At 52.0% G+C, this 70,616-nt stretch overlaps 1 protein-coding gene across 1 annotated transcript; it reads right to left on the reverse strand.

Moving 5' to 3' along the window:
- Positions 1–6,210: 6,210 nt before the first annotated feature.
- On the reverse strand, positions 6,211–38,064 carry CERS4 (ceramide synthase 4). Its single transcript, XM_032309028.1, has 11 exons — positions 37,819–38,064; positions 14,198–14,371; positions 11,177–11,294; positions 10,361–10,479; positions 10,206–10,263; positions 9,888–9,938; positions 9,444–9,536; positions 8,857–8,985; positions 8,475–8,581; positions 6,777–6,933; positions 6,211–6,675 (listed from the first exon to the last, which is right to left on the reverse strand). Exons 2-11 carry the CDS (start codon positions 14,368–14,370, stop codon positions 6,499–6,501), a joined length of 1,182 nt encoding a protein of 393 aa, XP_032164919.1. The 5' UTR covers position 14,371; positions 37,819–38,064; the 3' UTR covers positions 6,211–6,498.
- Between the last annotated feature and the right edge of the window lie 32,552 nt (positions 38,065–70,616).

Here is a 70,616-nt window from a genome sequence, read left to right on the forward strand (position 1 = left end):
AGTTTGGGTATTCTTATTTTTTTGTTTTGTTTTGTTTTTAAGGATTTTATTTTATTTTTTTCAAAGGTTTTATTTATTTATGTGACAGATCACAAGTAGGCAGAGGGGCAGGCAGAGAGAGAGGAGGAAGCAGGCTCTCTGCTGAGCAGAGAGCCCGATGCGGGGCTCGATCCCAGGACCCCGAGACCATGACCTGAGCCAAACGCAGAGGCTTAGCCCGTTGAGCCACCCAGGCGCCCCAAGTCTTCCTTATTTATTTTAGAGAAGACTTCATTATCACATGTTTTTGCAATTTTTCCTCCCAGTCTGTACCTGTCTTCTCCCTCTGTTGATGCCGTCTCTCTCCGAGCAGGAATTTTTCATTTTATTTACTTGTTATTATTATTTTTTTAAGATTTCACTTTTGAGAAAGAGCACACAAGTGGGTTGGGGGAGAGGCAGAGGGAGAGAGAGAAGCAAGCTCCCCGCTGAGCAGAGACCCTGATTCGGGGCTGGATCCCAGGATCCTGGGATCATGACCTGAGCCGAAGGCAGAGGCTTTAACCCACGGAGTCACCCAGGCGCCCCCAGAAGTGCATTTCTTCTGTACATCAAGTTGGCGAAAACTAAAGGGTTGACACTGCGAGCCCTCCTGTCCATGAACATGGAGCTTTCATCAGAGCTGTGCAGTTTTCCTCATGAAGGACTTGGATGCATTTTGTTAGGTTGATACCAGTGGATTTAATTTGGGGGGCGATAGTATACATGATATTGTGCTTTTAATTTCAAATTCCGCTTTCTGACGGCTAGTACATAGGAAAGTGATAGACTTTTATTCATTGACCTTGTATCTTGCCACATTACTCCAAGGGCTTATTAGTTCCAGGAGGACTTTTTTGTCAATTATTTTGGATTCTTTTTTTCTTTTTAAGATTTTTTTTATTTATTTGACAGAGAGAGAGAGAGAGAGACAACGAGAAGGGAACAGAAGCAGGGGGAGTAGGAGATGGAGAAGTAGGCTTCCCACAGAACTGGGAGCCTGATTTGCCGTAGTCCTGTTCTTAGAAAGCTTCGAGCTTCTCCCCATTAAGTAGGATGCTAGCTGCGGGGTTTTGTAGATATTCTTTTTTTTTTTTTTTTTTTAAAGAATTTATTTATTTATTTGACAGAGACAGAACACAAGTAGGCAGTGAGGCAGGCAGAGAGAGAGAGGAGGAAGCAGGCTCCCCGCTGAGCAGAGAGCCTGATGCAGGACTCGATCCCAGGACTCTGGGACATGACCTGAGCCAAAGTCAGTGGCTTAACCCACTGAGCCACCCAGGAACCCTGTAGATATTCTTTATCAAGATGAGGAGATTCCCCTCTATTCCTAGTTTACCGGCATTCCCATGTTTTTTCCCCATCTTTTATTTATTTACTTATTTTTAAAGATTTTATTTGACAGAGACAGACAGCGACAGAGGGAATACAAGCAGGGTGAGTGGGAGGGAGAAGCAGGTTTTCCGCGGAGGAAGGGCTCGATCCCAGGATCCTGGGATCATGACCTGAGCCCAAGGCGAAGGCAGACGCTTAGGGACTGAACCACCCAGAAGTCCCCCCCCCCACCCTTTGAAATTATGGTAAGATACACGGGATGCCTGGGTGGCTCACTCGGTTAAGCGTCTGCCTTTGGTTCAGGTCATGATCCCAGCATCCTGGGATCGAATTCTAAATCAGGTTCCCTTGCTCCGCGGAGAGCCTCCTTCTTCCTCTCCTACTCCCCCTGCTTGGGCTCTCTCTCTCTGACAAAGCAAGCAAGCTGTATGGTAAGATACAGTAACAGAAAAGTTACTATTGTAGCTACTTTAAGTGTGTACTTCAGTAGGTTTAAGTGTATTCACATTGTAGCCGATCTCCAGAATTCTTTCCATCCTGCAAAATAGAAACTCTCTACCCCTTAAATAATTCTTCATTTTTCCCTCTTCCTGCCCCTGGCAACCACCATTCTACTTTCTGATTCTATGAATATGACTACTTTAGACACTTCATAAGTGGACTCATACAATGTTTGTCTTTCTGTGTCCGACTTATTTCAGTTAGGATATTGTTCTCACAGTTTGTCTATGTCATTGCATGTATCCGAATTTCTTTCCTTTTTAAGATGATATTCCATTGCATTTTTAAAAAATTTTACTTAAAATATTTTTTAACTCTTTTCTTTCTTTCTTTTTTTTGGGGAAGATTTTATTTATTTATTTGACAGAGATTACAAGTAGACAGAGAGGCAGGCAGGTAGAGAGGGGGATCCCCGCTGAGCAGAGAGCCCTTTGTGGGGCTCGATCCCAGGACCCTGAGATCACAGCCTGAGCCGAAGGTAGAGGTTTAACCCACTGAGCCACCCAGGTGCCCCGCCATTGTATTTCTCATGTTTAAAAAATTCCACTTCTGTGACATGCTTGTTTATATCCTGTTGACCACTTTTCTTTTTTTTTTAACTTTTTTTTTTTAAGATTTTATTTATTTATTTGACAGACAGAAATCACAAGTAGGCACAGAGGCAGGCAGAGAGAGAGAAGGAAGCAGGCTCCCCGCTGAGCAGAGAGCCCGATGCGGGGCTTGATCCCAGGACCCTGAGATTGTGACCTGAGCTGAAGGCAGAGGCTTTAACCCACTGAGCCCCCCAGGCGCCCTGACCTCTTTCTTTTGGGCGGCTCTTCTACTCAGTGATATTTGGGACTCCTTTTCTTTCATTTCCTTTCTCCTTTCCTTTCTTCTCTCCTTTCCCTTTCGTTTCTTTCCTTCTTTCCTTTTTTCCTTCCCCCCCTTTCTTTCTTTCAATTTTAATTAATCTCCGTGCCCCTTATGAGGCTCAAACCCACCACCCCAAGATCAGGAGTCACATGCTCTACAACTGAGCCATCTGGCACCACCCCCTGCCAAGAGTTCTTTAGCAAGGCTCACTCTGAGAAAAAAAGAATCCCTACCCACTAAACAATTATTCCCTATTCCCCACTTCCCTCCCAGCCGCTGGCCACCATCAATTTACATTCTATTTTGTATAGCTTTAGCTAATCCGGGTACTTCATATAAAAGGAACCATAAAATGTGTCTGGCTTTCGTGTCTGGCTTCTTTTGTGTGTTTCATGTTTTCAGGGTTCTTCCATGTTACAGCATGAATCAGTATTTCCTTTTTCCGGCGAACAGTATTTCTTGGTATGGAAACTGTCTGTTTACCCATGTGCCCGCTAATGGACATTTAGGTTGTTTCTGTCTTTTGGCTCGTGAATGGTGCTGCTTTGAACATTTATGTACAAGCATTGTTTATCTGTTTTCAGTTCTCTGGGGGTATATACCCGGAGCGGAATTGCTGGGTCATGCGATAATTCTGTTGAACTTTTTGAGGAATTGCCAAACAGCATCCTACAGTGATTGGCCATTTTACATTCCTACCAGCAAAGTATGTGGGTTGTTCCTTTCTCCACATATTTACTAACATTGTTTTTTTAGTTTTTTTTTCTTTATCCATCCTTATGGATGTGAAGTACTATCTTGTGGTTTTCATTTACATTTCTCTAGGACTTACGACGCTGAACCTCTTCTCGTGAGCTTTTTGGTTATTCGTGTATCTTTTTTGAAGAAATGTCAGTTCGGGGTCCCTGGGGGGCTCAGTGGGTTAAAGCCTCTGCCTTCGGCTCAGGTCACGATCCCAGGATCCTGGGATTGAGCCCCACATCAGGCTCCCTGCCCAGCGGGAAGCCTGCCTCTCCCTCTCCCACTTGCCCTGCTTGTGTTTCCTCTCTCGCTGTCTCTCCGTCAAAAGATACGTAACATCTTAAGAAAAAAAAAATCAATTCAAGTCCATTGCTCACCTTTTGTTTCTTGCTGCTGTAGTGTTTCAGAACTTCTTTATATATGCTGGGGACTAGGCCCTTTTCAGATCTGTGGTTTGAAAATACTTCCTTCCACTCTGCGGGCTGTCTTTTCACATGTCCCTTTCAACTGACATTTATTAAAATGAGTGTCTCTCACCATGCTTCGCATCTCCGAAGGCTGAAAAAGCGGCTGTAGGTCTAGCTACCTAAACCGCATCCTCCTGCCCCCCCCAAGGTCAAAGGTAACATCACGATTCTGACTTTCTATTTCTTGTTTCCTAAAGAACCAGCCCTACTGAACAGATGTTCGGGCCTCAAGGGTACATCATCTCCTTGGTTGCATCAAACTTTGTCCAATGGTCCACAATTTTACATGATGCTGAACGGTTTCCCAAAAATGATTTTATCAACTCACGTTTCCTGCTGTAGCAGATGGAGATTCCTGATCCTGATGTCCTCCAGCACTGGCTTTGTCCAGTGTCTTTCTGCCAGTTAAATGGGTCTGAAATGGTATCTGCTAGTCTTGCTTTGCATGTCCCTGATCATTAATGAGACTGAATCTGTCTTACGCTTGTCGGTCTTGACTGTTTTCTCTGCTATAAATGTCCGTGTCTTCTGGTTCTGTTTTCTGTCTTTTCATGCTCATTTGGGAGTGTCTTGAGAACATCTGGATGTGTCTTTAGGGACAAGGAGGAAAGGCGTTTGTACTTCTAGTTCTTGCTGGATTCCCCTCCTCAGGGGGCCTGCCAGGACCAGTCCCTTTTCCCTGCCAGTCCCAATAGTGGGTGCCAACAGTGTTTGTACCAGGACAGCTGGTGAGAAGGAGATGTCCCTGCAGTCTTCAGCTGCCCCCTGCCCCTCTCCCAGCTTGTGCTGAGTGAGCTCGAGCACCTTTGCATTCGCCCCCTTCCTGTGGACCACCTGCTCGCCGCCTCCTCTCAGATCAGCTCTCTTCACCGATGTATAAAAACAGAGGGATAGGGGCGCCTGGGTGGCTCAGTGGGTTAAAGCCTCTGCCTTCAGCTCAGGTCATGATCCCAGGGTCCTGGGATCGAGCCCCGCATCGGGCTCTCTACTCAGCAGGGAGCCTGCTTCCCCCTCTCTCTGCCTGCCTCTCTGCCCATTTGTAAGCTCTCTGTCAAGTAAATAAATAAATCTTAAAAGAAAAAAAAAAGAGGGATAATTGACATTGCTTCTCTCTCTTTAAAAAAAATATTTTATTTATTCGTTTGGCAGAGAGAGGGAGAGCACAAGCAGGGGGAGCAGGAGAGGAACAGGCTCCGCACTGAGCAGGAGAGGAACAGGCTCCGCACTGAGCAGGGAGCCCGGCGCAGGACTCGATCCCAGGACACTTCACCAACTGAGCCACCCAGGCGCTCCCCGCTTCTCTTTCTCACCGTGTTTCACTTTCCACCTCCCTTTCTGGTAACGCCTGCTCTGGTCCTTGGGCTCTCGTTTCTCTTCCCTCCAGGTCTTTCTATCTCCTCCGGAACGTCTCAGCCTCCAGCTCCCGGTCCCCAGCCCCACGCACCCTGGCTGAGCCCTCAGGGTCTCTCCTTTCCTTCCTCCTGGGTGCTCGCCCCCGCCCACGCTGCCTGCAGCTCCTCGGTCCTCCCCTTTCCCTGTCCAGCCAGTCCCTCTTCCCGGTGTCTGGGGGGGGGCCACAAAGCAGGGCCTTTCTCCTCCCCTTTGCTGAGCGGAGCAGTGCGACCCGATCCGCACCCCTCCCCCACTTCCTGTCCCGTCTTCTCCTGCTCCCCCCCCTCGCCCTCCACTTCCTCCCCCACCTCTGCTCCTCTACTGTCTTTTCTTTCTCACCCTCAGTGATGTCCTCTAACACACTTCCTCTCCCCAGGGTCCCTGTCCTCTGCCACCTCTGGCTCCCAGGCCTCCTCTTCAGTGGCCTTGGGTGGGGTGTGGGGCTGTCGCGTGATTCCTGGACCCTCAACGCCTTCCTTTCCCGCAGAGCTCCTGCAGAGGGGGCGACCTTACCCAGGCTGAACCTGGGGAGGACCACAGGACCTCAGCCCCTGGGCCTGATTTCACTGTCCCCAGGAAGGCCCTGGAACTCTGCCAGCCTTGAGCAGGGGCCGCCCAGCCTCTCACTTGCGTGAGCCCAGTACCTTCTCACCCGTAAGCTGGGGCTGTGAGCCTCGGGCCGAGGGCTGCTCTGTGGCGGTAGGAGGTGCCTTGGCTACAGTGCTGGCTGGGGCCAGGGACTCACCTGGGGTGGGGGGCGTCCCCACGCACTGCTTGCTGAGTCCCCTGGGGGTGCGCGTGTGTTTTGGGGTGAAGGTGTCTCATCAGTAGGGTAATTAGAGTCCCCTTGGGGCCTCTGGGGATGGACCAGGGACTCTTAACAGGGACATAAGCTCTCAGAGAAGCTGGTTCCATTCAAGTTTTATTGGGCCCCTTTCAACCTGGAGCTGGGCCCTCCGCCGGCTGCCCACCCTCCCCGGCTCTGTCCAGTTGCCCAAGGGAAGGGCAGGGCAGGGCAGGGCAGGCAGAAGGAAGGGGCTGGAGACAGATCATTAGCCCTCTCCCCTCCCCCGGGGGGAGGGCCGTCCCAGTCTCCAGAGCTGGCCCCAGGGCCACCAGTCCAGCCGCCCCCAGCCAAATCCCAGCTATGGGGCACTGGGGGCGGCCCTCAAGGCCCGGCCTCTGCGAGCTATGTGGCCGGCGTGTGCCCGTTGGCCAGCCGCCCAGCCGTCCGGCTCCGAGGGCCGTCGGTCGGGGCCGCCCCGGGCCTGGCAGCCGCGCCGTTCTTCAGCGGCAGGTGCTCGGGGACCGCCTCCCCGTCGCTCGAATCGGACTCCTCCACGTCGCTGCGCACGTCCTTCTCCATCTGCGGGGCGGGGCGGGGCATGAGGCTTGGGCCTGGGGCTGCAGGGAGGCACCCGCAGGCGAACCCCGGCCCCCGCCCACCCTGCCCTACCCCGGCCCTACCCGGCCTTTCTTCACGAAGCTGTAGATCATGCGGAGGATGAGGCACGACCAGAACACGTGCAGCAGCTGCAGCATCACCAGGAGGACGTTGAAGAAGTAGTAGCCGAAGAAGGGGCCCCACTTGGCGACGGACTCGTAGTAGGTGGTGTAGAGGATCCTACAGCAGGGGAGCGGGGAGACGGGCCTCAGCCACCACCAAGGCCCCCAGTCCTTGGGACCTCTAACTTGTGTGACCCTCCTTGCTCTACAACCTACCATGGCTCCCTCTGCTGCCCCCCCCCTCCGCCCCCCAGAGAAAGTGATGTTCTTTAGCTGGGCGTTTAAGTGCCCTTCTTGCCTGGTCATATTAACTTGTCAGAACACACATGAACCCCAAGGGGATGCTTAGTGGCCCAGCTGCTCCCTCCCCCATCCCGGTCCCCCAGGCAGTGAGCTTCTGCCCTGCCCTGCCCCCTGGCTTGGCTGTGGGGCCACCGTGAGCCAGCCTTGCTCGGGCAGCTGGCTCTCTCTTCCTGGGCCTTCAGGGACCCACAGCCCTCTGTTTCCTCCACAGGCTCCCCCGGCCTGCAAATATCGAGGGCTCCAGGTCACCCAGTGACCTCCTCCAGGCTTGTGGCTACAAACTCTAGACATGTACATCTCTGTCCAGAACCCCAGGCTGGTGTGCTCATGCCTTCTCCATGACATTTCTAAGTCCCCCCACAGACCCTGCAAACCAGCACAGCCACAGCTGCGCACCTGTTCCTCAAGCAGCAACTCCGACCTCATACCCATTTCATGGGCCTCGAGTGACTCTGACTGTACCCACCTCTGTCACCTGCACTGGTCCAGCCCCACCATGGCTCACCTGGGCCAGCACAGTCCCCTCCGCTGGACCTCCCTGGGCCCCCACAGTTCCTGCTCAGGCCTCTCATCCGCTATTCCCCAGCAGCCAGCAGAGGGCGCCTGTGAGCCCGTGGGTATGTCCCTCCTCTGCCCACAAACCTCCAGGGCTCCCTCCTCATTGGGGTAAAAGTCCAAGTCCTCCCCGAGAACCCCAAAGCCCCAAATGACCTGCCCCGTCCCCTCCTCACTCACTCTGCTCCACCCACAGGGGCCTCCGTGCCATACCTCCACACCAGGCCCAGTTCTGCCCCGGGGCCTTTGCACATGCTGTGCCTGCTGTTTGGACCACTCTTCCCATACGATCGGTCTTAAGCTCTCTCCCTCCAGTCCTTCCCAATGAATGCTGCCTTTTCCCTGACCAGCCTAATTCCAACTACCAACGCACTCCCTGTGCCCTTCTCAACCTCACTTTCTCTTTAGCACGTCATTCTCTCATGCTTTAGATTCTACTTGCTTGCCTTATTTACTCTAGTCCCCCCCACCCCCTCCCCACATTAGCCCCACCCGAGCAGGTATCTTCACCTTGCTCCCTCATCAGCAAACAGACTGGGCAGACTTTAGTGAGTGGGTGCCCAACCCTGCCTCCTGCTCCGTGTTCCAGGCACAGGGGGGAATGACTGAGTCCAGACTTCTGTCTCTCCTACCACGGGGTCTTTGCACATGCTGTGCCCAGTTCCAGGAACACCTTTCCTTGCCTTCTCCTGGAAGCCACCCAGCCCACAGCCCCAAGTCCATGGGTCAGGAAACCCAGAGGGAGGCAGGCCTGGATCTCAGACATGCCCTCCCTCCCTGCTCCCCCAACGGCGTGCTCACTGCGTAGGGAAGAGCACGAGGCGAGTATAGAAGAAGACCAAGGAGAAGATGATGAAGAGGGTGTCGCACACTTTCCGCCAGTGCGTGTAATTGAACATCTTGCCAGCCTGCGGAGGGCAACAGAGAGAACCGGCCTCAGGCCAATGGTGGGGACAGGAAAGTAGGTGAGAAGCAGGGCACTGGGAAAGGGCGGGGCCTCCTCTCCAGGAACTGTGTAGAAAGGTGTAGTGCGGAGCGTGAGAACCTTTATTTCCACCGCCCCGCAAGCCACGAGGGGGCGTGGCCTCGTGGCCGGGGGCGTGACCTCACGAAGGGCTAGGGTGTTGGGGGAGGGTGTTGCGGGGGGCGGGGCGGGGGGAGGGTCGGGCTGGGCCAGGTCCACCTCCAGGAGGTAGTCAGAGGCGTCGTGCAGCAGCAGCACGAGAGAGCCGATGCGCAGCAGGTTTGAACTGTAGGAGAACGAGATCAGCAGGATGGTCACGAAGTGGTGTGTCACCTGCTCCTTGAAATCCTGCGGGAGACAGCGGGTCACAGCAGGGATGAGGCCGGGTGGTGCGGGGGGCGGGGGGGGGGACGGACACCCCGCCGGGATGGGTGGAGGCCCTCGCAGGGAGCTGGTTGGCTGGCGTCTGTACTTTTTTTTAAAAAAGCTTTTATTTATTTGTTTGACAGAAAGACACAGCGAGAGAGGGAACACAAGCAGGGGGAGTGGGAGAGGGAGAAGCAGGCCTCCCAAAGAGCAGGGAGCCTGATGCGGGGCTCAGTCCCAGGATCCTGGGATCATGACCTGAGCCGCAGACGGACGTGTAAAGACTGAGCCACCCAGGCACCCCTGGCGTCTGTACCCTGTGGACTCTGGGTCTCCCACCTGAGGCACCAGGGGGTCTCAGGGTAGGCGGTGAGGCCATCCCACATGCAAGACTCGGTCCGTTTCCCCTCTTCCCTCGTCACTTCCCAGCCAGGCCTCACCTTGCGTCTGACATCAAAGGGCAGCGTGATCAGCAGTGAGACGTAGAAACTCAGCTCCAGGAGGTACCAGTAGTACAGGGCCGGTTGCAAGGGCTGCAGGGGTGTCCGCCAAGGTTAGCTGTGGGGGGTGGAGGCTCCCCAGGGGCAGGGAGTCTCCCCAGGGCCCTCCTCCATTGCTCAGAACCAGGACCCTTGAATCCCAATGAGTGAAGAAGGAGTGAGATCCCTGTCCCCGGAGGTAGGCAAGGGCAGTGGTTCTGCGGCATCTCCTGCTCCCCGTTTCCCGGAGTCTGGCCCCTATCCATTCCAAAGGGGAGGCAAAAATATAGATCGGAACCTGGAGGGGAGTCATGTCATGTCTGGGTTTGGCTCTCCCTGCTGTGGCTGAAGGAACTCTGACCACCCCAAGCCCCCACCAGCCTCCGGGCTCTCCCTGCCACTCACCTGATTTGGGTAATTGTCCCAGCACATGACCGGTGCCCACAGCCACGACTCCTGCAGGGACACGGAGTCTGAGGCTGCCCAGAGGCCAGAGGTTGCCCAGCCCTCTACGCCGGGGGTGGGTGGGTGGGGTATCCCCAGGGCCGCTCGCTCTCATTCTGGACCCCCAGTTCCCAGGCATGGTGTGTCCTCCCGGGCACGTGGATGTCCGCCACGCCCGCTCCCAGTGCTCTCTCCTCCCTGTGCTTTTGCACGGGCTCCCCCCTCTGCCCGCACCCCTCCACACCCCCCAGTCCGGGCCCAGTGCATCGGCGCACTCACGTGGTAGAGGACCGACAAGCCTCCGAAGAAGGAGCAGAAGTAGAAGCTGAACCTCCAGCTGCAGGCGGGGAGGGAGCCCGTGAGGCAGCCACCGGAGGCGCCCGCTTCCCCCTGCACCCCCAGCGCCCCCCCGCTTCCCCCAGCCCCGGGCTCACCTGGCCTCGCAGAACTTCTTGGTCAGGGAGGGCCGGTCCTGGTTCCGGCGCCTCCGGAACCAGCGCTGGATCTGTGGCAGCGTGAGGCCACACTGGACCGCAAGGACGGCCATCTGGTGCTGGGGAGGGGTGAGTGGGGGAGGTCACAGAGGTGGCTTCCTTCCTGTCCCTGTCCCAGGACAGATGAGACCCGGCCGCGTTACCCCTTCCCCTGCTCCCCCAGACCTTGCCTGTGGGACTGTCTGCCTGTAGACATGGAGGCGGCCCCCCAAAACAGGCCGTATACAAGCCAGCCCTGCTCACAGGAGAGACAGGTGGCTGATAGGGACCGGGACTAAGAAAGGGGGTGGCGGTGGAGCACAGGTTTTCCTCTACCCTTCCAGAAAAGTCCGGTCTTACCCCCACCCCAGGCAGGCAGTTGCGACCTCGCCTCCCACCCCTACCTGTAGAGAGAGGGTGACCAGGGAGGGAGGAAGGTCCTGCATAGGGACAGCCAGAGCACAGTACAGATGGGAATGCGGAGGTATCCCAGGCCTGCTGCGGTCTCCCCCCAACCCCATCAGTCAGTCAGGTCTTCCTCTCCTCACCAGCTCAGGAGATACCAGCCCCCCCCCCCAACCGCCCCCAGCTCCCCAGCCCCGCAGTCGCAGGATCTGCCCACTGGTGGCCTGGGGGTAGGAGCACTGTGGGTGTGCAGAGGCCGCCCTGGACTTCCCTGTTCCTGGCAACAGGGCCACATCCCATTCCCCAGGCCCCGCCCACAAGGGGGCCTGGGCTGGCCGAAGGGGTTGGAGGGGGGCAGAGGGGGGCTCTCACCTCCTTGGGTTTCCACCCTTCTGTGAGGAAGTACTTCTCCAGAGTGGCATTGGGCCTCGCCGGCCTCCTGGTCTGATCGCGCACACCGAGCAGCCGGCCCAGGGGCAGGCCAACAAATCTGGGTGCAGGGGAGACAGAGCCTGTCAATCCAGGTGGGGAAACTGAGGCTCAGAGGGGCCGGGTCATATGCTGGGAGCCCCGAGGGGTAGCCCGGCCATGGCACTGGGACCAAACCTAAGAAAAGGCAGTTGGGTGGCCGGTCTTCAGGGTGGGGGTGTGAAGGTTAACTTGCGGGGTCTCAGGTAGCTTCACACAGTCCCCATCAGGAAGAAGGGCCTCCTCGCTGCCTGTCTCATGGTCTAGGTCCCTGTCTGTCCCCTGCCTGGCTCAGGGGTCCCCACAGGCAGGAGCGGTGTAGACAGGCAGAGGTCCCTGGTCCCTGGCCCGTCACCACATGTCCCACAAGGGGGGGGAGTGTCCCCCAGCACTTCATACCCACCAACCATCACCCTGCATTTGGGGAAACTGAGGCTCAGGGCAGCTCAGCAAGGAACTCCTTCCAGCACAACAGTGACAGGACGTTGGGGAGGAGGGGACTGTCATTTCTTGAGTGCCGAGCATGGGTACGAATCCGCATCAGCTGCGGCTCATCTGACTCTACTGTCAGAGTCCCCACTGTCCTGATGGGCAAACGGGGGCTCAGACAGGTCAGAGCGATGCCCAGGGCTGCCCGGCCAGGGAGGAGCAGATGGGCCCAGCATTGACTTTAAAAATGGCGAAAACCACTGCCTTCGACCTTGGAAAAGCTGATGAGGGGACAGAAGGCCGGCTGAGGACAGAGCAGAAGCTGTCACCCTGCAACCTCCCCCCACCCCCAGTCCTGGGTGGGACTCGTGTGTGCCATTCTTCCAAGAATCTCCCAACTATCTTAACGGTAAAGCCTGGCTAGAGGGGAAAACACCCTCCTGAACCTGACAATGGCCAGCCGTCTGGTATCAAAGGTCCTTTTTAGCATAGGAAAGCTCTTTTAAAACTTTGTTCCTTACCTCCCTAACCCCTGGTACCTAATCCCTCACAACCCCAGTGCAGCAGCTTTCAGCGGCCTCCAGCGCCCGTCCCCGGAGCTTTAATAAACCACCATTTTGCACCAAAGACGTCTCAAGAATTCTTTCTTGGCTCCCGACCCCACCCCCACTTAACCTGCCCTATATTCCAAACTTCACCAAAGCTATCCCATCCCCATGGCCCTTTAAAAGGACACCTCTGGGATGTGAATACACCCCACCTATGTCTGATGAGGCCATCAGTTAAATAAACAACCGCTCACTCCACGCTCCAGTAGTGAACCCGGGCAGGTCTCCTGTCCTGCAGGAAAGGTGCCCCCCGCCCCTGACTTGAGCCTCCTAGAACCCCTTCGGCAAAGACCTCAGTCCAAGATGACTCTCCCTCTGGGTGACCACAGGCTGGTCCCTCAACCTCTGTGCCTCCATTTCCTATTCTGTAGAATGGGGAGAGCATTAGTGCCGCCTCGTGGGGTTGCGCTAAGGGCTGCCTTAGGATGCGTAAGCTGCTCAGAGCAATGATGGGCACACAGTAGGCGCTCAGAGGGTATCTGTTACATAAATACAACCTCTGTGGGTATTCCCTGGGTCTCCTGGGGTCCAGCCTATATCTAGGAAGCCTGGCCTGGAGAGACAAAGCAAGAAGTAGAATGCTCCCAAGTCCCTGTCATCAGGGGAGGGCAAAGCCAGGGACCCAAAGTGGGGGGAGGGGGGATTCCGGGGGTGTGGAGGGGGTTGAAGGGGGATAAGGGCTCTGGAGGGTGGGGGGAGGGATGGTGGAGGGGCCTGGTGGGCATTTCTGCAACCCAGCTTTGAAGGGACTGCAGAGGACAGAGTGCAAAGGCCGGGTGGCCACATAGGGAGTAGCGGACCTGCAGAGGGCAGGCCGGAGAGGGAATCTTGGGGAGGCAGCTGATGATGGGGGGGGTTGGATCATGGGGGTGCCGGCAGCAGAGGGGCCTGGCAGAACAGGTCTGAAAGCTGTAACTACAGAGTTGGTGGGGAGGGTGGGGCTACCTGGGACCCAGCAAAGGGACCCCAGAGAGATGCCCACACCCAGGAGACAGCCAGCCAGGAAAAGAGGAGGAGACTCGGTTGGAAGCAGGGTCTGGGTCCCATGAGAAATGACTGAAAATCTACAGAGTTTGGGAACCAGGTTGCTGGGAACCTGTGGGGGGGGGGGCAAACACTCAGGGGTGTGGGCACCAGCAGGCTGCAAGAGATTGGGGGTGGGGACCGCCGGGGGTGGGGTGGGGTGGTTTAGGGCACAAAAGGGGAAGCCAGTGCTTTTTGCTCCTTCCTTTGCTACAAAGGGGGGAGGGAAGCCTTAGGAGCCAGGAAGGAGGGTTGGAGGGTCACCTTGCCCATAGGAGAGAGGCAGGAGGGAGTGGGCGAGAAGCAAGTCTGGGTGGCTCAGCTGGGTAAGCAGTTAAGCATCTGCCTTCAGCTCAGGTCATGATCTCAGGGTCCTGGAATGGTGCTGCTCCCCTCCCCCAACTGCATCAGGCTTCCTGCTCGGCGGGGAGTCTCTGCTTCTCCCTATATCCTAGCCTCCTGCCCGACCCCCAGGCCTTGTGCCCTCTTTCTCTCAAATAAATAAAATCTTAAAAAAAAAAAACACGTTTCTTTGCTCACTGACTGGCCTCTGCAGACCCTTACGTGGTCAGCAAAGCAAGAACGCGCCCTCCAGGCCCACTCCCCCACCCCCCCGCCCCCCAGGTTTGCCAAAGATGCAGGGGCCTCCAGACCCGAGCAGCGGCCATGGTGACAGGGAACCGGCCCTCAGAGGCTGGAGGAGTGTGGGTGGTAGCAGCTAGGGGCAAGGGGGGTGCCAGGAAAGGCACGCCAGGCTCTATCCAGGACACATGAGGACGAAACAACACAGGACAGTTGGCCAGGGTGAGCACTGTGCGCAGGGGAGGACAACAGGGCCAGGCACCACCGCGAGGCATAAACTCACCTCTCGAAGGCCAAGCGCATGACCACCAGGGCCAGCGCCACGGGCAGGGCTGCCAGCAAGTCGCGGGCGTGAGGATAGACCAGGCCATCCCGGTCCTCTAGGGCAGCCCACGTGTTGTTGGGCGGCAGCCACAGCCTCTCCTGCCAAAACCATTCGCTGAGGCTGGACAACATCCTGTGGGCACAGGGTCCCGTTAGTGGGAGCTCAGCGTGCGGGAGGGCCCACCACCCCATCCTCGCCCCCTTGTGCCCCAACGCCCCGCAACCTTGACTTTATGACAACCGGTGTGAAAGAGGGACTTGCGCTCTGTGCCCTCAGGCAAGTGACCTGCGGGCTCTGAATCTCAAGTTCATTTGTCATACAGGGACAGCAGCCCACCTGGGAGCCCAGCCCACTAATGCAAAGTGTCTCCCTGCCTGCTGGTCCCGGAGACACACCTCATGAAAAGAGTTAGTGCTCTGCACTTCACAGGTGCAAAAAAAGGTGGCTGGAAGTCAAGGGACTGGCTGACTGGGGTCATAAACTCAAGTTCTCCAATGTCATGGGAGGTGTCCCGCCATTGTGGGAAGGTGTCTCCAAGGCAGCCCAAAGGTGAGAAGCTGAGGAAATCCGCAATTCCCTTCCCGAGCATCCTTCCGGGTGTGAAGGTCAGCAGCCCCGCTGGCTGTGAGGCTGGGCTGCGGCTGGGCAAGAGTCCCTGGTGCGTGACGGTGCCTGCCTGATCACTGGAGCCGCAATTAAGTGAGCTTTCCTTCCACCAAGAAGGCTTTCCGACAGCCATCTTGAGGCACCCAAGCAGCTTTGCCCTTTCCCGAGATCTTAAGACAAGTGCCTGGACCCCCACACTAGCCCCTGCTTGGGAGGTTTGTTCATCCTTATGTCTGTCCATCCATCCATCCATCCATCCATCCATCTAAACATCCACGTTACCTGCTGATGTCTGTCCATCCACCTGTCCCTCCAATTCATCTACCTACCAACCAACCCACCCACCCACCATCCATCTATCCGTCCATTCAGTTGTATGTTCATCCATCCACCTGCCTGCCCATCTGTCTGTCCATCCACCCATCTGTCCATCCGTCCATCCATCCATGTGCCTGCCCGACTGTCCATCTGTCTGTCCATCCACAAGGTGTTCTCTGATTGACTTGTTCATGCCAGCGTGCAGCTAGGTGTTAGGGACACATCAGGGAAAAAAGCAGACATATTCCTGTCCCCGTATGGGGGGCAGCCATCACACAAGCATACAGATTCGTAAATGAGACAGGACTGTGTGATGAGGCCTGGTAGAAAATGAGCAGGGTACCACGATTTTAAACGAGGTGACCAATGAAAGTCTAAGGAGATGCCTTCTAGGCAGAGACCCAGAGATGAGAAGGGCCTGGGTTTACGCAGAGGAGAGTAGTGGTGGTAGGGAGGGACTTTCAGAGAAAGCAGCAGCAGGTGCAAAGGCCCTGAGGCAGGACTGAGCTCATAGAGTGTTAGGGGAACAGCAAGAGGCCCCTGGAGCAGAATGAGCAAGGGGGGGGAGGGAAGGGGACAGGGGCAGGTCGTGCTGGGCCTGTGGGCTTCAGGGAGGAGTTGGGACAACTTCCCCCAACATTCGTGATGAAAAATTTCAAACCTACAGAAAAGTTGGAAGAATTTACAGTGAACTCCTACACCCCAGCACTAGATTCTGCCGGCCAGTTTGCTCTATCTGCTCTATCGGATATCTGCGAGTGCATCCACCCACCTTCCCCGCTCCTCCCCTCCCCCCCCCCAGATCAGGCCATCTTATTTTCCTGGATGCATTTTAAAACAAGCAGCAGACATCAAGCTGCATCACCCCTAAATATTTCAGCACGCAGATCATTAGCTAGGCTCCAATATTTGCTAATGGGTTTTTTTTTTCTTTCAAGGTAAAATCTGCTAGAGCGAAATGCATAAATCCTTCACCGAACGGTTGCCGAGTCCGAACAAATACAGGCAGCCGCGTGACGCAGCCTCCAACCACGGACACCCCCCTCCTCCCTCCGCAAAGCTCTCCGTGCCCCTCTGTGGTCAACCTCCATCTCCTCCGGCTAAAGGTAACCTCGCTTCTGACTTTCCTTCCCGCCCTGCATTCATCCTGTCTGCGCTAGAACTTCCTATAAACGGAATCACACACTCCACCTTCCTGTCTGGCTTCTTTCGCTCTGGGGAACCGTTTTGAGATTCGTGTGTCATAGCATCTACTGGTAGCTCCCCCAGCCGCCGCCCCCAAATCGTGGATATGTACCATCTGCTTGTTGATGGCAACTGGAATGCTTCCCATTTGGGGTGATTAGGAACACAGCGATTATGAGCAGACACATCTCCCGGGTCAGCCCGGCAGGGAAGCCGCCCATCTGACTTCATAAGCAGCGGCCAAACTGTTTTCTGGATGTCCGGGGGTTCTGTGGCCCTTGGTTTTATTTTAGATAAGGACACAAACCATGGGGTGTTGGCAGCCTCGTGGGAAGTGGCCTTTCGGAGGCCAGAAGGAGGTGCTGTCCACTGGAAGGGGGTAGAGAGGAGGGGCAGGTTTCCAGAGACTTCTTTGTTTGTTTGTTTGTTTAAAGATTTTATTTATTCATTTGACAGATAGGGATCACAAGTAGGCAGAGAGGCAGGCAGAGAGAGGAGGAAGCAGGCTCCCGGCAGAGCAGAGAGCCCGATGCAGGGCAGAGACGCACACACAGAATTCCATTTTTATCAAGTTCAACAGCAGGCAAAACGGACCGAGGATGGCGGCATCTGTGTCCCGCAGCCACTGTCGCAGGTTACCACTAACGCAGTGGCAGATGTGTTCTCTCATGGTTCTGGGGCTCAGGAGTCTGAAATGGGGTCTCGCTGGGCTGAGTGCAAGGTTGGGCAGGGCTGGGCTCCTTCGGAGCTCTGGGGAAGAATCCGTTCCTGCCTTTCCTGGCTTCTAGAAACCACTTGCACTCCCTGGATGAAGGTCCCGTCTTTGTCTTCCAAGACAACATCTCTCTCTCTCTGACCCTCCTGCCTCCCTCTTATAAATGCCGCTGGGATGACACTGAGTCACCGGGGAATCCGGGGTCAGCCCCCACACCGTCAGCAACCTCTAGACCCCTTCGTCACACGAAGCTCCAGGATCAGGACGTGGCGTCTTTAGGGGGCATTAGTCCGTGACCACACTGCTGGGCATCGGGACAGGCGGCTGCCTTTGGGACAGACAGTGACCAGAGGGGCCCTGTGGGGTTGCCTAAGGCTGGCACGTTCCGTCTCCCGATCCGAGCCAGTGGTCTTCTGGTTGAGGAAATTCCCTGAGTCATCCATCTCTGGTGTGGGCCCTTTTCTCCTGCTCATGAAAATGCCTGCATTTTAAGAGTCCACCATCTGATTCCAATCCCACCTTGTGGGCTTGTCCACGGGACTCAACTCGGTTCTGACACTGGACCTGGAGGTGGGGTCAGATCCCAAGGGGTAAGGGGCTCAGTCCTACAGAGACTGTCCCCCCACTTCAGCCGCCAGGTGTGTCTACATGAAATCGTCACCTGTGCTTCTGGCCAACTGGCTGTAAACCAGAGGCCCCCCCGACCCCCTCCTGGGGGTTTTGAGTAATTCACTAGAGGGGCTCACAGAACTCGGAAAGACGTTTTACTTACTAGGTCACCGGTTCATTAGACAAGAACACAACTCAGGAACGGCCCGATGGAAGAGACGTAGACAGCAAGGTGGGGGGGGGCCCACCTCCACGTGCATCACTCTCCCCAAATTTCCATGCACGCACCAACCAAGAAGCTGTCTGAACCTCGCCCTTTGGGTTTCTGGGGAGGTTCATTACAAAGGCATGCTCGATTAAATCATTGCTCACTGCCCAGTGAGTCAGCCTGCAGCCCCTTCCCCTCCCTGGAGGTGGGAGGGGCCCGCACGAAATTTCTACTGTCTCTCTCTTCACTCTTTGCCTTCCCTGACAACCAACCCACCCACCCTGGTGCCCCAGAGGCTTTCCCAAAGTCAGCCATGTCAACCTAACAAAGGACACCTAGATCACCCCCATCGCTGGAAATTCCAAGGGTTTTAGGAGTTCAGTGTGAGACCGGAGACAAAGAACAAATATTTCTTTCTTACTATAAATCATAACATCACAAGTCAAATACAGAAATAAGAAACATTCTGAGTCTGGGTCTCAGAACCAGCATGTGGCTGGTGTTCAAGTCCATGGGGAGGGATGGACCAGCCCAGGGAGGGACGGAGATGAAGGAGCAGTCTGCAGCCCCCATGGTGGTGGGGGGGACATCTGGCAGTCAGTGAGGTGATGAGCAGCAGCAGCAGCCTGACAAACAAGGGTATGTGACAGCGGCTAGTCTAGACCTAGCAGGCTCAGATGGCCCAGACAGAAGGGACAGATGGGCACAGAGTCTTCTGTCTGGGTGGTTGATTGCTCTACAAGAAACTAGCTGCACTGACAGGCAAGGTTGGCTTGATCTGGTGCACTGCCCCCACCCCCCACCTGAGGGCGCATGCTCAGCCTGGGATTCCCACCTCCCAACTGGAGCCACATCTCCTGCATGGTACCTCTGGCCTCCTCCCACTTTCTCAGCAGACCTCCCTCCCTCTGCCGCCCAGTGCAGATGCAAATAGGCAAGGAGTCCCAGGAAAGCCCCCAGCCAGCCAGAGCTGAAGCAGATACCCGGGAGTCCTGGCCCCCTACCCCATATGCTTCCCTCACTCAATGATGCCCAGATGAAGACCCACTGCCTCTGTGCCACCGGCAAGTCGTGATGAGCTTCAGAGACAAGGGGGAACACACAAGACCAAGGGCATCTTCCAATCTCAGGCCTCCACTGATGTCCTGGGCTTCTCAAGCCCCCCATTCACTGCCTGACACTTTCGGCTCCCACCACACCAAAGGATTTCATACAGCCCCTTTTGCAAGTGCTGCCCTCTGCCTAGAATGCCCATTGAATATTTATTGCCCTATGCTGGGTGCTGAGAACATGAAACAGTCTCCACAGGGCTTATACACCTTCCCTGTCTGTCTGGCAAACTCCTAGGCATCCCTCAAAACCCAGTTCATTTGTTGCTTCCTCCTGGAGGTAGCTCCCGATTGGATTTAGTTGAAGCACACTCCCCCAGTCCTGCTTCACTCACTGTGAGGTTGGGAGCTCGTCACGGAGGCTCTCTGGCGACAGCCCGGGGTGGAGAAGGAAGGTTGCGTGACCAGCCTGGAGCCCCAGTCCCCTCAGCTGAAGCAAGCCTGGTCCTTTCCGGCGTCCACGTTAGACTGACCCACCTTGACTGCAGAGGTCTCAGCCCTGGAAGCCCTACCCCTTCTCCAACCTGTTTGTCTGTCTGTCCCCTCCTAGCACACAGGAGGGACTCATGTGCGGCTGTTACTAAACGACCAGCAAGGCCCAGACTTCTCTTCTTCCACCACCTGACCCTCATCAGACCCCTCCTTCCCAGAGGACGGGAAGGAAGGAGGCTCAGGCTCAGATTTTCCTTGTTCTCCTTTGGGCCCCAGCTCCTCTGCTCATTTCCTGGGACTCTGCCATACAGCTGCCCCATCTGAAAAATGGGTACAGCCAAACCACCTGCTTTCCAGTTTATTGTGTGGGCCAGGGGCCGTACCACACCGAGGTGACTCCTGCCTCACCCATTCACCAGGCAATCAACCTCAGGCAGGCAAGCAGGCTGTTCTGTGCCTCCGTTTCCTCATCTGTAAAATGGGCTAATAAGAACCCTTTCCACATGGGCAGTGGAGTGAGTGGTAAGTAGGACTGACCTGCATGTTATTAGCAGCAGAGAGGGGTGGTGGGATGAGGGGCAGCCTGGGGAGGTGGGGTGCTGGCCTGCAGCAGATTCTGGAAGGTTCTTCCCAGAACCTCCCTGACCTCTGCAGCTTTCCCTTCAAGCTGTAGCTCATGAACTCAGGCTGGGCTTAGCCAGGGCCACTGAGGGGTCATCTGGAGACTCACCGAGTGAGGGAGTGGCTGGTCAGCCCAACCAGCCTGAGCCTACAACCCCCCACACCCCTACCCTGCCCCCATCACCCCTGCCCTGCCCCCCAGTCTCCCAGCAAGGCCGCTGTGTCTTGAAGCCTCTTTGGCCTCACTCCCAGCCCTGCCCCTGCCACCTGGGAGCCAGACTCTGATAATCCTTCCGAGTGGCTAAAAATATATCCTCAGACCGGGGGAGAGAGAGGGATTAGGGCTTTGTGATAGTACGGGGAGAGGAGGATGAGCGGATGATCCCTGTCCCCTCTCAGGGGTCCGAGGGAGCTGACTCCATCCTTCCTGCTCCCTGGAAGTCCTGAGCGCCACCCGGACTGGCCAGCAGAGCAGGGCTGTGCACAGAAGGTTTGTTTTATTTTAAACCTGGCTGGAAATGCACGACTTGCCCGGGGTTGTGAAAAAGGAAATCAATTCAGACTCCTGATGTCTGGGCTGCCCAGCGACGACGGACGGACACACACACACACACACACACCCCTCCGGGCTCCTGCAGCCTGGCCTGCTGCCGGGCGTCACCTGACTCCCGCGGCTGGAGGCCCAGGCAGGGAACACATGATGTGCTAAGTGGGGGTGGTGTGGAGACAGCCACAGCCTCCCCTGCCCTGGGCCCCGGCTGTCCCCTGTGGCTGGCCTTGGCTCCTCCACCATGAACCTCTCTGAGCAGAATCCCTACGGGTGGTGTTCCCTGCCCAGCCCCAGGTCCAGGACTCTGCCTCCCACCCCAACCCCTCAGATTTAGACACACTGTTGAGGGCGCCTGGGTGGCTCAGTGGGTTGAGTGTCCGACTCTTGATTTCCACCCTGGTAATGATCTCGGGGTTGTGAGATCAGGCCCTGTGTCAGGCTCTGTGCTGGGCGTGGGGCCTGCTTAAGAGTCTCTCTTTCCCTCTTCTTTCTCTAAATAAATTTTAAATAATTTCTAAAAATAAGAAAAAAAAAAAAGACGACACACTTCTGCCCTCCATACTCTGGTTCTGTTGATACACCCTCCCACACCCCACCAACTCAACTGTTTGCAATGGCTGCTTGCTGGCCTTCTAATTCACTAAGCTCATTCCTACCCCAGGACCTTTACATATACATACCTAGCTCAAAAAGCTCATTCCTGCCCCAGGGCTTTTGCATATGCTGTGTTCAATTCACCAAGCTCATTCTTAACCAAGGGCCTTTGCACATGCTGTTCCCCTACACATCCCTGTGTCCAGCGCTCATTATTCACATCTCAGCTCAGAGAAATCTTCTCAGATCACTACCAAAGAAGCCTGTGTATTATTCCATCTCCTCATCCTGTTTTGTTCCTTCAGCCCTCTTGTCCTATTTGATCTATTATTTGTTTTTCTGCCTCACCCAAGATATAAGACTCCTGAAGGCTAGAATGTTGTTTTAGGCACTGCAGTATCCTAAGCTAGGGCCTCCCACAACACTGGGTGCCAACTAAGTGCTAAGCAGACGAATGAATGGGTATGAGTAGTGCAGACACATGGACAGATGGGTGGATGCGAGGACTTCAGTGCAGGTGGTGAGATCTTCTAGAAAAGAAAAAAAACCAACCCCACCGGGTCTCCTGGTTGGCTCAGTTGGAGGAGTGGGTGACTCTTGATCTTGGGGCTGTGAGTTCAAGCCCCGCACTGGGTGTGGAGCCTACTTAAAAAGAAACCATCTGTTTCAACTGGCAAGGTCAGCTCGATCCCAGTAAAGGAGATTCCCTGTTGCCCCATTTCAGAACTGGGAAGCCCGAGGCTTAAAGCAAGAAGCTACCGGCCATTTAGCCAGCAAGGGCGAGAGCTGGAACCAGAAGCTCATCAGGGTGGTGAGGGGGCTGCCCTGTACCACCAGTGGGCTCAGGGCTCACCGGACTCTGTGCAGCCGCCGGGGGCCTGCCTCTGCCTGTCAATCATTCTCCAGGTTCAAGCCCCTCCCCCACCCTCTCTGTGTTTTCAGCGAACCAGTTGCTCAGCATATAATTTCTTTTTTCAAAGATTTTACTTATTTATTTATTTGAGAGGGAGAGAGAGAGCATGAGAGGCGAGAAGGTCAGAGGGAGAAGCAGGCTCCCCATGGAGCTGGGAGCCTGATGTGGGACTCGATCCCGGATGACTTGAACCAAAGGCAGTGGCTTAACCAACTGAGCCACCCAGGCACCCCTCTTCTCTTTTCTTTTTCTTTTTCTTTTTTTTTTTTTTTTTTAAGATTTTCTTTATTTATTTGAGAGAGAGAGAGAGGATGAGCGCATGTGGGGGAAACAGCAAGGGAGGAGGACAAGCAGACACTGGGCTGAGTTTGACGCGGGACTTGATCCCACAACCCTGAGATCACAACCCGGCCCCAAATCAAGAGTTGGAGGCTTAACCCACTTCGCCACCCAGGCACCCCTCAGCACATGATTTCTTAACTGCTACACCCCTTGGCAGGCCCGGGGGGCTTAGGTGAGCTGCACCCCTGCTGGCCACCCTCTTGGCAATGCCCCACCCCCCAGAGAAGACAAGCACCAGCGGGGCCATGAGGATCACTGCAGCTGCCTTGGGCTGGCTGTGGGCCACTCTGATGGCCTCAGCTCCCTCCTAGGGCCCCGCCCAGCAGCTGGGACACCCATGAGCTCCACACACACCGCCCCCCCACCCCTGCCGCCAGCGTCCAGGACTTAGCATCCGCCCTCGGCCTTCTGCCCTAAATGCCTGCTTCAGGGGGCCGGTTCCCACTAGCCTTTCAAGACCTGGGTCAGATTCTATTTCCTCCTTAAGAGGCCTCCTCAAGAGCCTTCCCCACACACAGCAGAGCCCCCTCCCCACAGCCTTGCCCGTCTCACTGCGCCCTATCCCTGGGCCTTTCTTCGGAGCTTTCTTGAGCCCTGGAGCTTAGAGAGCTTGCTGGCTCTGGGTGTCCCCCTGGGCAGGAAGAGCCCGGGAGAGATCTCTGGGGTCCCCAGCCTCACCTAGTGTATTGGGGGTGGTCAGGGAGGTTTCAAGGACCAAGATAGGAGAGAGGATCAGGTCTCTTGGACATTGAGGGGGAAGGGAGCAGTCCTCAGCCCCAAAAGCAAGTGGGGATGGGGGGGGGCAGCAGGAGCTGACTATTACCCGCACAGGCACTGATGAAGCTTACAGGTGGGGGATAAGGGGAGCCCACTTGGGCCATTACAATAAAAACAAAAATACAGTTTTGAGGTATCCTTGACACACAAGAAAGTGCACATTTAAAGTGTGTGATCTGATGTGTTCTAACCTATGTATGTACATGTGAAATCGTCACCCTCAACCGAGATAACGAACATATCCATCGCTCCATGAATTTCCCGGTGCCCTTCTGGAGTCCATCCCTCTCTCCCCTCCAGGGCAAATTTGCAATCTGGATGTCTAACAGTCGGGGACTGGAAACCTCAGGGCTCCATGTGAAGAAATCTTACATTACAGTCCAAAAGACAGAGGAAAATACATCAGGGATGGACCTTGAGGATGTCCTTTGAGGAAACTAGTCACAACAAGACAGACACTGTAGGATTCCGCTCACAGGAGGTCCCTAGAGAGATCCATCTGTAAAGACAGGAAGTGGATGGTGGGTGCCAGGGGTGGGGGAGGGGGTGGGGAGACAGAGTCTCAGATTAGGGAGATGAGAAAGTTCTGGAGAGGGACGCACAACAATGTGAATATATCAACACTAAACTGTGCACTCAAAAATGGTCAAGATGGTAAGTTTTATGTCATGTGTATTTCACAACACTTACTTTTTTTGAAAGGCGGAGGGGGAGAGGGAGAGAGAGAATCCTAGGAAGGCTCCATGCCCTGCATGAAACCCAATGGGGGGCTCGATCTCATGGCCTTGAGATCATGACCTGAGCTGAAATCAAGAGTCAGATGCTTAACCAACTATGCCACTCAGGTGCCCCCAATTATTAATTTTAAGATTTTTTTTTTTATTTGACAGATCACAAGTAGGCAGAGAGGCAGGCAGAGAGAGGAAGGGAAGCAGGCTCCCTGCTGAGCAGAGAGCCCGATGCAGGGCTCGATCCCAGGACCCTGGGACCATGACCTGAGCCGAAAGCAGAGGCTTTAACCCACTGAGCCACCCAGGTGCCCCCCCGCAATTATTAATTTTAAAAAACGACCAAAGGAGGGGCACCCAGATAGTGCAGTTAAGCAACTGACTCTTGGTTTCAGCTCAGGTAATGCTCTTGATGTCGTGAGATCAAGCCATGTACAGCTCCACACCCTGGAGTCCGCTTGGGATTCTCTCTCCCTCTCCCCATTCTGGTCATGTCTTCTCTCTCTGAAATAAATAAATATATCTTTTAAAAAAATCACCAAAGGGGAAAAAAGAGGAGGAACATTATGCTCATTGACTTGAGTGAGCGGGATGGGGGTTCAGGGAGTTAAAAAAATAAAATAAAAGCAAAATGCGGGGAGCCACTAATGGCCTCATACGTCATTTAGGCAATGGAAAAGCACCAGGAGAGCTCGGATTCCACTGAAGTCAGAGTCAGCTGCTTCAGACCAGCCTCACTGGAGACAACCAGAAACCCTGGCTGACATACAAAAACAGACTACTTGAAAGCCCGGGTGCTGTGATGTCCCCACATGGTAGCTACCAGCAGCATAGGACTATCTGAATTGCAATGAACTGAAATGAAACACAATTTCAAATTCAATTCCTCAGTTGCACACAGCAAAATTTCTCTGCTCAAGAGCCACACGTGGCTTATGGCCACCAGATTTGTGCAGGTATGGAACATTTCCATCCTTGCAGAAAGTTCTACCAGGTGGTACTGCTCTAGAGTGACGCCAAAGAGGTAGTAGTTGGAGGGGAGTCTATACCTGGTATATGGGAGGTGGGTTTCTCATTTGTACTGCTCTTTGCTGGAAATAGGAACTGGCTTGAAAAATGAGAAGAGCCCAGAGAGATCACAATTGCTTAACAACAGGATGGAGCGTGAAGGAAGGGAGCGAGTCCGAAAAAGGAAGTTCTGAATTCTACACAAAAGGTCTCCTGCTAAGCCCTGAACCACACGTATGTAGGGGAGACTCCAACCAGGCCAGCTAAGGCTAAAAGAAAGGAAGAGAGATTTCACCTGCCACCCACCATGAGGACAACAGACTTTGGAGCCTGAGTCCAGACAGGTTAATTGCCTGATTTAAAAAAAAAAAAAAAAAAAAAAAATCAGTGCTCTCCAGAGGAACATAACAGAACCCAGAGTCGCCACGATAACATCTTGATGATGTCCAGAATACAACCCCAAATTACTTGATCTTTGGAGAAACAAGACAACACGAACCATACTCAAGACAGAAGGAAATTAACAGGGACTAAAATCTGAGGTGACCAAGATGTTGGAAGGAACAGATACAGATTTTGAAGCAGCTATTATGATCTATTCAAGGATGGAAAGGAAAAAAAAATAGCTCCTAATGAACGAACAAATAAGAAACCTCAGTGGAGGAGCACCCGGGTGGCTCAGCGGGTTAGCGCCTTTGCCTTCGGCTCAGGTCGTGATCCCAGGGTCCTGGGATCGAGCCCCACATCGGGCTCTCTGCTTAGCGGGGAGCCTGCTTCCTCCTCTCTCTGCCTGCCTCTCTACTTACTTGTGATCTCTGTCAAATAAATAAATAAAATCTTTGAAAAAAAAAAAAAAAAGAAACCTCAGTGGAAAGGTAAAAAAATGAATCAAATGTAAATTCTAAAACTGCAAAAATGCAATACTTGCAATTACAAAATCACACGTGGGCTTGATAGCAATCAGAGATGATTGAAGAGTTAACAAATTTGGAGCTAGATAATAGCAAATATTCAAACGGAAGAACAGAGAAGAAAAAACAAAGATGGAATAGAAATGTGTCTTCTGGTGGGGCACCTGGGTGGCTCAGTGGGTTAAGCCTCTGCCTTTGGCTCAGGTCATGATCTCAGGGTCCTGGGATTGAGTCCCCCATTGGGCTCTGTGCTTGGAGGGGAGCCTGCTCCCCACCCCCACCTCTCTGCCTGCCTCTCTGGCTACTTGTGATCTCTGTCAAGTAAATAAATAAAATCTTAAAAAAAAAAAAAAGGAAGAAAAAAAAGAAATGTATCATTTGGGAGATGCTGGGCTGGGCTGGCTCACAGAGAAGAGCATGCAACTCTTGGTCTCGGGGTTGTGAGTTTGAACCCCATGATAGGTATAGAGATTTTTAAAAGAAAAATAAATAAATAAATAAACTTGGGGTGTCTAGCTGGCTCTGCTGGTACAGCCTGTGAGTCTTGATGTCAGGGTTGTAAATTTTAGCCCCAGGTTGGGTGTAGAGATTATTTAAAAGCAAAATCTTAAAAAAAAAAACAAGCGCCATCTGGAAATAGTGGTGCCACCCTCACAATGCTGTGAAGGGACTTAGGGCTACTAAGTAGCACACTTAAAAATGGTTAAAATGGTAAATTTTTAAAAATGGTAAATTCTATCTTTTGTATGTTTTACCACAATTGGGAAAATAAAAGTACACAGTCTCAGTGACCTTTGGGACTATCAGAAGATCTAACAGGCCCAACAAGAGAAAGGAAGAAGAATGTGGGCAGGAAAAAATATTTAAAGCATATGAAGACTCTGTATTTTTTCCCACAGCTACACATATGTACATGAACTCATGGACATAGGCCATAAGGATGTAGTCTATGCTCAGAGTTATTGCATCAGGAAGTCAGGGAAGGGAGGAGCTGGTCTGCTTGTTTTGTGATTCACTAATTTTTACAAGGAATGTTTCACAGCTACATACATTTTTATTGTTTTATTATTTTTTAAAATTTTATTTATTTGAGAGGTAAAGAGAGAGAGAGAGCCAGTGAGAACACCGGGGGAGGGAGAAGCAAGAGTCCCTGCCGAGCAGGTAGCCTGATGCGGGGCTGGATCCTAGGATGCAAGGATCATGCCCTGCGCCAAAGGCAGTCACTTAACCAACTGAGCCACCAGGTGTCCTAATTTTTAAATTGTGGTCAAATACAGATAACATAAAAATATACCATCTTAACCATTTCTGTGTGTACAGATCGGTGGTATTAATTGTGGTCATATCATTGGGCGACTATCACCGCCATCCGTCTCCAGAACTCTTTGCATCTTGTAAAACTGATACTCTGTCCCTATTAAACACTAACCCCCAACTCCTCCACCCCTGACCCTTGGCACCTCCACTCTGCTTTCTGTTTCTATGGATTTGACGACTCTAGGTCCCTCCTGTAAGTAGAATCATACAGTGTGTCCTTCTGTGTCTGGTGTCCCTCATGGAGCATAATGTCCTCAAGGTCCATTCATGTTGTAGCAGGTGTCAGAACGTCCTTCCTTTTTTTTTTTTTTTTTTAAGATTTTATTTATTTATTTGACAGATAGAGATCACAAGTAGGCAGAGAGGCAGGCAGAGAGAGGAGGAAGCAGGCTCCCCGCTGAGCAGAGAGCCCCATGTGGGGCTCGATCCCAGGACCCTGAGATCATGACCTGAGCCGAAGGCAGAGGCTTTAACCCACTGAGCCACCTGGGCGCCCCCCCCTTATAAAGATTTTATTCACTTGACAGAGAGAGAGAGAGAGATCACAAGTAGGCAAAGCAGCAGGTGGGGCCGTGGCGGGGGGCAGGGGAAAGCAGTCTCCCCACCGAGCAGAGAGCCCAATGCGGGGCTCGATCCCAGGACCCTGAGATCATGACCTGAGCCAAAGGCAGAGGCTTAACCCACTGAGCCACCCAGGTACCCCTGGAATGTCCTTCCTTTTAAGGTTGAATAAGAGTCTAGTGAGTGTAAACATTAAAGGTGACTTTTTAAACAGAAAATCATATTAGTACAAAAGGAAAATAAAGGTTTCTGCTGAAGGGGTGGCTGGTAGAGGAGATATGGGCTCAGAGGTTACGTTAGCTGTCAACCAGCTCCCCACCCCAGCTCATCATTACGAAACCAATTCCCAAACACAATCATCCCCTCCAGCAATGCCACTACCCACCTTCCAGGGCGGAGACAACTGTGGGTTCCAGGCTGCACTCTGATGGCACCTTCTCCACCCAGCCTGGTCTCACATCTGCCCTCCTCTTTCCCACCAGCTGGCCACTGGGCCCCTCTGCCACTTCCCGGTGATGGCATAGATGGAGGCAGGTTCAGGTAGGGCCAAGGAGCCCCAAAAGCCAGGCTGCTTTCTGGGACAGCAGGCCTTGCCCACACCTGTAGCAGGGATTGCCCAACGTACCTGGGGTGCTGGTACCGTGCCAGGTGCCACCCAGAGAGGTTTACCCACGGCAAGCCCTGCGCCAAGTGCCCTGCCTTCCTACCTCGGAAATGTTGTTAGACATGCCCTGAGGAAGATGCTGTCGGCATCCATAGTTCCTTCTTCCTTTAGGGAGAGAGAATGCGTGTGTGGTGGGGAAGGTGGGGGGGAGACGGGGAGGGGCAGATGGAGAGGGAGAGACTCTTGAGGAGGCGTCATGCCCAGCACAGAGCCCCATGCTGGGCTTGATCTCATGACCCTGAGATCATGACTTGAGCTGAAATTAACAGACACGCAACCCACTGAGCCACCCAGGTGCCCCAGCGTCCCTATTTCATGAATGAACTGAGTCTCGGGGACCCTGAGTCATCTACCCAGGGTCACCCAGCTGGCATCTCAACTCTGCTCCATACCACTAGGCATCCGAGATGAACCCAGGCTCACGGAACCTCAGCTCCTCCACAGCTCCTCTGGCATTCTTGGAAAGCAGAACCTGCCTCTGAGCCCAGGCTCCACTCCATCTCCACCTGTCTGCTTTGCACTCTGCCTAGTTCCCTGGGGACACATGCCCCCCCTTCCATGGCTAATTTCAGTGGCCAATTCTTTGTCTATGTATTCATGACCCCTGATTGCATATGGGACCCCTTGTCCGCCCCTCCTTCCAAGAGCTGTAGCATCCTGGTTCCCCTCTCTGCTGTCCTGTCTCTAATCCACGCTGGTTTTCCTCCCCTTTGGCCCCCAATCCAGTCCTGGACCCCCCACTGCCATCTGCTGTGCCTGGAAATCGCACGCGCCTGGGATCTGCCACGGGCACAGGCGCACGGTGGGTTTCCGACTCCCGCAGCGCCCAGGTGTCTCCCCCAACAAACCTGACAAGCCCGGAGCACCTGCCCGCTCCTTGCCCGGACACACCACGATCAAGATCAAGTCACCCTGCACCAGAGTGTGCGCTCTTCCTCCCCAGGCTTCTTGGCCAAGGTCCCACCTTCCACCCAGCCTTTGCAGACAGGAATCTGGGAGTTGTCCCGGAGTCCACCGCGCACAGCCGGGCTGCTCGGCCCCTCCTCACCTGCTGCAACCGTGTCCGCCTGCCACGTGACCATGGAGCAGGTCCCTTCCCGCTCATGGCCCACAGCGACGCCCTCTCCTCTCCTGTCACTAACTGGGCCTTCCTCCCCGGGCTCCCAGCCTCGGGTTTGGCCCAGGCTGCCCTTCGAACCTAAGAATCACAGCCTTGGCTTGAGATCCTGCAAACGTTCCTGCCCCCCACAGCGCTGTGTCCGGGCTGTTCCCCCTACCAGTAATGCCCTTTCTGCCTGCCAAATGCCTTCCGCTTCTTCAAGACTCTGTTCTCACCCTCGGTGGCCAGGAAGCCCTGCCCAGTGTCCCTGGGCCGGACTGGGGGCCCTCCCCTCCATCCCTCCCACAGTCCGGTCACTGGTCGGCCCCAGCCTCTCCCATCTGCGCACCACGCACCCACCAATCTCCTCCAAAAGGCTCGCTTTGTTTTTAAGCATGTTTATTTTCAGAAGAAACTTACAGAGAAAGTCAATGTCACTGCCCGACAGTAGCCATAAGACAGATACAATGGAAACAAGATGACATTCAGTCCTGACCAGAGCTGGATACTGGCGAGGCTGCCAGGCCAGTCGGTCAGAGTTCTCCTGGTTCGAGGGGGAGGGTGAAAGTGCCTGTCACCTAGGCCATAAGGTACAGTGGGGGCGTGGGCGGGTCCCGCTGCGAGGTCGCCAGCAGGGAGCCAATACCGTGACCCCTCCATGAGCGTGGGCGGTCCTTGGGTTTCAAAGGTGACGGAAATGTTTCCCCAAGAGCTCCTCAGTGGCTGAGACAGGGCTGAGGAGGGACATCTTCAAGGGCAGGAGGGCTGAGGATGTTGGGGTGGGCAACTGATCTGGGAACTCCCTGCCTGGGCAGGAATTTGGGGATACGCAGCCCAGGGGTGTGTGGGGCCGAGAAGAGCCCTTGTGGGGGAATCCAGGATGTGGGACTCAGAGAAGGTGCCTTCTGAATGCAAAAAGGGGTGATGCTGGGGAAGAGCAGGGCCTTGAGGGCACTGGGGAAGAGCAGGGCCTTGAGGGCACTGCCTCCCTGCCCCGACTGCCATGCTTCTGAACGTGGGCCAACGCCCTTGTCCAGGTTCCAGATCACACAGCTGCCAACCGTAAACTTCAGGTCCACACACCTGGGCAGATCTGCTCCTGGGGAGTGGTCTCTGGCCAGCAGCCCCTTCTGTGAAACTCTCACCTGCCCAGAAAGGGGATGGAGCCTGTGCGGGGTGCCTGTGAGCGCTGGTCGCCCTCTGGGGTCCTGGGCTGGGGTCCCAAACCTCATGGGGTGAGCAGAGAAGAGCCCCCCTGCCAGAATGCCAGGCTGTCCGTGGGCCCTTTAAGGACCAGAGGTGTTTGCGTAACTAGAGGCCAAGCTGCACTTCCTCTCCAATGATGACCATGACCAACCGTTGGGGGCAGCCCCTCCTCTCAGATGGGAAGCACACAGATGCTGCCGGGGGTGCAGGCAGGCTGAGCCCTCGTCCCCACCCTCCGTCCCCACCCTCCGCAGCACACAGCTCAAAGGACAAGCCTCCCCTCCCCCCGACCTGGTCCCCCCAGGGACCTCCTGCAGACACCACCCACCCACATCCGTGGTTCTCAGCCAGGGTCTGTGGCCAGATTCCCAGGGTCCGGTCGGATTTCAGGAACATCACTCTAATGCAATCCCCGGATATCTCTTCGGCCTGAGTCACTATTCGCTGTTCCTCCAGCCCTTCAAAGTAAGTAGCCTGCCTGTTGCTGCTTCTAGGAAGCCTTCCGAGACTTCCGGGCTGCACCATGGGCTCTCCATTTGGTCTGCTTTATTTTGCCTTGTAACAATGTATCTCTATCTATCTCCCCAAAGAACGCGGCGGGGGGCTCTGGGAGGGCAATCAACGGGGTCGGATTCCTGGCTGTGTCCACTGTCCACTCCAACTCAGGCCTCGGTTCCAACAAGACCTCCTCAGAAGACAAGACCCAGGTTACATCAGCACAGCAATGAAGAATGCCTTCGCAAGCTACAAAGAAGATGCTACTGAAACATACAAAGGGCAGTGCTTCCAGAATATTTCAGGAATAATAGAGGCATCCAGGGCAAGAGCAAGCTACTCCAGATGAAAGCCAGTGGCTTCAAATGTCCACGTAGTAATGGTTTCTAAATATTCTCCGCCCGATCTCTAGGCAGTATTTGAGCAATGCTGTGCAAGTGACTTATGTACCGGTTGGATTTCCCAAGGTCCCAAGGCACGACCTCTTCACCTATTTCCAGAAGTTTAATCAGTGTGTTCACTTGGTCCTACCTCTACCGCCCAACGTTGAAACAGGTTGAAACAGGTAAGCAGCTCCTGCCCTCTGGCTTGCTCCTGTCTCAATCCAGAAGTTACTGCAAGCACCTTTGACAGGTCATCAATGCCAAAGCCAAAGCTCTGACGGGTACCCACAGCCCCACCCTCGGGAAAGTGATCTGAAAATCTGCAGCCCCAACGGCCAGCTTCACTAAATGTGGGACCAACCAGTCAGGCGTGTAAGCGAGAGATCTCGTTCCCTGAGCCCATCCCACAGCTCTTGGATTTAATGAGCAATTCCTATTGCCTGCATCACAATATTTCTCGGGAGTTATATAAATTTCAGGGCGTAAAAAAAAGCTACGAGTGTCAAAATTCACAATCAGTCCTTTGCCAGGAAGAACGAGCTTAGAGGAAGCACAGGCATGGGTATAACCTGGCACCCCCCCCCCCCAGAACCGCCTCAGTCTGCAGACCCGAGGGACCTCTCGACTCTCAGTGGAGAAACCGGATGTCGGTGTTAGAAATGAAGCATCCTAAAGGGTCATGGCATTCGCCTGGGGTTCATGGTCTATCAAAAAAATTTCCTTCTTATTCAAAAGTGAAAGATCTGAAATCTATGAAGAGGGGAAAAAACAGGACCTCCTTAGAAAGGCTCGGCCCCCCTCCCCCCCACTCTCAACACGTTTGTGGAAAATTCTAGGACTATGTGGGGGAAAGTTCTAAGTGTCCTGCCTCAGAGTCTAAATTGCCGCCAACTGCTTCTGTCATCCACAATTTGCAGCTGTGTAAACTGAGGCACAGAATCGCCCAAGGGCACAAAGGAGAAGGCAGGGGGTTGGGTTATCCCGCCGGTCTCCAAAGGCTGCCTCCTTGTCATTGCGGCACACTGTGTGCCTGGAGCTGAGGTCCAGGACAGGGTGAGGGTTAGGGGTGGCAAATACTATACATTTTATTAATTAATTTCATTATGCCCCGTAGTGGAAAGAAAAACAGGTTAGGGGAAAGAGATCAGGAATTGGGCAGTGGGGGCTGTGATTTTAAACGGGAAGGTCAGGATGGTCTCCTTAAGAAGGTGATGCTTGGGGCGCCTGGGTGGCTCAGTGGGTTAAGGCTTCTGCCTTTGGCTCAGGTCATGATTCCAGGGTCCTGGGATCGAGCCCCACATTGGGCTGTCTGCTCAGCAGGGAGCCTGCTTCTGCCTCTCTCTGCCTACTTGTGATCTCTGTCAAATAAGTAAATAAAATCTTTTTAAAAAATTAAAAAAAAAAAGAAGGTGATGCTTGAGGGGTGCTTGGGGGGCTCGGCTGGTTAAGCATCTGCCTTCGGCTCGGGTCATGATCCCTGGGTCCTGGGATAGAGCCCCCGCACTCCCTAATCAGTGGGGAGCCTGCTCTACACCCCAGCTTGCACTCTCTGGCTCTCTCTGTCAGATAAACAATAAAATCTTAAAAAAAAAAAAGTGTTTCTTGAGAAAAGAGATGAGGAAGCCATGGGCATAGACCACTCCAGGCAAAGGGAACAGGCTGTGCAAAGGCCCTGAGGCTGGGCCACAGGCAGTAGCTTCAAGTGATCCAGATGAAGCCCACAGGGCTGAACAGAGGGGCATGCGGGAAGACATGAAGGCAGGGAGGTGACAGCCCTATATTAAAGCCCACCCCATTCAACAACACCGATGGAAAAATGAGATCCAGAGGCCCAAGTCTGCAGAGCTTGTCCTGCCTACTCTCCCCTTCTGTCTCTGTCCTTGTCCCCTGAATCTAAGAGGAGAGTCAGTCTCCCTTGCTCCAGCTGTAGCTCCATGGGCCTGCCAGGATCATTGTCATAGCTGAGCCGGGGCCAAAGGGAGCTGCCCTTAGGCGCACCCATCCCCAGTTTGGAGAGGGGTGGGTGGGGAGGACAGTGGCAGCCACAGGGCCCCGGGCCCAGCGGGACCACCGATGTCCGTTCCAGAGTCCAAGTGTCTGCATCCTCTCATTAAAGCATCTGAAGCTGGGGCGCCTGGGTGGCTCAGTGGGTTAAAGCCCCTGCCTTCAGCTCAGGTCATGGTCCCAGGGTCCTGGGATCGAGTCCCGCATTGGGCTCTCTGCTCAGTGGGGAGCCTGCTTCCTCCTTTCTCTCTCTCTCTCTCTGCCTGCCTCTCTGCAAACTTGTGATCTCTGTCTGTCAAATAAATAAATAAAATCTTAAAAAAAAAAAAAAAAAGCATCGAAGCTGCTAAGGTTTGGGGACACGCCTGGGTCGGTGGTGAGGGTGAGAAGGGGGACAAGATCCAGGCAGCCAGGCCCTCGCACATGCAGGGAGTGGGGGGCTGGGTCCTTTCTCCTCCACCTGGAAACGGAGTGTTGGCAGGCTGATGGCGGGACCATGCTCGGTATACAGTTGCATTGGTTTTCGCCACCTGCCATCTCTGTCCCCTCCCCGAGAGCATCCTGTTCCATACGGAGCCCTGTGCCCTGCCTGGCCTGCCCACCGGGTCCCCACTGCTGCCCACCCCCTCCTCCTGCAGTCTCCTCCCTGCCTCCGTAGCCCCTACCTGCGCCCTCTCCCTGGCTGCTTCACTTCCTCGGGGAAGTCTTCAAGGTCAGTGGAGTTCCCATCATGGGAAGGGGTAGACCTTCCCACCAGGAAAAGGGGTGGATTCTCTTTCTTCCTCCTGCCAGCCTCCTGGGCCACCAGGGTTCCTGGAATGACCCCTGCACTTAGGGGACAAAGCGCCCTGCAAACTGCAAAGCGATGGGGCTCCACAACCTCTTATCCTTCAAGCCAGGACCCTCCCAGGGTCTGCTGTCGTTGGACTGGGGCCCCCTGAGACCTTCGCTCTCTTCATCTGCCCCTCTGCCCACGCTCCCCACTGCTCACTTCAATCCAGCCACGCTGTCCTCCTTGTTATACCTCCAACATGCCCGATCAGCTCCTGCCTGAGGACCTTTGCACATGCTGGTGCCTCTGGTTGGACTGCCCTTCCTCCAGATGTCCACCTGGCTCTTCCTCACCCAGGTTTCACACCCATATGTGCGGCACGTATAAATGACAGATACGGGGGTAGACAGAGGTGGGGGCAGGGAGGGGGGGACAAGCACAGGCTAGAGGGGCTCTCTCCAGGGTGTGGATAGTACGGGCTTGGCCCCTCCTCAGATTCACAGTCATGGGATCCTGGAGCAAAAGATGGGATTGGGAGCCCAAGATGGGGTAGGGAGAGAGTTGAGCTCCTGCCCATTCATTGTGGGGAACTGGTGGGACCGTTTCATATTAACAAAGGTATGAAGTCAAGATCGAAGGAGGAGAAAGACCTCCTCTATGCCACTCTGGCCTGAGCCCATTCAAAGTGTGGCAAAGAAAAGCCCATTCTGAATGGCTTGGGGTGGAGTGGGCAAGACAGCCAAGTAAGGGAGGGAGACCTCTCTCACTGAATTATTCAAGCAGAGGATTCAGAAATGCAGCTGAGCTGACCATTTCCTCCTTTTTGAAGCCCTTGCTCCCTGGCTCCTGGCTTGCCACCTACTGTTTCCTTGTGCCCTCTCTCTGCCCAGTTCCCCCCAGGTGGGGGTGTCTCCCAAGCTCCAAGCTTGCTTCTTCAAAGCCCACCCTGCACCTCACATCCACCTGGGTGTCTAGCAACATCACAACTTTCAGATGCACCTGAGCCTGCTCCCCAATCAGCCGCTGCTCCACCACCCCCACCGGCGCTCTCTCCAGGACCTCATCACTTCATCCTAACCTCCATCTGGACCAGTGAGATTGCTTCCAGGCTGGTCTTTCAGCTCCTCCGCATCCCTGTACCCTGGTCTCTCCACCCTGTTCCCTCTGAATCATCCTTAGTAACCCACCAATGATCACCTCCTCCAAGAAGCCTTCCCTGGGGAGGCTCACCCCGGGATGAACCAGCCACACTCCTGCAGGCTCCCTCCCCCCAGACATCCAGGCACCTGGATGCCTATTAGCATTCAGGTGCTTATTAGCAGCGGGTGCTGTGCTCCCCTCTGCGGTGATGACTGCTATTAGTCCCATTTTACAGAAGCAGCTGAAGCAAGAAGGAGGTGAAGTCACTAGCCTGCGGGCACCGAACTCAAGCGGGCAGGACAAGGTCAGAGGCAGCCTCCAGACAGCGGGAGAGAGGACAGCCTGTGGTGCCCAGATAAGAGGAGACTGTCCCCGGGCACCTGCTTTCCTGTGGGCATCCCGAGGGTGGTGGGAGGCCCATTCCTCTCTCCCCCTCACCTCCTGGCCAACTAGCCCAGGGGCTCCTGTGCCGAGTGATCACTCCAAGCCAGGCGCTGGGCCAGCCGAACACTTTACACGCCTGACTCACTCCATCTGCAGAAGGCCCTGGTCTGGAGGTGGCCACAGTTACACAGCGCCCCCATTTCTCAGAGCAGGAAATGGGGGCTCATTAGGCTGTGAACTCCTGCTGGTTCTGGTGCCCTTCCCCAGTGCCTCAAGGCCAGAGGCCGCCACTGGGATCAGCCAAGCCCTTTCCTAGCCAAGACGTCCTTGGATCAGAACAACACTCCCAGGGATAGGTTCTACTGACCCATTTTACAGATGGGCAAACTGAACCTTGGAAAACTCTCCCTGGGGGGTCACGAGGCCAGTTCCACCACCAAGTGTCCCAGCTCATTTCTACCACCTCTTCTCTCCCCTCTCAAGACACCTCCACTGGGAGCAGGTGCGCTGGGAAAGGAGGCAGGGAAGGTCCCAGCTTGGCCTGTGGGGACTCAGGTGTGCTGAGTGAGTCTCCCGGCACCCATGCCCCAGCCACGTTTATTCACTGCAGCTGCTCTAGGAACGGCCCTGAGTGGAGCCTGGGGACCCTGGGACCTTCAAAGACAACCCCACACTCCAGAATGTCTTTCTCCGGCAGCCTCCCTAAAAGAGATTCAATTCAGGTCACTAGACTGGAGCCAGCTTGACCCCTGCACTGGGCCACGGGAGACCTTGCCTGGGTGTGGAGTCCGTCTCCGGGAGTCTCCTCCGGGAGCCTCCCCGGCCTCCGGGAGCCTCCCCGGTCAGGTGGCATTTCACAGGTTTTGCAAGTCAGACTCAGCCACGACGGCCCCACCCCACCTGCGTCTCCCTCAGTTTCCCCATCTCAACAAGGAAAGGCCCGTGCATACTCCAGAAATCTCCGCTCCGGTTCCTTTACGCCCCACTTCTGAGCCGGCAGGGAACACAGAGAATGTTCTTCTGCCAAAACGCACCCCTCCTCCCCGCGTCACCCCCTTTCCACCACCCCTTCCGGTGGGGGCCAAACCTGCAGCCTCCTGCCGGGCTTCCTCCCATCCCGCCCGCGCACAGCAGGGGCTCTTCCTAAGACACAGCAGGACCGGGTTACTCACTTTGCTCTGCGTCGCTCCCGTGACCCCCCCAGACTTGAGAATGGAATCCACTCACTCCCCGCCATCTTCGAGGCGCGGGCCAACCTCTTCCCACCTCCAAGCCTCCCTCCCGGAGCTCCAGCCAAGCTGGCCTCTTTTCTGCCCTGCAAACACACCACGCTGGGCCCTGCCTCCAAATCTTGTCGCTTCCTGGGCCTCAAAAGCCCTCGCGGGCTGGTCCACTCAGGCCCGGATGACACCCTCTCGGAGAATCGCTCCCTGACCCTGACTCCATCTCCCCGAGGTGTTGTCCTCCCCGCACTCGGCGCGGGCTGGAGTGATCGCAGCCTGTTTACACGGTGGCTAGCCGTCTACGCAGCCGGGCTGCGAGGTCAGGGCCCCGACTGCATCCCCGGCGCGGGCACGTCGGTGGCACCCAGCAGGTACTCCGCATGGTTTCCCCGGTGCCCGACCCACCCTCGCGGCGCGCCGCTCGCATTCACACGCCCGGACTCCCCCGCGTCGCCGCGCCGGCTCGCCCCGACTCCCTCCGGCCCGTTTCGCAGCCTCGTCCCCGCGCTCGCGGCGCGCTGACCCTCGGGGAAGCGGGTCTCTCTAGGGGCGGCGGCCCGGGCCTGGGACCGGATGGGAAGCCCCGAGAGGCCGCCCCGGGCGGAGTGATGGGGGCCGGGGCCGCCATGGCCGCGGAGGCGGGGCCGGGGCTCGCCGTGAGGGTGGCGTTCCCGGCGGCGTTCGGGGCGCGGGGCGCTCGCTTACCTGGGGGCACGGCAGGGGCGGGCGGCGGACGCGGAGAGGAAGGAGCGCGCGCACCCCGCACGCGGCCGCCGGACTCTGCTCCCAGCGCGGCCTCTGCCGTGGGGCCCGGCGGTAGGCTGGGGTTGGGGGACCGGGGCGGGGCAGAGAGGGGCGGGGCCGGGAGGGGCGGGGCCGGGGCGGGCCCCGGCGGGACGCGGGGTCCTGGCGGGGCTCGGCCCTCTCCGCCAACGAGACCGCTTCCTGGACCCCCGCCCCGCGCCGCCGGCCGGGCCTAGCTCCGCCCCCCCGGCCCGCCCCCGACCCACCCCCGGCCCGCCCCCGAGGTCCGCCTGGAGGCGCGCCTGGCGGAGATCCAGCCGCAGGTCTTTTGCCTGCGCCTTATCTCTCGCCTTTGACCCCCGCGCGGCCCGCGCTCAGTCTGGCCCAGGATTCTGTTCCGTTCGCGGCACGTCCGCTCGACCGCCTCCCAGGTCCCCTCTTCTGGCCTGGCTCTGACCCGCCCATCCGCATACACACGGCGGGCGCCCTGATCCGCGGGATCTCGCGGCGGGGCGTTGCTGGGGGACGCCCGCATTCCGTCTCAGGCCTCGGAGGCCCCCTCGGGTTCCCCAAGCCTGGAGACGTCTCCCAGCTCGCAGGCCAAGACGCCCCAGTTCGTGGTTGGTGAGGCCGATGCGTGTGCAGGAGCCAACTGCCGGGTTGGGAGGTTGGGAGTGGAGGAGGTCAGCCAGGCAGACCCTGGTGGGGTGCGGGGGTCAGGAGGTAGAGCTGAGGAGAGAGGCAGCGTGGGTGGTGGCGCAGCGTAGCCCTGGACCCTCTCTTGTCAGGTGCAAGTGAAAGTGGCCCAGGATCAGCAGCGCCCCGGAGCGGGGAGCCTGGGTCAGCCTCGAAGGGAAGACAATGCTGGACGAGGCAGAGGTGGTCTGTGAACCCCTGTGTCCCACCTGAGGGGCTCATGATCCAGCTGCTCCGGGCTGAAGGGAAGGGGTTCCAGAGCGGCTAGGCCACTGTCTCCTCATCTGGAAAAGCGGCTTCACCTTTGGACAACAAGCTTCTCCTTGAAGCAGATCCAGGGCAGGTGGGGGAAGGCCCCGCCTTCTTGGCTGTGGGGCCCCAAGCAAGTTGCTTCACATCGCTGAGGTCTGATTTCTACACGTGGGATAGCGAACCTGCGCCTCCCAACCCAGCTTCGTGTCCTTTGCACCTGCTGTTTCCTCCACCAGACTGTGATTTCCCTTTTCAAATGTGTGCATCCTTCTCCTTCAGGCCTCAGGGACCCTCTGCAGAGCACCCCACACCGCTACCCCCAAGTGCTCCTTTGCGCATCGGGGAGAGGAAGGGCCATAAAGCTGCTTTATGGCATTTAAGGCGACATCGCCTTGCGCCTGTGGGTGCTCCGAGCCGGCAGCTGTTTCTATTCATAGTAAGGGGAGACATAGTGGAATGGGGGAGTCCAGACCCCAGGAGAGAAGGAGCAGATCCCTGGAGAAGCGAAGGGGGAAGCCCCTGAGAGAGATGTGGGCCGAGGTCAGAGAGAGATTTCAGGCGGGCGGTGGGGTGGCTGGAGGGAAGGGTCAGCCGGCAGGAAGAGATGCGGGCTGAGCTCTCTGCCTTTGGGCTGCTGCTTGGCTGCCTTATGCCTTCCTTCCCCTACCCCCACCCCATGGGTGAGCATGGAGTATTCAGTATGGGCTTCCTAGAGGAGGTGACCTCTGAACCTGCGAGGTGAGTGGAGGGGGGCATTAAGCCGAGTTAGGGTCCAGAGGTGAGTGAAGAAGAGAGGACAGCCACCAAAGGCGCTCCAGGGCTCTCCCATGAGAGACACAGACTTCATTTTTGACTCTGCAGTGGGTGCTTCTGCGGCCCAGTGGGGGAGGGGGTGCAGACAGAAGAGAAAGGAGGGACTCCAGAGGGATGGAGTGGTAAACCGGCCAGGGCTCTGGGCATCAGGGGAGGCCGGGACCTGGTTGGCAGGAGCGGAGAAATGGCAAGTCCATTGTGGGGTGTCTGGGGAGGGGCAGCGGGGACCCAGGGGACCCTGGGACCTGAGGGAGACAGGGGAAGCCCCTTGCCTTTCCTCCAGGTGTCCACACCTTTTGCGCTTGAATGGGGGACAGAAGGGTAGGCCCGGAGCAGCAGAAGCCCTGATCCAGGTGGAAGAGGCTAGACTGTTGATTCAGACGATGGAGAGGGGGACCACGAGCCAAGCAAAGCAGGTGCCCCTAGAAGCCAGAAACACATTCTCCCCAAGAGCTTCCAGAAGGAATGTAGCCCTGCACACACCCGGACTTGAGCACAGGAGACCCGTTTGGACTTCTGAGCTCCAGAACTATCAGATAAATGTGTGTTGGTTTTTGTTGTTGTTGTTGTTGTTGTTTTTAATGTGTGTTGTTCTAAGCCACCAAATGTGTCATCACTCATCACTGTTGAAAAGGAAACTCACACGGACCCCCATTCTCCCACCCAGAGACCTACCTGATTGCGCTCTCAGGAACCCCTCCCCCAGCACGCACAGCTGCACTCCCTTTCCAAATCAGCAGCCTGGGGCCCCACCGGGGTCAGACCCCCAATCCCTCCCCCCCACCCAGCCATGTGCCCCCCCCCCCATCACCCACCCCTTCCAGACCTCTGGTCCCCTCTGGTGGTCTCCAGGGCTGCTGCACCCTTGTTCCAGCAGGGTGAGGACTGAAATCCCAGATGTCTGTCACTGCCTCTCTGTGCCCTGCGCTGCCCAACTCACGCCGGGCCTGTTGCCCCAGGCCTGTGGCCGACTGTCCTCCCTGGCCCAGCCTTTGCCAATCAAGACTTCCGTTCACAATGGCGGGGAGGGGGGGCGGGGGGGGCATGTTTGTGCTGTGTGACCTCGGCTGGGTGACGCAGCCCCTCTGAGCCCTGTGGTGTGCTCATCTGTGGAATGGAGGATAACCAGGAGGGACCTCCGTCTCCATGCTTCTCCAGCCAAATGGCCTGAGCCAGGGCTGGGGAGGGTTGAGACAGGTGGGATGGGGCGCGGAGAAGACTTTGCACTGATTGTTCCTTCTGCCTGGAACAGCATTGCCTGCGGGTCCTCCCTCCATCCCTTGGGTCTTTAGTGAAAGGTTCACCTGTGCCTGATGGCCGCCCCCAGAAAATGTTCACCCCTCAAGGCTGGGGGGTTCCATTTTGATCCTCTGGTGACCGTAACGCCAGGAAGGGGGCCTGGTACACGGTGTCTCACAGATGGTCTTGAAGGGCGGGGAGAATGGGGAGCGGCAAGGTAAGAAATGAAGTCTGTCCTGGAAAGGCTCAGAAGGGAGCCTGCTGGGTGTGTCTGTGAGTCTGTGTGTCCTTGTCCGTGCGCCTACAGGTCTGGGTCTCTGTGTGTTTCTGTGTTTCTTTGTGTGTGTTTGTGTGCAAGCATCTGAGCATGGACGCAAGCAGCGTCACCTTCTCTGGCTGCCTGCAGGGGTGGGGACGTGGGAGGGAGGAACATGTGCTTTTCTCCCTGGAGCAGCTCTGCCTTCTTCTAATTCTGCTGCTGCCTCTCCAAGGGCCCTCCCAGCTCCCCAGGGGCAGCAGGCTAATCCTCTTGAGTTGATGATGCAACGTCCCCCCACCCCCAACCCCCGCTGGCCCGAGGTTCCCAGCAGCCAGGCAGGGAACAGCATGACTGGGCAGGGAACAGCATGACTGCATTGATGCCAGGCACACGTGCTGGGAGCTTTACGGAGGTGAACATCTCCAACCCTGTCTGTGAAGCAAGTGCATTTAAAATTCCCATTTCACAGATGAGGACACAAGCCCAGAGTGGTGCAGTTAGCTGCCCAAGGCCACACAGCCAGAGAGGGGGCAGCTTTGAACTCAACTCCTCCTGACCTCTTATCCTCCGCCAGCAACCCCCCTTTTCTTTTCTTTTTTTTTAATATTTCATTTATTTATTTATTTATTTATTTATTTTTAAAGATTTTATTTATTTATTTGACGGAGAGAGATCACAAGCAGGCAGAGAGGCAGGCAGAGAGAAAGGAGGAAGCAGGCTCCCTGCTGAGCAGAGAGCCCGATGTGGGGCTCGATCCCAGGACCCTGAGATCATGACCTGAGCCGAAGGCAGCGGCTTAACCACTGAGCCACCCAGGCGCCCCTCATTTATTTATTTGACAGAGATCACAATTAGGCAGAGAGGCAGGCATACAGAGAGAGAGGACCCTGGGATCATGACCCAAGCTGAAGGCAGAGGCTTTAACCCACTGAGCCACCCAGGCACCCCAACCCCACTTTTCTTTCCCTTTGCGGGGTTGGAGGCACCCAGGTGGGGACACAGAGGATCCTCACCCTCCCTCAGCCCTGGCAGACTCACACCTCTCACTCCCTCACTCACTGTCCGCACTTCCCTATCCCCAGGGCTGGCCTGGCCCCCTGGGGGTGATGGGAAAGGGCCCCCACACCTACCTTCCGGGCTCCTGGTTCCTTGATTCCTGCCTTCCCCCCTCCACCCCATCCCGACACTCCAAGGGCATCCGCGAAGCTCTCATTTCTCCCAATCCCCACCTGCATACCTGCAAGGTCTGTACAAACCGGCAGATAAAACATCCTGGGCCTGGAGGGGCTGTGACCAGCCATCCAATGTGGCCGGGACACGGAGCTTCCAGTGCTGGCACCAGACGGTCCTGAGCCAACTGAGGTGCTTGGTCATCCTGGTGGGAGGTGAGGGTACTTGCCCTCGGTGACACAGCAAGACTGGGAGCCCTCATGTCAACACCTGCAGATTCAAGACAACATCCCCTCTCCTGGATTTGATTAGGAGGAAATTGAGTACTATTTCATTGTATTTTAATTTTTTTTGAGATTTTATTTATTTATTTGAGAGAGAGAGAATGAGGGGTGGGGAGAGGCAGAGGGAGAGAGAGAGAAGCAGGCTCCCCACAGAGCAGGGAGCACCCTTGGGGCTCCATCCCAGGACCCTGAGATCATGACCTGAGCTGAAGGCAGACGCTTAACCCATTGAGCCACCCAGGCACCCCTTTATAAGTCTTTTTAAGATAGGAGATGACAATCTGGTTTGCATTGAAATGTTTTTTCTTTGGAACAGTCAGTACATAACATTCAAACGCTGGGCAAAGGTTTACTAGGGCCAAGAGTCCTACCCTGTCTGTCTCCCAAGTCCCCAGCTCTAGGCTCCTAGAGGCTCAATAAATTGGTTCAGCTTCCTGAAATTAGTTTTTGTGTATAAATGTATACCTTCTTTTTCTTCTTCTTGTTGTTGTTGTTGTTGTTTTTTTGCATTTTAAATTTTTTTAAAAAGATTTTATTTTTTAAAGTAATCTCTTCACCCAGCGTGGGGCTCGAACCCACAACCCCGAGATCAAGAGTCACGTGTTCTCTTGATAGAGCCCGCCAGGCACCCCCTCTACTGTAACATTGTTTTTAAAGATTTTATTTATTTATTTGAGACAGAGATCACAAGTAGGCAGAGAGGCAGGCAGAGAGAGAGGAGGAAGCAGGCTCCCCGCAGAGCAGAGAGCCCGATGTGGGGCTTGATCCCAGGACCCTGGGATCATGACCCAAGCTGAAGGCAGAGGCTTTAACCCACTGAGCCACCCAGGCGCCCCATACATCTAGGAGATTAAAAAAAAAAAGTATTTATTTAAGTAATCTCAACTCCTGATGTGGGGCTTGCACTCACAATCCTGAGATCAGGGTTCTCACGGTCCCCCAACTGAGCCAGCCAGGTACCCCAAAGCTCTTTTCAGTATTAAGGAAATAACTTCATATTCTCTGATACAAGCAGCAATACCGTTTCCACCCCCACCCCCCATTTGTTGTACTTTTACCTGGTTTATAGTGTTCTCTCCCCATGCGTCTATTTGGATTTTTAGGAAGCAGGACTCTGCTTTCTTTCGCGGCTTTTGTGTTTAATTATTTTTCTTAGAAAGACCTTACCTATTCTCAAATTACTATTTTTATGAGGTCCCCATGTGTTTTTTTCCCTCGTACTTTCATGATTTTATTTCTCACGTGTAACACTTTGGCCCCTCAGGAATTTATACTGCGGTAAGGTGTGAGGTAGGGATCCGACTTATTCTCCTGGTTGTCCCCGCGACATTTGAGGCATCAGCCATCCTTTAGATGTGCGATCTGGGAGCTGGCTAGGGCCATCCCTTCTGCAAGGAGGGTAGTAGTAGAGTGTGGAGGGAAGCTAGAGTTGTCACAATGGGAAAGCTGTTTATTACTAAATTGATGATTTAAGAAATCAGACCCCACTTCAGTCTCTAGGATTATATCAGCCCCAAGCCACACCCATGGAACACGATTTTTTTTTTTTTGGTGGGATGGAGGGGATCCATTGTTCTCTGGTTGTGGGATGTTGTAAACATTCCCCCAAACTATGTTTCTTTGTTTGTTTGTTTGTCCCCCTCCCCGCCCCCAAAACGACGTGAACACAATGCAAGTTTATTGAAAAATGATATGACCAGCCTGGCAACCTGGTGGGATTTCATGTGGTGAGAGAAAGTGGCTGTGGGCAGGGACCAAAACACAGGTGAGTTTTCGACCAAGGAGGGATGGGTGGTGGGCTGGAGGAATAATTAAACACGGAGAAAGTGCCCATTGGTTGAGGCAGGACAGGCAGCTCCCGGGAGAGTGACTCAGACGTTAGATGGGTCAGACGCAGACCCCTGTCTGGTTTCCTGAGGCCGCCATAACGGAGTTCCTTGTCTAATATCAAGGGATCCACAGGGCCGTGCCCCCTCTGACAGCTCCAAGGAAGGCTCTTTCCTGCCTCTTCTAGCTTTCATGGCTGCCTGAACTCCTTGGCATTGCTTGTCTTGTGGACATGTCATTCCGGTGCCTGCATTTCCCTCCTCTGCATGTCTCTCTGTCCAAACTTCTCCCGCGAGGTCCTCGGATTAAGGGCCCACTCAATTCCAGATGTCCTCGCCTTGATTTGATTGTATCTACAAAGATCCTATTTCCAAATAAAGGTCACATTCCCAGGGTGTCTGGGTGGCTCCATCATTAAGCATCTGCCTTTGGATCAGGTGGTCAGGTCATGATCCCAGAATCCTGGGATCGACCCCTACCCCCGCCCCCCACCTCCTGGCATCGCTCAGCAGGAGGCCTGCTTTTCCCTCTCCCACTCCCCCTGCTTGTGTTCTCTCTCGCTGTCTCTCTCTCTCTGTCAAATAAATAAATAAAATCTTTAAAAAGTCACATTCCCAGATACTGGGAGTTAGGACTTCAACATATCTTTCTGGGGGACACAATTCAAACCACAGTACCCTCCAAGCATTTTTGTTGTGTTTTGCGCGCTCTCTCTCTTTCTTTGTCTATTTTCTCCTCCAATGACTCCAGAATCCTATTACAATATTAAATGTAAATTATGAAATACAATTTGGTGGTGGGGGGAATGCCCTTCCAAAAAACTCCCAATGAATTAATTTCTTTTTTTGTTTGAAGAATTAGCCTGTAGTGTACAACTGAAGCTCACATCTTGTTTACTCTAAAGTAGAATGAATTCCTTGTCATAATTTGTACTCTGTTTTCAAAAGACACAGTTCCTTCCAATCAACCCTTTTGTTTCTTGCTTTGGCCTTTTGGTGCCAGTGTTCACTGGAGGGGCTTTTCTCTGGGACCAGTGAGCCAAAGCTGTTGAAGAGGCCTGTTGGTTATTCCAGGTCAATGGGCTGGGTGTGTGATGGGGGACGTTGGGTGGGCACGAGACGTTCAGGACATGGGTAGGAGGTCACGGTGATCTTCCCAAAGACAGAAAGTCCCTTAGCTTAGGGGACAGGTAGGCAGAGATGCAGGGGGCTGGGAAGCAGGGCGGGGTGGGGGGGGTCCCTTGAAACAAAGTCCAATGTGACCTGAGAGAGTCATGGGTGGGTCTGGACTGTGCGTCGCATGATATTCCTCTCTGACTGGCTGGCCAGGTGGGTGACCCTGAGTGGGGGGCATGGGGCAACAGCAGACTTGGTGGGACAGTGCCCGGTTGCACCGGAGAAGTCCCAGTGTCCGTGAGAGGGATGCATTGGAAGCTCGCTGTGTCTCTCTGAGCTGGAGAGGTGTGGTCCCTGGTGTCCGCCTGCAGGCAGAGCCATGGGAGGGCAGGACACCCGGAGGTGACAGTCCCCATGGGTGAGGGCAAGAGAGGGGGCTACGGAGAAAGGTTAGGCCTAACTGCAAGGGGCCACTGGCCAGGGCTTGTCCTGCCTATCTCCCAGGGCTGGTGGAATGGGCTGCCCTCTGCACTCAGGCAGCAGAGACCATGGGGCAGACTTGCTGGAACTTGGCCTCTAGATCCTCCTGGGTCAAGAACAGCACGGAGACAATCCGCGAGGAGGCGTGGGAGGGGAAAACATCATGTATTGACCATTTCCCAAAGGCAGGGCATGTCCTCGGCTTCTTGCCTATTTAAAGTAAAAACACCCACAAAAAAACTGTCCCGGGATGCCTTGAGTGCCAGACGTTATTTTAAATGACTCATCAGACCGTTCCGTGGCCCTGTGAGGTGGGCACCCTTAACTTCTTTCGCAGGCGAGGAAACTGAGGCACGGAGACCTTGGGTGCCGGCCCCCGGTCACACAGCGTGCGAGCACCGGAGCCCGGCGAGTCACGGGTGCCTCCGCAAAGCTAGCCGCCCTGCGTGAAGCCTGCCTGGGCTCAGTTCTGGGGAAAAGTGGGAGCCGGAGACCCGCTGGACTCAATCTCCCAAGGCCCAGGGAGTGCTGGGGGCGGGGCTGACCTGACTCCACCTCCCCGGAACTTTCCTCGCCCCCCAACTCCCCTTCTGAACCTGCTATAGGCTTGTGCAGGGGCGGGACAGCGCAGAGTCTTCTGGAAATGGGGGGAGATGGGTGAGGAAATGGGGTAGGACAGGCAAAACCCAGGTAGGGGGCTGGAGACGTGGGGGCTGCTGGGAAAGAAGAGGGGTAGTGTCCATGCTCTGAACCTTTAGGATCCCTGTCTTGTCCTTCCCCAAGGGGCGGGGCGGGGGTGGGGGGCGCACAACCTTCTGGCGGAGATCTGGGCTTTCTCAGTTCTCCCCAGCCCAGTGATCCCTGGGTGGCTCAGAGGGTGTGGGGGCTTTCCCTGGAGGAAAGGACCTGAAGGGGTGAGCCAGTAAGCTTTTGCGTATTACTCAAAGCCTTCTCTTGTATTTTGCAAAACCCAGGGTGCTTTGGAGCCGAACCTCAGAGGGCAAGAGTGTGTCACGCCAGCCAAGCAATCCGGCAAAGAGAAAAGCAGGTGCCAAGGCCTGGAGGTTTGAAGCAGCTTATTTGGGGCTGAAGGTTAATTTGATGGTGCAAGGAGTAGTGAAGGTACGTACATTGAGAGGACAAAGCAGGACCAGCGCCAAGAAAGTCCTTAAAGACTTGGATCTAACCTTGGGGGCCATAGGGAGCCATGGAAGGGTTTAGAGCAGGGAGGGACACAGTGTCAGCCGAGTGCCGAGTGCCGTGCGGTAGAGATCCCCTAGCTGTTCTCTGGAGGTGGCTGGGGAGAGGGGAGAGGGGAGAGGACAGAGAAGTCACCCAGTGCAGAGCTGAACAGGGCAGAGGGTTCTAAAGCACACATACAGAAAACATGCACAAGTCACAAATGTTGGGTTCATGTAGCCAGGACGCAGATCCACGACAGAATGCCGCCAGCCCCTCAAAGCCCATGCTGTGTCTCCTTCCCTTCACGCCCACCCAAGGTAACCCCTAACTTGACTTTGAATAACTATAGGATCCCTTTGCCTGTCCTTTGGACTTCACATTCCCTTTATGCCCGGCAGTGTGGGGTTGGATTTGCCCACGTTGTTCCGGGTTGAGGTCTGTGTTCATTGTCATTGTATAGCAGAGTCTCTCAACCACCACTGACGTCTGGGGCTGAATAATTCTTTGTTGTGCCACACACGGCAGGAAGTTGAACAGCATCCGGCTTCTACCCATGAGATGATGACAGCACACCTCTCCGAGCCACAACACCAGAAATGTCCCCAGACATGGCCAAATGTCAAATTCACCCCTGTAGAGAATCACTGTTTTTTTGTGGTTTTTTGTTTGTTTGAGAATCGCTGTTTTATAATATTCCATTTTGTCAAGTTACCACAATTGATGGACCTATCCTTTGGCTGGACATAGAGGTGGTTTCCAGTGTGGGGTTATCATGAGCAGGAGTGTTATGAACTCGAGTTTGCATTTCTGTTGAGTTTATCCCTACCAATGACAGCGCCGGGGCTTAATCAGTTTTGTGGAGTTTTCCAAAGCAGTGTAGATACAGAGTTGGTGTTGTCTTTCTCATGTTAGCCGTTCTGGTAGATGTGGCATGACATGGTGTTTTGGGTTTAATGTACAGCTGCCTGTTGACTCATGATGTCAAGCATATTTATAACCTATTGGCCATTTGGAGATTACCTTTTGTGAAGGGCCCATTTTTTCCTTTGAAGTTTCTGCCTTCTTCTTATTGGTTTGTAAGAGCTCTTTATATATGGTGGACATATGCTGGCATAAGGGCCACCTTTATTTTTGTCCCTCTTGTCCCTCTGGACCCCTACATCACACTGATACCCCCCAGCTGTGTTGGCCATCAGGTCACACTCCACTCTGATGACCCCACCGGTCCATTTCTCTGGCCACTTCAGGGAGACACACACGAAAGACAAAATCACTGTACTCCCCATAGGGAAAGCCACTTCCATAATCTGTATCTACCTTCCTGGGAAGAGACAGAACTGTAAACAACATATAGAACGATTGTGTGTGTTTTATATGATTTATATAAATAGTATATCACACTGAATTATCATTGCACAACTTTTTTTCACTCACCAGTATGTTTTTGAGATACATTTATGTCCAGATAGAGATGAGAGGGGAAACTATTCTTTCTTCACTCCTATATGATATTCCATCACAGGACCATCCTCCTTTCCATTTCTCTACTCCTCCACGGGTGCACATTCCAGCAGCTTCTAACTTTTCACTTTTCACAGCACTGCAATAAAGTCCTCATATCTGGCTCCTTGGCACCTCTCAGAAGTCTTTTTTTTTTTTTCTTTTAATTCACCATCCACTTTTCCTGCTGCCTCTACAGTGAATGGCTCCATTTTGTTGGTCATTTGGAGATGACCTTTTGGGAAGGGCCCATTTTTCCTTTGGGGTTTCTGCCTTTTTTTCTTGTTGATGATTTGCAAGAGCTCTTTATATATGCTGGATACAAGTCATTTGCCAGATGCTTTTACAGCAAGTTATTTTGGAAGAAGTTTTGGGAGGCATTCAGGAGGTAAAGTCAATAGACCTAGGTGGCTCGGTGGAGGAGAAGGAGAGGCAGGAACAGAGAATTCTGCCCCAATCTCTGGGGCCATTGCTGAGGTGGGATCCTAGAAGGAGCCACAGATGAGGCAGGTGCTGGTGGAACAGCAGAGTTCACAGAATTTGTCCTGCAGCTCTGCAGACAATATGGGGTATGATGAAGCAGGCCCTTCCCTATGAGGTCCAGGGTCCACTGCAGACCTTAGAAATCATGTGAGAGATAGGCAGTCTTGTGCCTTTTTCTTTTTTTTAAAGTTTATTTATTTATTTACTTACTTACTTACTTAAGTATTCTCTGTAACCAGTGTGGGGCTTGAACTCACCACCCCAAGATCAAGAGTCGTAGTTCCTCTGAGCCTCCAGCTTACAAAAGGCCCAGACATACCAACTCTTGACGCGGAGCACGAAACAGGAAAGGGTCTTGTGGGCCAGCTGCGGACGGCTGAAGATCTGACATATGATTTTAAAAACAAAACAAAACAAACAAACAAAAAAACCCGTGCATTTCCATTTGCACCACAGTCTTAGAAAAGCCCAGACTGTTGTGACCAAGAACAGGTCCAAGGTTGTGGGGAGGGGCTGGGGGAGACGATAAAGGGGCAGAGTGAGGGAATGTGGGTGCCATGGAACATGTTCTGTGTCCTGATCACGGTGATTACACAAATCTCTGCACAGGTTAAAATTCACAGAGCTACATAACAAAGGGGGAAAGTAAAGTTTTCTTTATAATCATTATTCTTTAAATTTTTAAAAAATATTTTATTTATTTATTTGACAGGCAGAGATCACAAGTAGGCAGAGAAGCAGGCAGAGAGAGAGGAAGGGAAGCAGGCTCCCCGCTGAGCAGAGAGCCCGATGCGGGGCTCGATCCCAGGACCCTGGGATCATGACCTGAGCTGAAGACAGAGGCTTTAACCCACTGAGCCACCCAGGCACCCCAGAAATGCATGGTTTATAGCCTTTTGAGACTTGCTCCTTTCATTCAGCATAAGGCAAGTGGATTTTATACTTTTTTAATAGACTTTATTTATTGGGTTCACGGCAAAACTGAGTGGAAAGTACAGGGAATTTCCATATGCCTCCTGCCCCCAGATGCGTAGACTGTCCCCCTAGCAACATGGCATAAGGGCACCTTTCTCACTGTCGTCGAAACTGCACATGCATCATTACCACCCAAAGTCCGCGTTTGACATTGGGGTTCACTCTTGGAGCTGGACATTCTGTGAGTTTGGACAGATGTCTGATGAATGTATCTGCCATTTTAATATCATACAGAATAGTTTCACTGCCCTAAAAATCCTATGTGCTCCGTCTGCTCGCGACCCCCTCCTCGCAAGCCCCCGCCACCACTTGTGTTTTTACTCCCTGTGCTTCTGCCTTTTCTGGAATGTCACCGAGTTGGAATTCTACAGTGCATGGCCTTCTCGGACTGGCTTCTCTCACTTGATCATGTGCATTGAAGGGTCCTCCATGTCTTTCTTTTTTTTTTTTAATTTATTTTAATTTTTTTATTTTAAAATATTTTTATTTATTTATTTGAAGGAGGGACAGTGAGAGAGAGCATGAGTGGAGGGAAGGTTAGAGGGAGAAGCAGACTCCCCATGGCGCTGGGAGCCTGATGCAGGACTCGATCCTGGGACTCCGGGATCATGACCTGAGCTGAAGGCAGTTGCCTAACCAACTGAGCCACCCAGGTGCCCCCTCCTTGTCTTTCTGTGGCTGGATGGCTCTTTCCTTCTTAGCGCCGAGTAATTTTCCATTGTCTGCCTGTCCCACAGTTTATCTATCCAACCCCTCCTGATGGACATCTTGGTTGCTTCCGAGTTTGGGCACTTCTGAATAAGGCTGTTACTAACATTCGTGTGCGGGTTTCTGTGTGGACATAGCTGTCAACACCTTTGGGTAAATACTGAAGAATGCATTTGCTGGGTCTTATGGTAAGGATATGTTTATTTTTGGAACAAACTGCCAAAATGTCTTCCAAAGTGGTCGCATGGTTTTGCAACAGCGAATAAGACTCCTGCTGCTCCACGGGCAACAGAGTTTTTTTCGTTTTTTTTTTTTTTTTTTTTTTTTTTTTAAGATTTTTTGTTTTTAAGTGATCTCCACACCCAACGTGGGGCTTGAACTTATGACCTTGAGATCAAGAATCATGGGCTCTTCTGACTAAGCCAGGCGGGCACCCCACCAACAGGATTTTTTTTTTAAAAGACTTATTTATTTATTTGACAGAGATTGAGAGAACACAGCAAGGGGAGTGGCAGACAGAAGGAGAGGGAGAAGCAGGCTCCCTGCTGAGCAAGGAGCTGGATTCAGGACTTGATCCCAGGACCCTGGGATCATGACCTGAGCTGAAGGCAGACGCTTAACCCACTGAGCCACCCAGGCACCCTGCAACAGGATTTTTAAATCAGAGAGATCCCAGCCAAAATATTGGGTTCTAGCTACTTGCAACTTTTTCTTAAAATATTATGTGAAGGGGTGCCTGGGTGGCTCAGTGGGTTAAGCCTCTTGCCTTCAGCTTGGGCCATGATCTCTGGGTCCTGGGATCGAGCCCCACATCGGGCTCTCTGCTCAGCGGGGAGCCTCCTTCCCCCCCATCTCTCTGACTGTCTCTCTGCCTACTTGTGATCTCTGTCAAATAAATAAATAATAATAAAAATTATGTGAAAACACTTTGTCTTATTAAGAAAAATCTTTCTGGGGGCGCCTGGGTGGCTCAGTGGGTTAAAGCCTCTGCCTTCAACTCAGGTCATGATCTCAGGGTCCTGGGATCGAGCCCTGCATCAGGCTCTCTGCTCAGCAGGGAGCCTGCTTCCCCCCTCTCTCTCTGCCTGCTTTTCTGCCTACTTATGATCTCTGTCTGTCAAACAAATAAATAAAATCTTTAAAAAAAATGAAGAAGAAAAATCTTTCTGTGTTGTTAGAAAAACCTTCCCATATTGTTCTTAATTGTTCAAAACATTTTTGATGACTGCATGATAGATTTCATTGTGTTATTTTTTCCTGTCCTTGTTATTATTTATTTACTTACGTCAAAAATATTTATTTTATTATTTTTTGTATGATTTTTTAAAAAATATTTTATTTATTTAACAGAGAGAGATCACAAGTAGGCAGAGAGGCAGGCAGAGAGAGAGAGAGAGGAGGAAGCAGGTTCCCTGCTGAGCAGAAAGTCCGATGCGGGACTCGATCCCAGGACCCTGAGATCATGACCTGAGCCGAAGGCAGAGGCTTTAACCCACTGAGCCACCCAGGCGCCCATGATTTTTTTTTTTTAGACTTTATTTATTTACTTGACAGAGAGACATCGAGAGAGGGAACACAAGCAGGGGGAGTGGGAGATGGAGAAGCAGGCTCCCTGCTATGCAGAGAGCCCAATGCAGGGCTCGATCCCAGGACTCTGGGATCATGACCTGAGCCAAAGGCAGATGCTCAATGACTGAGCCACCCAGGCGCCCCAAAAATATTTATTTTAGGGAGAGAGGGAGTGCACGAGCGGACAGAGGGGGAGAGGGAGAGAATCCCAAGCGGACTCTGCACTGGATCATCACCTGAGCCAAAGGCAGAGGCCCCAACCCACTGAGCCCCATCCCTTTATTTTTAAAGTAGGCTCCATGTCCAGCATGGAGCCCAACACGGGGCTTGAACTCACAGCCCTGAGATGGAGACCTGAGCTGAGATCGAATGTCAGAGGGTTAATGACTGAGCTGCCTAGGCACCCCTGTATTTCTTAATGAAGGTTTTATTTTAATTCCAGTCTGGCTATCCTTCAGTGTCATGTTGGTTTGAGGTGTGAACTGTCATGTTATTGTACTCTAGCTGGCTTAACTGTGTACCTCGGGCTTTGCGCTACCTGAGTCTTGAAATAATACTACCACCAGTATTGTTGTGGGTAAATATTTGCCTACTTCTCATATTTCTGCAGAGTGAATTCTCAGAAGTGGAAATACTGGCTTGAAAGAGGCAAACATTTGATGATTCTTGGTACACGTTGCCAAGTGCTCTCCAGAAGGCTGCAATTTATGCTGAAAACAGCAAGCCAAAGCGAGATTCTGTAAATAAAAAAAAAAAAAAAGTCACTATTGAAATAGACAACGAGATGTCTCATTTCCTCCCAGCAACGAGTATCTGGGAGAATTCAGGCGTTGAATGTGTTTTGCTCATGTGTCCGCACGGCTGGTCTGCCTGTTTCACCATGGTATTTGTGATTTCTCTGTTCATGGTCTTTTCCTTCTCCGGGCTGGAATATTAACATGAATCGATTCGGGTAAAGCTCTTTAAGTTTTAAAGAGAGACAACCCAGCCCCTTCCTTTCTCATCTCTCCCACTGCTCGTAAGCTTAGAATGAACTCTGAGATCTCAGAGTTTCAAAATCCATTTACTCTTATTCCCTTCTTTTTTCTTCTAGTTACACGGAACTGTGTAGTTCGATTTTTAGGTATTTAATTCTTGAGACCACCTTGTGCTTATCGCTGATTGTTGCGTAACTAATGACCCCAAAACATAGCGGCTGAATATAGCAGCAAACATATATTTCGTTCCTAATTTTCTGCAGATCAGAAATTGAGAGGATGTCAGAGCCGGATGTCACCCTGGACTGGACTCATTTTGAAGGTGACATACTCACAAGGCTGGCAAAGTTGGTGCCGGTCGTTGGGGGGAGGTCTCAGCCCCCCATCACCTGGGCCCTTCCATGGTGCTCCTTGAATGGATCAAGCAGTCTGAAAGACTAGAGGTGGTCAAAATACCACCTATGGGTCAAAACTGGTCCATTGCCTGATTTTATAAACTTCTGTTGGCATAGCAGCACGCCCATGTGTTTACATGTTGGCTGTGGGTGCTTTTTTTTTTTTTTTCAAGAACAATTTTAGCAGGTGGAATCGTTGTGACGAGGATCACATGGTTCATGACGCATAAAATATTTACTATCTAGCACCTCATGGGAAAATTTGCCTAGCCCTGCTGATGACCAAGACAGAAACTGCAACGACGTTTATGACCTAGCCCTGGAACTCACATACTGGCCTTCTAGAGAATTCCGTTGATCACACAGGGCACCCCACCTCTGATTTAATGTGGGAGGGACTCCAATATCAGGAGGTGACATTCGATCACAGGGGACCATCTTGGGGGTTGACCACTCCATGCCTGCAATTCGTTTGAGGGTATTTTTTCAAAGATGCTTGGTTGCTTGTCTATTTATTTTTATTTATTTTTTTTAGAGATTCTTTTTTATTTTATTTATTTGACAGAGAGAGAGAGATCACAAGTAGGCAGAGAGGCAGGCAGAGGAGGAGGGGGAAGCAGGCTCCCCGCTGAGCAGAAAGCCCGATGTAGAACTCGATCCCAGGACCCTGGGATCATGACCTGAGTTGAAGGCAGAGGCTTAACCCACTGAGCCACCCAGGCACCCCTGCTTGCCTATTTATTGTCTCTTTTTCGTTACTAAAGAACATTGATTTGGGGGCACCTGGGTGGCTCAGTGGGTTAAAGCCTCTGCCTTCGGCTCAGGTCATGATCCCAGGATCCTGGGATTGAGCCCCGCATCGGGCTCTTTGCTCAGCGGGGAGCCTGCTTCCTCCTCTCTCTGCCTGCCTCTCCGCCTGCTTGTGATCTCTGTCTGTCAAATAAATAAATAAAATCTTAAAAAAAAAAAAAGAACATTGATTATGTCCGGGACAGCAATCTGCTCAGTTTAAAACACAAGTCCCCAGACTCCCTTATAGCTAGAGGGGGGCCTTGACCTGTTTATGGCCAGTGAGATGCACAGGGACATAGATGCTAGGACTTCTGGAAAGCTCTTGTTTTTTATTAGAAGGGAAAACCAACCTCCTTTTTGTTTTCATTCTTTCCTTTTCTTTCTTTTTCTTTCTTTCTTTCTTAGTCATGCATAGCCACATACAATTCGAGTGGTTCTGATGTAGTATGAGACCAGGATTTTATTTATTTTTTGTCTCCCAAATATTTAACTGCAAAATCAAACACACACACACACACACACACACACACACACACACACACACACACACACACACCTGTGTGCATCATGCAAGATTTTGGTCCATGAATTTGGTTTCCAATCCTATTGCTAAAGCAACATTGTTTCCATGGTTCCCACTGCCTATTATGTTTTCATATCTGGCAAGGCTTCCTTCCTCTTTTTCATTTTGCTTCGATTATCTTTACCACTTTATCCTTCTTGGGACTTATTTATTTATTTATTAAAAGAATTTATTTATTTATTTGAGAGAGAGAGAGTGCACAAGCCGGGGGGAGGGGCTGAGGGAGAGAGAGAGGCAGACTCTCTCTATTGAGCAGAGAGCCCAATGCAGGGCTCCATCCCAGGACCCTGAGATCACCACTGGAGCCAAAGGCAGACGCCCAACTGACTGAGCCACTCAGGTGCCCTGGGGATTTTTTTTTTAAGATTTTACTTTTAAGTAATTTTTAAGTAATTTTTTTTAGTTTTTTTAATTTTAAAATTTAATTTTTTAATTTTTAATTTTTAAAATTTTAAGTAATTTTTAAATAATTTAAAAGTAATTTACTTTTTTTAAAAAAAGATTTTATTTATTTATTTGACAGAGATCACATGTAGGCAGAGAGACAGGCAGAGAGAGAGGAAGAAGCAGGCTCCCCTCTGAGCAGAGAGCCTGATGTGGGACTTGATCCCAGGACCCTGGGATCATGACCTGAGCCAAAGGCAGAGGCTTAACCCACTGAGCCACCCAGGCACCCCTTAAGTAATTTACTTTTAAGTAATTTCTATACCCAAAGTTGGGGTTTGAACTCACAACCCCAAGATTAAGAGTTATGTGCTCTCCCGACTGAGCCAACCAGATGCCTCTCCTGCTTGGGAATATTTGAGCTGATCTGTCAAGGCCCCCACCAATTTCCCATAGTATTTTAATTCAGGGTCTGGTATTTAAGGACAGCTGCTCAGGTCTGGAGCAGGTCAGCTATCGCTTTGTCTCCCTAGTTTTATTTTCTAGACCATTTATGGGGTCCGCACTGGATCATGCCGGACGTGGTTCTAAGGGTTACTCACCACTATCTGGTTTAAATTACATAATTTCTGCGCTGGGAGTAGGTACAATTATTTCCTCCATTTCACAGCTGAGAACACAGATGTCCCTAAGCTGCCCAGTGCCTTGAGGCTAATAACTTAAACACCCAACTCTGAAGACTGTTGGAGCTCCTGCACAGTCCTGCCTCTCCATTGTGGTGCTGCTGTCTCCAGAGATGCACTGTTCTCACCTAGAGATGACTCAAGGGATGGCAGATGTCTTGAGCCAGTCTTGGGAGGCAGCCAAATGCCCAGAGAGAATAATTTCTGTGAACCCCCTGCCTGTGTGGTCCTGGCTTCCCGGAGGGAAATAGAAGCAGCTCTGGGAGGGGCCAACTCTCTTGGCTTAGCCACACAAAATGCAGAATTTTTGTTCCCCTGGAACTTTTTCCAACGGCATGTATGACGGAGGGCTCTCTGCCACCGCTATCCTCTCTTAAGCTGGCTGAGTCTCGATCATTCCACCAGTCCATCCATCAGTGGGAGCTTCCGGCGGGACTTGGGATTCCCCAAGGGTGAGACTGTTGCCAGGTTGGCTGACTGTCCATCGAGTCTGGGTCTATGCCCAGCTGTGGCACCATGTGGCTTTCAGTCACCTGGATGGCTTTGAAGGTCTGGCTCATCCTTTAGGCACTGTGCCCAGGGCCCAGGATACTATTAGGGGCTCATGAAAATGTTTTAAATTTTATTTTTTTTTAAGATCAGAAGAAAAAAAGCGCATAGACAATGATGAATACGTAATCATGAACCTGGCCTGGAGTGCATTAATTTTTATACCCATGCAATTCTCATTATAAATGAAGGAAGGGGCCCCTGCGTAAAAGTGCTTATGACCCACAAAAGTCATTCTGAGACCCTGGTGCTTTCCTCCCAGGAAAGCCCCAGCCCCACCTGCCTCCTTACCCTGTTAGGGGTTGGGTCTCATCCTATCCCTGCTCGAAATCATCATGCAGCTTCCCAGCACACTCAGAGGGACCACAGCCGACAAGGCCCCCAGAACCTCCCTCTGCTACTCACTCCTTTGCTCTCTCTACTCCAACAGCACGGGCTGCCTTGTTATTCCTGACACCCAATATCATTCCTACCTCTGGGCCTTTGCACTTGCTCTTCCCTCTGCCTGGAGCCCTGTTTTCTCGTTCTTATCATAGTTCACTCTTTCTCATCCATCAGGCCTCAGCTCAAAGGTCACCTCCTCTAAGAGGTCCTCCCGGATGCCCCCATCTAAAACAGCCCACTCAGTCCCATCACTCTGCTTTCATGTCCCCATATCCCTGGCTGAAACTCACTTGTTTGTCTCTTTGATAGCTGTCTCTCCTGGTTCTAGAGAATATGATAACAAAACATATTATCTCTCGCAATTGGGGGGGTTGGGTGGGTCTAGCTGGGTGGTTCTTATTTACGGTTTATGGTTCTGTTTACGGGGGACTGGAGTAATTTCCAGGCTTCCTGGCTCACCTCAGTGGCTGTGGATGCTGGCCACCGGCTGGGAACTCAGCTGGGGCTGTGGACAGCACCTGTATGTGGCCCCTCCCTGTGTCTTGGGCTTCCTCACATCATGGAGGCTGGTTCTAAGAGGGAGCGCCCCAAGAGGGACCCGGGTAGGAGCCGCATCACCTTTTATGACTCAGTCATGGGGTCTAACGTCATTTCCACTGCACTCTAGTGGCTAAGGTAGACACAGTTCTGCCCAGCTTCAAGAGGGGATACCTAGGGGCACCTGGATGGCTCAGTGGGTTAAACCCTCTGTCTTCGACTCAGGTCATGATCCCAGGGTCCTGGGATCGAGCCCTGTATCGGGCTCTCTGCTCAGCAGGGAGCCTGCTTCCCCACCTCTCTCTGCCTGCTGCTCTGCCTACTTGTGATCTCTCTTTCTCTGTGTGTGTCAAACAAATAAAATCTTAAAAAAAAAAAAAAAAGCGTGGGAGACCTAGATCCCCGGCTCTTGTCCAGGGGTGTCAAGATCGTGCTGAAGAAGAGCAAGTTGCATGGTCAAGATTGTTACAGCTTGGGGTGCCTGAGTGGCTCAGTGGGTTAAAGCCTCTGCCTTCGGCTCAGGTCATGATCCCAGGGTCCTGGGATCGAGCCCCATGTCGGGCTCTCTGCTCAGCAGGGAGCCTGTTTCCTCCTCCCTCTCTCTCTCTGCCTGCCTCTCTGCCTACTTGTGATCTCTGTCAAGTGAATAAATAAAATCTTTAAAAAAAAAAAAAATTGTTACAGCTCTTTTTGGAGAATACAGTCTGCCCCATCCCCCACTGGAATGCCACGTGCAGGAGGGTTTGGATGGTTCGCTGCGGTGTCCTCAGCACCTAGAAAGTGTCTCACTCACAGTAGGTGCTTGACACACCAGGTGCTTCTACTGAAACATCCTAATGCATTCCTGAAAAATCAGGTGTTCTGAAAACTCACATTTCAAAACTAATGGGATATTATTTATATGTTTATGTAATATACAAATAATACATTACTAATGTTAGAGCAGGATATTCATTACAATATACATTAAATATATATTAAATATTATATTTAATAAAGATAATTGGGGGAAAATGGGGTTGAGGGGAGAGCAGTACAACTCATGGCACTTTGTACCCAGAGCACTAAGAAAACCGGCTGGTGTCCTGGCCAAACCCTTACTCCAGGTAACCCTTCCTTGGCATCTGTGCCAGTCCTTCTCCAGGCTCAAAACCCGGTGCCTGCCTGCCTCCTCCTTTGTGGTGATGGCATTTGCTTCTAAGGCCACTTTTAACCCAGTTTAAATCTGATCTGGCCTGTGGTTGTCTTTATTCATTTATTGTTTCAAAGTAGGACAAAATGTCTTTGCAATGTCTTCACCTTGAAAGTTCCCCAGGCAAGAGAGCAGAAGGTGTCAAAGCTACTGAAGCCCTAAGTGAGCCATGGAACCAAGTCACAGAACACAGCTGTGAAATGCAGCCATGAACTCCACACAAAACCCAGCCATGTGGGGCGCCTGAGTGGCTCAGTGGGTTAAACCTCTGCCTTTGGCTCAGGTTATGATCCCAGGGTCCTGGGACCCACGTTGTCAGGCTCTCTGCTCAGCAGGGAGCCTGCTTCCCCCTCCCTCTCTGCCTGCTTCTCTGCCTATTTGTGGTTTCTCTTTCTCTCTGTCAAATAAATAAATAAAATCTTAAACCAAAAACAAAAACAACAACAACAAAAAAAACCCAGCCATGAAACCTAGCCACAGAACCCAACACAAAACCCAGTCACAGAACCCCAGCCATGGAACACAGCATGGAACCCAACATGAAACCTAGCCATGGAACCCAACACAATACCCAGCCACAGAATCCGGCCATGCAACCCAAGCATGAAACCCAGCCATGGAACCCAACCATGAAATCCAAAGCAAAACCCAGCCATGAAACCTAGCCACAGAACCCAACATGAAAGCCAGCCACGAAACCCAGCCATGGAACGCAACCGTGAAACCCAGCCATGGAACCCAGCTGTGAAACCCAGCCATGGAATCCAACCATGAAATCCATAGCAAAACCCAGCCGTGAAACCTAGTCATAGAACCCAACATGAAAGCCAGCCATGAAACCCAATACAAAACCCAGCCACACAATCCAGCTGGGGAACCCAGCCATGGAACCCAACACAAAACTCAGCCATAGAACTCAACACAGATTCAACCCCAGAATCCAGCCACGGATTGTAGCCACAAAACCGAGCCACAGAACCCAACAAAAAACTCAGCCACAAAATCCAGCCTCTACTTGCCCGGTGGGAGGGCATTTTATTTTATTTTTTATAGCTCTTCAGATTTTTTTCTTTTTAATAAAAAATTCTTTTAAAATAATAATTTAATAATTCTCTTAAAATCAGATTTTCCATACGTTGTTCAGACTTCTCTTTCATTGTGAAAAAGTGCTAGAGGAAGAACACATGTGAACCAACACTTCTCTGTTATCTTCACCTCTACCCTTTCTCCACACATCAATTCTAAGTGTCAATTCAAATTTACAAAAACAACGTGCACTGAAGGAGAACCAGCTGTTGGTGCTGAGCTGGCCGGTAGGGACTGGAAGCCCAGGTGGAAGTGCAGGACCTCCTTCCCACCTCTCAGAGGCGGCCCAGGTGTGCACGGATGAGACAGGTGTCGGCAGTGCTGTGGCTTCCTAGCTGGGGGCACTCAAGCACATTGTGCCCTGTTTCTATTAAAGGGAGCCCCAAGACCAGCCTCGCATGTGAGATCTGTGTGCCTGCTTAGAGAGAGGGCCCTGCACCGGCTCTGATGCAGGTGTACATAAGGTGTACAATGTGTCAATTTGATGTTGGGAAATGTTTCCCAGCATAACCACGTTAGCTACCACTCCCATCCTGACACAGACTTACAAACCGTTTCTTTCCTTGCCGTGTGTTAGCAACATTTCAAGTGTATGATACAGTGTTGCTAACTGTAATCATAAGGCTGGACCTTAGATCCCCAAGCTTTTAAAATTATAACTAGAAGTTTCTATAATATCTCACCATTTCCCCCACCCCCAGTCTCTGGTTAACCACCACTCTTCCTCTGTTTTGCTTTTGTTTTTGCCCTGACTTTGTCAAGACTCCATATATAATGGAGATCATATAATCTATTTGTCTTTATCTGACTTTTTCCTCTGAGCTAAGGCCTCCATCTGGAAATTCTTTTTTTTTTTTTAAGATGTATTTATTTGACAGAGAGAGACACAGTGAGAGAGGGAACACAAGCAGGGGGAATGAGAGAGAGAAGCAGGCTTCCTGCTGAGCAGGGAGCCCGAGGCGGGCCTTGATCCCAGCACCCTGGGATCACGACCTGAGCTGAAGGCAGACGCTTAAGGACGGAGCCCCCCAGGCGCCCCAAGAGAGAGAATCTTAAGCAGGCTCCACTCCCAGCGTAGAGACCACTGCAGGGCTGCATATCATGACCCTGAGATCATGACCTGAGTCAGAATCAGAGGCCAGAAGGGAGATGTGGGGCCCCCAGGCTGGACCTTACCAGGGTCGGTGGGAGTTCAGACGTAGTAGTCGATGATCACTGTTGGACTGGTTGTGATATGTCTAAGCTCCCCCAGGGGAAGGGACAGGAAGCCCCCAGCTCTAACACGGGGTGCCTTTGGGGAGCCTGGCTGCCTCGGTCTGCAGAGCATGTGACTCTTGATCTTGTGGTTGGTGAGGTCGAGCCCCAGGTTGGGCGTGAAGATTACTTCATAAAAATAAGTAAATAACCCTGGGTGGCTTTGTGTAGGCGGCAAAAACCTGTACTTCCTGAAAGGCAGGAGCACACAGGGGTCACAGGTGTGGGCTGTGGGGTCTGTGTGCCAGGCGGGCTGCCTTGAGTAGCTTATTCAACCTCTTTGAGCCTCAAAGTTTGCTTTTGTGCAAAGTTGGGGTAGCAGTGGTACCCGCACATTGTGTAAGGGGCTGGCTGGGAACTGGATAATGTATGTAAAGACAAAGGCAGTGCCTGGCACAGGAAAACCATATTCTGACTCTTAACATCCCCCACTCGTATGTGACCTCAAGTCCGTACGGGGACCTGGGAGCACGGATTATCATTTCCATTTTCCAGATGGGAGATCAGAGCCCAGAGAGCTTGAACCCAAGAGGCTAGAGCTATGGATCAGATGCTGATAGAGCAGAGGCATCCAGCCTGTACACCTCTCCAGACTCAAGGACCCTCTCTTCACCCCAGTTAAAGCCTCAGACACCAAAGGGAAACCAGGCATCCGGTCTATGAGTGGTGTAAGTGGAGAAGAGTTCACGGGAGCAGAGTCCCGCAGAGCTCACGGGAGCAGAGGCTGGGCCTCCTAATTCCAGCCAGAATTCTTTGCTCTTTTTTTGGATTCTGGGAAGATGGTTCCTTGTGTCCCGCACTGACACATGGATGACTCCAGTAGGACTGCCGCTGCTTTCCAATCCGGGCAGATCTCATTCTTCCTGCCTGGGGCCACACACAGTCTCCAGCAAAGGGCTGTGCTCCTGGCCAGCTTGTCTGCTGCTTGCAGATTGTTAATTTTTCTCCCCAGGATGGTATTTGACTTGCAAGGGGCTGTGGCGTTCACTCGCTGGAGCCCCCACTTGGCCCGTTTGGGGTTGGATGTTTCTGGAAGGCAACTGACAACACGTATCCAAAAGTTTAATAAATGGCCTTTCACCCAGAAATTCTACTTTTAGGTCTTCATTCTAAGATAAAAATTAAAGAATTAGAGTTTTAGCAACATATATAATATATAGTAATATATAACATATATGCATACTACCTACATATAACATATTTATGTATATATATTCTATATATACATAAAATATATGTAACATAGTTAAATAACTATATGTAATTATATATAATAATATGTACACAATATAGTTATATATATATAATATAGTTATATCTATTATAACAATGGTAATAAATCAGAAAGCACCTAAGTGCCCAATAATAGACTATTGGTTAAGTATATAATGGTATGGTCAAGTAGTAGAGTACTATATGATCACTAAAAAAAAAAAAAAAAAAGATGGCTGCGTATCTATTTATTGGCACGGGAAAAGGTCTATTATCATGAAACAAAAAATGTAGTTGGAAAAGGAACCAGACATATATGAGGCTAGTTAATGAGAGATGGGAACTATGGAAGGAAAAATTTTAAGGGACATGGAGGTTAAATCCAAGTATTCCAATAAAGAAGTTTCCAGAAGGAACTAGAATGGTCAGTAGAGAAGGTTCCAGAAGGAACCAGAATGGGCACACTCCCGGTGGCAGGAATGACCTGCTTTGCTCAGCGTGTACTGCCGGTGCCTCTGATGGTGCTGGTCAGTGAGTCCAATGAAAGACTACTGAGGAGGAGAACTAGGATTTGAAGAAATGGCAGGGAGGAAGTTGATTCTCTGGTGAAATTAGCTTCCACCTGAGAGGTAACCGGTTGTGAGGAGGCAGGTAGCGGACGTGCCATGTCGAGAACAAGGGATGCTGTGTGCGGGGGTGTCTGTGGCTCAGTCACTTATGGGTCTGACTCTTAGTTTTGGCTCAGGTGATGATCTCAGGGTCATGAGATTGAACCCCACATAGGGCTACACACTTAGTAGGAAGTCGGCTTGAGGTTCTCTCCCCCTCTGCCCCTCCCCCCATAAATAAATAAATAAATACAAAACAAAACAAAACAAGGGATGGGGTGAAACTTCTGTATTGGAGGTCTCTAGCTCCTTCCCTGCTGGGTCCCAAGAAAGCCAAGGGCGCTCCCTCCACCCCGTCAGCCCAGGAGACTGGAGTCCTCTCTGGGGAAACCTAATGGTCCCAGAGAAAATCTCTAGGGACTGACCCATAAAGAGGAGGGGCTCAGCTTCAGTGAAACCCCCCCCACCAATATGAACCCCCGCTCCCATCACCATCAGCCCCTGTGCCTCGCATCCAAATACAAGATTTGGAGACACTATCAAAACAAAAGGCAGAAACCAGCATAAACACCGGACAAACAAACAAACAAACAACGTCAGGGGGAAAAAATGCAAAAAGTGACAGAAAAAGCAAAGAACCCCACCATGATTATCTTCAGAGAAAGAGCAGAAGATGTACTGATTAGATCAAGAGCGTAAGAACAGAATGCTGGTTTTTAAAATAAAAAAGAGAAACAGCCAAGTTCATTGCATCATTGTTTTTGCTTGGTGGGGGTTTGGAGGGGCTTGGGCTCCCTCGCTGAGGGAGTGGGTGGCGAAGGTGGGGTTGTACAGCCCGGGGTCCTGTGGGGAGCTGGAGGGAACAGACCAGACTCCCCAGAAGCCCTGTGAGAGGATCTTCCTAACCCAGGGCTTCGTAACAGCTAAAACATGGAAACAGTCCACATGCCTGTCAACCGATGAGGGGATGATGTCGTCACATCCTCCCACATCCTGAGTCTCATCCAGCCATAAAGTCTCATTTCAGTGGGGGGCGAGTCTTGAGGACTGCAGTGAAAGAAGGCAGACATGAATCACGGTCACATACTGTAGGATTCCATGGTTAGCAAACGTCCACAACCGGCAAATCCGCAGAGACAGAAAGCAGATGAGGGGTTCAGGAGTGCTGGCACGGGGGAAATGAGTTTTTGTTTTTTTTTTCATTAGATGAGAACGTACTGGAATTAACCATGCAAATCGAGTAAAAACCACCGAACTGTACACTTCAAAGGATAGATTTTATGGTGTGTGAATTGTATCTCAAGAAAATCCATAAATAAACGCAGACAGATTCTGAGTCAAACAAAAAGCAAAATGCCAGTTGAGATAGGAAGAAACAAGAGCTGGAGATAATACAGAACCATGTGGGTCGAGGTAAGACTCGTGCACACAGGACGGTATACATCTGGCAGAATCAGGGACAAAGAAAAAGATACGCCCAAATTCTCTGCAAAGGGTGGGATTCTCCAATGGAAGAGATAAAGCGAATGAACAGAGGGAGAAAACCATGATCCCTGCCCCCACACTCTGGCCACCCTCCCTTCCCCAAACCTGCCCTACAGTGTCTTGAATGACACAGGAAGCCAAGAGGGGAACTTGGGCACTATTTAGTAAACAGTAAAAGGAACTTTTTTCTCCCTAAAGATTTTATTTTGGGATAATCATTATACTCAATGTGGGGCTCAAACTCACAACCTAGAGATCAAGAGTCATGTGCTCTTCCAACTGAGCCAGACTGGCGGGCCTGAAGAGAACATTTTATATAGAAATCCCCTGGGATACCTGGGTGGCTCAGTTGGTTAAGCATCTGCTTTCCACTCAGGTCATGATCCCAGGGCTCTGGGATCAAGTCCTGCTTTAGGCTCCTTGCTCAGTGGGGAGCCTGCTGCTCCCCCTGCTTGTGCTCTCTCTCTCTCTGACCAATAAATAAATAAATCTTAAAAAGAAAAGAAAAGAAAGGAATCCCTGAAACTGATAAAACTACTCTTGGAGAAATATCCAGAGCCTTAATCACCCCATTATTAAAGAAAGGTGGTCACGAAGGAAACACAGACCTGCCTTCATGAATCAGACAAAGAATGAAAACAAATATAGGAAGGAAATGTAGGCAAAGTAGTAAGAATGGAATGGATTAGAGATGGAAAAAACCCAAATGAATCAAATAGAGAAAAAAAGGTGAACACATACCTAAGAAAGTAGATTCTTTGAGGAGACCCAGGAACAGATAACCTCTTACCACCCTGGTTAATTTTAAAAACTCAGAGCAGAAATGTAAACAAGATTAGGAGCTAAGGTCTCAGTCTCCAGGTAAACATGAAATAAGAGATCGCTCCATGCAGGTCCAGGCAACATTCTGAAAAAGCTAGATGAAATGAACAATTCCTTTTTTTTTTTTTTTTTAAGATTTTATTTATTGATTTGACAGACAGAGATCACAAGTAGGTAGAGAGGCAGACAGAGAGAGAGGGGGGAAGCAGGCTCCCCGCTGAGCAGAGAGCCTGATGCGGGGCTCGATCCCAGGACCCTGAGACCATGACCTGAGCGGAAGGCAGAGGCTTCAACCCACTGAGCCACCCAGGCACCCTGGAAATGAACGATGTCTGAGACAAATGCACATTTTGATCACTGACCCAAGGGGAACATCTGATGAGGTCAGTTGTGCTAGGGAAGAACACAGAAATCTCTTACGATGCATCTGTAACTTCATTTTATGAATTCCATTTCATGACCTCAATTCCAAAGCTTAACAATGACAGGACAGAGGTATACAGAGCACTTGAGAATGCAGAAAAATTCTAGGGGCACCTGAGTGGCTCAGCTGGTTGAGCGTCTGCCTTCGGTCGGGTCACCAGGATCTGGGGATAGAGCCCTGCATAGGGGCCCTTCTCCTGGGGAGTCCGCTTCTCCTTCTCCCTCTGCCCCAACCCCTGCTCATGCTCTCTCTCTCTCTCTCTCTCTCTCTCAAAATAAGTAAATAAGTAAAAAAATAAATAAAATCTTTAGAAGAAAGAAGAAGAAAAAGGATGTAAGTCCAGGAACATATCCCAGTATATATGAAAATCTATACATGAGAAAAGTGGTATTTTAATTCTCAGGAAATAGGGTGATTTATTTTATTTTACTTTATTCTATTTTTAGGGTGATTTATTTTAAAAATGGTGTTGGCCCAATTCTGAACATCCACCTGCAAAAAACAAGCAGACCCTTAGTAAAGCCTTTGTTTATTGTTGAAACGATAAGCAAAAATATAGGCCAGATAGGGCCAATACTCAAATACAAAAGGATAAAAGTTCTTCTGGGAAATCTAAGTGACCATGTGTACAATCTGAGGACAAAAGAGAGTTTCCTTAGGAGCAAAGAGAATTCTGGGTGGTAAAAGATACCACAAAATTTTGAAGCAAGTAAATCAGATGACAAAGAGTATAAATTGAGAAAAAGATGATTCAAAAAAAAAAAAAGACACAACGTGAATAAGCAGTGTACAGAGAAATGAATCCAAGTCACTCAAAATCATGAAGAAGTGCTCAGCGGGGCTGGGAGTCAGAAAATGCATATTGAGATAACCGTGAGATACTGCTTTCTCAAACTGGGAAAAACTTTTAAAAGTGCAAACCCTCATTGCTGGTGAAGCTGTGGGGAAAAATGCACTCATACATGGTTGGTGGAAATTTGAATTCTTTACCCTGACAATATCAATTTTGGATACTAATTCTTCCCATTTATGACTTGTCAAGGGCAACTTTTGCAGAGCAAATTGATTTTTCTTTTAGATTTTATTTTTAAGTAACCTCTACACCCTGTGTGGAGCTCAAACTCATGACCCCGGAATCAAGAATCATTTGTTCCAGGCAGCTGGGTGGCACAGTCACTTAAGCAGCTGACTCTTAGTTTCAGCTCAGGTAGGAATCTCAGGGTCCTGATCTCAGGGTCAGGAGATGGAGCCCCACATCAGGCCCCACACTGGGCTCCACACTGAGCACAGAGTCTGCTTACATTTCTCTCTCCCTCTGCCCCTCCCCCACCCCAAGGTTGCTCTCTCACTCGCAAATAAATAAATACATAAATAAATATTTTTAAAGATTTTATTTATTTATTTGACAGACAGAGATCACAAGTAGGCAGAGAAGCAGGCAGAGAGAGGAAGGGAACCAGGCTCCCTGCTGAGCAGAGAGCCCGATGTAGGGCTCAATCCCAGGACCCTGGGATCACAACCTGAGCCAAAGGCAGAGACTTTAACCCACTGAGCCACCCAGGTGCCCCAACAAATAAATCTTAAAAAAAAAAAAAAAAAAAGAGTCGTATGCTCTCCTGACTGAGCCAGCTGGCATCCCCCTCCCCCTGCAAAATTTTAATTTTATTAAAGTTCAACATTTTTTTAACTTTAATGGATTATTCTTTTAATGCTGTATCTAAAAACCTATTGCCAAACCCAAGATCCCCTAGATTTTTTCCCCATGTTTCCTTCTAGAAGTTTTATAGATTTTCATTTTACATCTAAATCTATGATCCCTATGTGTGTGTGTGTTCATGTGTGTGCGATAAAATATACATAGTAGACAACTTATCATTTTAGCTATTTGTAAGTGTATAACTCAGGGGCATCCATAACATTCACAAGGCTGGGCAACCACACAACTCTTTATTTCCAGAACTTTTCATCATCCCAAATAGCAATGGTGCTCGTTAAATAATAACTCTCCACTCCCCTCCCCCTCAGCCCCTGGTAACCCAGATTCAACTTTCTGTCTCTGAACTTGCTAATTCAAGGTACCTCGTTATGATCCATTTTGGGTTCATTGTTGTGAATGATGTAAGGTGTGTGTCTAGACTCATTTTTGTGCCTATGGACATCCAATTCTCCCAGCACCCTCTGTTGAAAGGGCTGCTTCTGTGTCAAAGATCAGTTGCCTTTATCTGTGCGGCTCTATTTCTGAGCTTTCTGTTCAGCTTCATTGATCTATTTGTCTGTTCTTTTGCCAACACTATAGTCCTTATTACTGAAGCTTTTATAGAAAGTCTTGACATTGGTAGTGTCAATCCTCCGACTCTGTTCTTTAGTATTGTGTTGGCTAGTCTAGGTCTTTTTTTTTTTTTAAAGATTTTATTTATTTGACAGAAAGAGAGAGCGAGAGAGGGAACACAAGTGGGGGGAGTGGGTGCGGGAAGAGGGAGAAGCAGGCTTCCCGCTGAGCAGGGAGCCTGATGTGGGGCTTGATCCCAGGACCCCGGGATCATGATCTGAGCAGATCTGGCAGATGTTTAACAACTGAGCCACCCAGGCGCCCCTAGTCTAGGGCTTTGCTTTTCTCTACAAACTTTGGAATCCATTTGTTGATACCTAGGACCTGACAAAGTCTATTCAAATTAAAAACACACAAGCCCTTTGCTTAACATCTCACTCCTCGAAATCTTTCCCTTAGAAATAGAATCATTAAGTGCATATAGGCATAGGTATAAAAATATCTATTGCAATGTTTTTTTTACGATTTTATTTATTCATTTGGCAGAGAGAGAGAGATCACAAGTAGGCAGAGAGGCAGGCAGAGAGAGAGGGGGAAGCAGGCTTCCCGCTGAGCAGAGAACCCGATGCAGGGTTCGATCCCACAACCCTGAGCGGAAGGCAGAGGCTTAACCCACTAAATCACCCAGGTACCCCTGCTTTGGTTTTTTGTTTGTTTCTTTTTCTTTTTGATCATGGAGAGAATAAAACCTATAAACTGAGTGGAGACCTGTCCATGAGGATGTGGCTGAATAAATTATTGGTTCATCTACACCATATAGGGAAGATCATTAAGAAATTAAAAGGAGTGAATTCGGACCTTAGCAGAGGGTCTGAGCAGTTTCCATGGATATCTTGGGTGAAAAAGTGTATCCAGTATGATTATCTATTTATATGACCCCGTCTCTACTTTTGGTCTATGAATATGGACTTTTGCCCAGTGAGTGAGGGGTAGAGCCTGGCCAGGAACACTGTAGATGGTTAACTTCAAGGATGACCAATATAAGAGGAAATGAGAGAAAAAGAGGGTCATTTGCTCCCTTACAACAGCTGAAAATAGTAACTTCTCTCTAAAGCCGGCTTGATTTGGTAGAAACATAAACACTCTTGTATTGTCTTACAAGAAATTAAAGGGGTGTCTGCCTGGCTCAGTCAGAAGAGCATGTGACTTTGATCCCGCGGTGGGGAGTTCAAACCCCATGTTAGATGCAGAGATTACTAAAAGAATAAATAAATAAACGTTTTAAAAAAAGATACCAATGAAATTTTAATAATGTAATTTACTTAGCCCAGTGTGCCCCAAAGATCATCATCTCAACATGTCACAGGTATTTTTTAAAGGGCTTAGCGAAGCGTGTTACATTCTTTTTCTCTTACGAAGTCTTCGGACTCTGGTGTGTATTTTTATATTTACATTTGGATTTGGACTGGCCACATTTCAAGCGCTCACCCTGTGGCCAGTAGCCACCAGTCTGCGCAGAGTAGCTTTGGAGACCATCCATAGGAGGACTCGAGTGCCCCCTAGCGGCAGGTCCGATCAACACCACCCTCCTGGACAGTCCTCCCAACTTTGAGTGGCTCCTGCCTGAAACCGTCCGTAGCTGCTTGCTGCCTTCAGGTTCTGACCTTGGGCTTCATGCCTTTGTCTGGGATTATTGGGGGAACTCAAAGTGATAATAAATGTATATCATCTGGCACACAGATGCCCAATAGGGGTTGACTGAACTAATGGCATCAGGAAGTTTGGGGGACGGGGCAGGAAGCTGCAAGGAATGATGCTGAGAGCAGCTGGACGTGAATGGGACCCCTGGGAGACAGGCTGGCCAGATCCCAGAACCCCGGAGAGATGGGTGCAGATGGCAGGGCTAAGGGTGGGTGCCCAGGTCCCACCTCCCTAGCAGGACTAACCCACACCTGGCCCAGTGGTCCCAGGTGTTGCAGAACCCACTTGTGATCACCTTCTACAAAAAGCCCTAGATGGATCCCTGCTGACCTTGGAATAGCAAGGATGTCCCCACAGTTCCCCCCCCCCCTCTCCCTTGTTCCGTGTGCTCTAGCCACACAAACTCACCCAGGGTCTTTGCTGATGCTCTTCTCTCTTGTTAGGATGCTCTACTCTTCGCTCTCAGTTTAACTCCTTGTCTGGCCAATCTCAGAGCGAGGGTCACTGCCTTAGAGAAACCTCTCCTGATGCCCCTCCTTCCCCCACTTAAGGGTGGGCACTGGGCACCTTCCTTCTGTGGCAATTACCTCGACTAGAATGTTAATTCCAGGAATGTGTGCTTTGTTTGAGGATGCATCCTACCCCCTGCCAACCCACAGCCCCTAGAACAGTGCCTGGTATGCAGTAGGCACTCAATGAACATCAGCTGAATGAATGTTACCCAGGCTCTACAGGAGGTCAAGGTCTATTTCTGCTTGCCTTCCTGTCAGCAGTGCCTAGTACACAGTAAGTGGTCAATAAGTATTTGTTGCAGGAAGAAATGTTGACCCCAGGCCTGGGTCACCAATCGCCTGTGTCTTGGGTTGGTCA

The sequence above is a fragment of the Mustela erminea genome, chromosome 1 (genome assembly GCF_009829155.1).
Source record: "Mustela erminea isolate mMusErm1 chromosome 1, mMusErm1.Pri, whole genome shotgun sequence".
Lineage (NCBI taxonomy): Eukaryota > Metazoa > Chordata > Mammalia > Carnivora > Mustelidae > Mustela > Mustela erminea.

What these genes read in the sequence shown, in the direction of transcription:
- CERS4 (XM_032309028.1), bottom strand. Translation starts at nt 14,370, where the DNA reads ATGTTGTCCAGCCTCAGCGAATGGTTTTGGCAGGAGAGGCTGTGGCTG. An exon ending in AAGGGTGGAAACCCAAGGAG is followed by an intron (nt 10,480 to 11,176) that starts GTGAGAGCCCCC and finishes ACCCCTCCCCAG; the next exon opens with CACCAGATGGCCGTCCTTGC. An exon ending in CCTTTGATGTCAGACGCAAG is followed by an intron (nt 8,986 to 9,443) that starts GTGAGGCCTGGC and finishes TGTCTCCCGCAG; the next exon opens with GATTTCAAGGAGCAGGTGAC.